The sequence below is a fragment of the Gordionus sp. m RMFG-2023 genome, chromosome 3 (genome assembly GCF_954871325.1).
Source record: "Gordionus sp. m RMFG-2023 chromosome 3, tfGorSpeb1-WG-v2, whole genome shotgun sequence".
Classification (NCBI taxonomy): domain Eukaryota; kingdom Metazoa; phylum Nematomorpha; class Gordioida; order Chordodea; family Parachordodidae; genus Gordionus; species Gordionus sp. m RMFG-2023.
Genome location: NC_088777.1, coordinates 8,224,896 through 8,296,984, shown reverse-complemented (window position 1 = coordinate 8,296,984; position 72,089 = coordinate 8,224,896). Strand labels below are relative to the sequence as shown.

The 72,089-nt window shown below is 27.3% G+C and overlaps 4 protein-coding genes across 16 annotated transcripts; 2 read left to right on the top strand and 2 right to left on the bottom strand.

The window, feature by feature from the left end:
* The first annotated feature begins 74 nt into the window (after positions 1 to 74).
* On the top strand, positions 75 to 16,813 carry LOC135927570 (uncharacterized). Of its 12 annotated transcripts, XM_065463639.1 has the most exons (14): positions 7,408 to 7,433; positions 7,491 to 7,552; positions 9,457 to 9,540; positions 10,430 to 10,582; positions 10,632 to 10,716; positions 11,531 to 11,714; positions 11,808 to 11,921; positions 11,967 to 12,093; positions 12,538 to 12,621; positions 13,997 to 14,041; positions 14,110 to 14,209; positions 15,061 to 15,214; positions 15,757 to 15,835; positions 16,567 to 16,813. In XM_065463639.1, exons 4-14 carry the CDS (start codon positions 10,441 to 10,443, stop codon positions 16,611 to 16,613), a joined length of 1,161 nt encoding a protein of 386 aa, XP_065319711.1. In that variant the 5' UTR covers positions 7,408 to 7,433; positions 7,491 to 7,552; positions 9,457 to 9,540; positions 10,430 to 10,440; the 3' UTR covers positions 16,614 to 16,813. The 12 variants fall into 12 exon arrangements, with proteins under 12 accessions (XP_065319712.1, XP_065319716.1, XP_065319715.1 ...); XM_065463643.1 differs by lacking the exons at positions 7,408 to 7,433; positions 7,491 to 7,552; positions 9,457 to 9,540 and adding an exon at positions 6,357 to 6,471 and having other exon boundaries at positions 15,757 to 15,778; positions 16,567 to 16,625; positions 16,676 to 16,813; XM_065463634.1 differs by lacking the exons at positions 7,408 to 7,433; positions 7,491 to 7,552; positions 9,457 to 9,540 and adding an exon at positions 6,357 to 6,471 and having other exon boundaries at positions 16,567 to 16,625; positions 16,676 to 16,813.
* A 1,509-nt stretch (positions 16,814 to 18,322) lies between these two features.
* Positions 18,323 to 24,689, bottom strand: LOC135926686 (snurportin-1-like). The gene is made up of 6 exons (XM_065462617.1): positions 24,514 to 24,689; positions 24,336 to 24,465; positions 24,182 to 24,286; positions 20,339 to 20,524; positions 19,682 to 19,872; positions 18,323 to 18,919 (listed from the first exon to the last, which is right to left on the bottom strand). The coding sequence occupies exons 1-6, from the start codon at positions 24,687 to 24,689 to the stop codon at positions 18,451 to 18,453; spliced, it is 1,257 nt and encodes a 418-aa protein (XP_065318689.1). The 3' UTR covers positions 18,323 to 18,450.
* A 15,519-nt stretch (positions 24,690 to 40,208) lies between these two features.
* LOC135927467 (hsp90 co-chaperone Cdc37-like) lies at positions 40,209 to 46,431 on the top strand. The gene is made up of 9 exons (XM_065463459.1): positions 40,209 to 40,290; positions 40,374 to 40,507; positions 40,551 to 40,599; positions 40,648 to 40,902; positions 43,393 to 43,551; positions 44,440 to 44,555; positions 44,835 to 44,955; positions 45,374 to 45,442; positions 46,040 to 46,431. Exons 1-9 carry the CDS (start codon positions 40,252 to 40,254, stop codon positions 46,220 to 46,222), a joined length of 1,125 nt encoding a protein of 374 aa, XP_065319531.1. The 5' UTR covers positions 40,209 to 40,251; the 3' UTR covers positions 46,223 to 46,431.
* A 21-nt stretch (positions 46,432 to 46,452) lies between these two features.
* LOC135927466 (uncharacterized) lies at positions 46,453 to 71,820 on the bottom strand. 2 transcript variants are annotated; one of them, XM_065463457.1, is made up of 17 exons: positions 71,686 to 71,820; positions 71,528 to 71,643; positions 71,311 to 71,478; positions 71,119 to 71,265; positions 70,697 to 70,999; positions 67,873 to 68,365; positions 64,715 to 64,859; positions 64,170 to 64,450; positions 63,150 to 63,685; positions 62,171 to 62,570; positions 61,228 to 61,410; positions 57,686 to 58,192; positions 56,619 to 57,521; positions 55,891 to 56,341; positions 55,182 to 55,345; positions 54,460 to 54,596; positions 46,453 to 47,650 (listed from the first exon to the last, which is right to left on the bottom strand). In XM_065463457.1, exons 1-17 carry the CDS (start codon positions 71,807 to 71,809, stop codon positions 46,829 to 46,831), a joined length of 5,880 nt encoding a protein of 1,959 aa, XP_065319529.1. In that variant the 5' UTR covers positions 71,810 to 71,820; the 3' UTR covers positions 46,453 to 46,828. The 2 variants fall into 2 exon arrangements, with proteins under 2 accessions (XP_065319529.1, XP_065319530.1); XM_065463458.1 differs by having other exon boundaries at positions 67,885 to 68,365.
* Positions 71,821 to 72,089: the final 269 nt, after the last annotated feature.

Below are 72,089 nucleotides of genomic sequence, written 5' to 3'. Positions count from 1 at the left end.
AATTCGAAAATGCAAAATACAAAGTGTAATGATTCTGCTCTATGTCACTTCTTTAAATCCAATTTAACATTCGTAAAGAATTCCATTGTTAAGGCTGCTGAACGAAACAACTCCTTAAAAGAGGAAACCTATATTAACATTGCATTCGTCTCAGGAGGTTTTGGGGCGATTATATTCTTGCTGATTTTTATATACATTTGCTGCAATCTAATTATATCACCTATCCAATGCAAATATGGATCTTTTTGGTATAGATTAGTTAATATTTCGTATCGAAAGAAACAAACATTTTCGCAAAGCCAATCAAGAAGACCTGATTTGATAATGAAACCCATTTTAAAACCCTTGTACAGGAAAAGTACATCAAATGGAGAGGATGCCAATAAAGCTAGTAAAATATTAATTCCCGACGAAAGATTCAATTATCAAGTTTATTTTGCCAGAGATCCCTACGTTAAAAGACGATCATATCCCATTATCAAAATTCAAGGAAATTATTCTATAAATAGCGCCGTTACTCCACGCGATTTACTATCTTATGATAACAAGATAAAGTGCTTTTCCATGATCTTCAATGAGAAATACAGAAATCATATAACGCTTACCACTACTAATCGAGGCATAATAAATGACGATAAAAATTATATATTTTTATTCTCTCCCATTGATAAAATCATAAGTTTTTTACAATTGGGCAAAAAGAAAATTTCAAGAGCTATAACTCATAAATCATCTAAATACCCTGCAATAAGTGGAATCTTTAATATTAAAATGGATGGTAAATTTTTATCTAAATTACCAGCAATAATGAAAGACATCGAACATGATTATTGTATGTCGGAGCTGATAACTGAAAGTACGGATAACATGTACGGCATTAACATTAATGGCTCTAGCCCAGATCTTATCTCATCAATAGCTGAACTCCAAAACCATGTAAAATTTTTTAACGACAATACAAGACGATTAAGCAGAAGCGAACCACTTTTATTTTAATATCTTGGATAATATTTGGAATGTTGGTATTATATTGATCATTATATTTTAAATAACGGATAGGCAATAAAATATTTTTTAAAAAAATATTTTTATGTATATATCCATATTTTGTTTTTATAACAAATAAATAGAAATGAAAAGGAATTAAAAGATTACAATTTGGAACTAATTAACAATGACATTTAAAATCTTATAAGAAGGATCTATTTTTATTAATCGAACGTTTATTGATAAAATTTCAATATATTATAAATGTGTTTGGAATAAAATAATATTAAATTAACCAGTCCAGACTCACATTTTATGAACATTTTTAAGCTTGTTTGCTATATCTTATTAACCAAATTTTTAAAACATATGTTTGGAATCTTAAATAAACCAAATTTTAAAGCATAATCATTCCTCCTGTTTTTTAAGGATAGGAGAGATCGGGGTTATATTGTCCATAATAAATTGAAATGCTAAAAAATTGGATGAAGCCAATTTTCCCGAAATTTTTAAACGTAGTTTTATTCTTTACACAAATCTTTTAAGGTAAAAATTAATATTTAAAAATATCTGCCTTTTACCATTTCGCTGTGCGTATTATAGTGCTCCTTTATTTTTAAATTTTTTATATATAAAAGTGTTAAATCAATGTATTGAAAATACACGGAAACTGCCCTATAATTTACTAAAAATAAGTCAACCAGCTTCATATTGTCAAGTGGCCTTAGACAAACTAGTGGTTTTTAATGTTTTTAATATAGTTGGATATTTTTTATTAGAAATAAATCCCAGTTAAAAAAAATGGATAATAGTCACCTCGCCAAAATCTGCCCCAGATCTTCACATTTAGTTAAATTTTAATTTTAATTTCAAGTTACTAATTTACCATATATATTATCAATATTTTACACATATGGAGATTAGCCCGTACCAAACCATAGCCCGACCCAGGTCTGCGTTTCTGACAGGACCGGCCCGTGAGTATTAAAAAAAATTTGGAGTTCTAGCTGGGTCGGAATATTTTTTTTAAAAATCGGGACGGGCTAGGTTGGGCTTAAATTTTTAAATATGGTATGACTCAATTTTATGGGAATAAATTGATTTTAAAGATTCTAGCAAGAAACCAGGCGCCAATATTATTTATTTTGTAAAATATTTTTTTTTACAATAAAAATTATGAAATTTATTTATATATTCATGCCGGGCTGACAAATAATAAATTTTTTTATTTTTGGTCACGGGAAATAAAAATTTGTTTAATTTTATTTCAGACTGAACCCAACTAGAAATTTTTTTTTGAAAAATTATTTAATATTAATTAAAGCGCATTTTAATTGTAAAGTGAAATATAAAAAAAATACGACTTTGCTTCTTAGTCCCAAAGAAAATTTTCAAGACGAGAAAACATGTTTTTATAAGCCTCAATGTAAATTTTAAAAATATATTTAAAGCACGAGCTTAGTCAAGTCTCTAATTATGTATTTAAAAAGAATTATACCGTCTATCAACCGCCAAGATTCTATCAACAATTAAAGAACCGTTATTCTAAGAAAAGGCCCTTAACTTGAAATAAAAATCAGTTTTAGTTGTTTATGAAACGTGTTTTTAAACTTGTTTACATTTTTAGGGTCTTTTTACCCATTATATATCAATTTATAAACTTAATAGTTTTATAAAGGAAATCAGATACGTTTTATGCTTATTAAACATTCATTGCTTATTTAAGAGAATAAATACATGAAACCTTAAAAACTCTTTTTAGGATATGAGATTTCTTTTATTTTTAACAAACAAATTGATCTATCGAATTTTAAATGCTTATAAAAATTCAAACACTCTTTAAAAAAAAGGATAATACCATTAGAATACTAATTATGCTCTCGATTGCAATGTTTACACTAATTCAACCAATAAAATAAGTTAAAATTTTGTATTATTAAAATTTAAAAAAGGCTTTTGTATTATTTTTTTAAAGTTCAAAATATAAATATCATTGATTTTTAAATTTAAAGTATAAAGAAAAGGTTTAGGCGCGTACCCAGCGGCTCCCCTAAGTAAAATATATTATAAAAGGGCTTAGAAGCCAGCGGAGGAAGGGGGGAGAGGGAGATAAATCCCCCCGCCCCATAGCAGGAATATTTTGAAAAAATATAAACTTCATGGATCTAATTGCAAAGTATTCTATTTCAAAGGTTATACTCTAATCTAAATAATAAAATTTATTTATATAAAATTTATTTATTGCATATTAATATTTTATTTCTCGAAAATTTAAAGTTTATTTTTTTACTTTTCTTAAACCTTAAATACTGATAGATATAAGAAAATTTTATCAACTAAAAAAAATTTCTATATTTAATTTATCTCTACTAATAACTATAATTAGAAAATTTATATAGTTACAAAATTTTCAGATATAAATAGACAGAATTTGCGGAATATAATTATGAGACTTCTTTGTGCTACAGGAAAAAAGAAACTGCAAAAAGCCTGCATGACAAGATAGATTCTTTAACATACAACATTTTTTGGATCTAGAAGAGCCTATTTTATGCCCTTGGATAAATATCAGAATCATCTGAAACATATTTTTGAGTTGATACATTATTAGATTTAATATGACTGCCGATTTTTTTCATTGGAATATATTAATAAATTATTTATTTTATGCACATTTTTCAAAAAATGGATTTAACTGAAGTTTTGATTGAGAATATTTATATATTACAACTCAGAAGACCAAGAGATAATATCTACCAGGAATTTCTCGAGATTTGTGTTATTGTTGAGGTGAAAGTGAAATTATATGCTTTTGAGGTTCACAAGCCTCGACTTTACCGACAAACAAATGGTTCTAATATCAACGTGGACTCAATAAAATATCATTATAAAATAACCATTTTTATTCGACTTTTGAATTTAATTTTGACTCAAATCAATGACCGGTTTGTGCTTTATCTAATGTCTCTATCCAATTTACAAATTATATATCTCATAGTTTCCTCATATATCAAATCTCTATATTGAATTAAATATTTACCTAAATTTTATTCAGTGGATATAAATATATCGGAAGGCCAATTAATTTTCCGAATTTAAAGGTATGAAATATTCATTTTTATAGTTAATACTCCAGTAAAGCATTGCATACTATAAAATATATTTAATATTTCCAAATATAATTAAAATTACAGTATATTTTGGCAATGATACCAATTTTGTACAAGCACAAATGAGAGTTTCTTCATTACAGAGAATAAAAATTTATATCAAAAGTATAACATCTTAAAATTGATTAATTAGACTAGCTTTACTCATCGAGATCTAATTCCCAACACAAAACAAATTATTAAAATTGGCGCAATCGGATAGAAGATTAAATTTTCATTTATGAACGATATTTTAACTAGCTTTTTAAAATCATTATAAAATGTTTAATTTTATATTTTTTTATGATTTACATACCGGTTTATAAGCTATTAACCGTATTATATTCGATTTTATTATATTTGTCCTCGAAATTATCATGGTTCTTATAAATTTTATATGATGATTAGTTCTAATAGATTTTAATGTTCCAAAAAAAAATCATTTCGATATTTAAATAAATTAACCCCCCCCCCCCCCGATAGAAAATTCCTGGCTATGCGTCTGAAAAGGTTAAGGTAAATTCAGATAAAATAAGTTTAGATTAATCGATTCTGGATGGGTGTTTACAATAACATTATCTTTATATGGCGAGGTTTGTTTAATAAATAAAGAACTTTTCGCTTATGAAAACTTTTCAAAGGGCAAAGATAAAGTATAGCAATCTATTTATTCAATATAAACAACGGGCTTGTCTTGATGTATAAGTTAAGGTATGCGAATATTAAATTCATCTTCCATTGTTCCACTCTCGGGTAGGCCCTTGATAACCAATTTACACATAAGAAACTGGTTAGTTTCCAAAATTGATATTATGTATATATTTCAAATTATACTTTCATAAAAAATATTGTTTAATTAAAGTTGTAATTGAAATTTTTCACTTTTATTAGGCTGCGTCCTAAACCTGTTTTAAAAATTCGAAAAGTTTCAAAACTTTCACATATTTTAGTAAAATTTTTATTTTCTTTTACATGTTTTTGATAATAAAAAAAAAAGAAATATGTAAATAAAAAAAAATAAGTTTCGACAACACACTTGAATAAAATTTTTTTTTTATATCTCTAAAATATCTGTTTGTTAGAATAATTTGAAGGTTAAAATAATATAAACAGTTAATATTAACGTGTTTTTATCGCTAGCTTTAACAATTCATAAAGATATTGCTTATCAGTGTATTTTTATTTTATTAAAGTTAGTAAACTTTACTTTTAGAAATTTATTTTTGTTTTTAACGCTTTTAATTAATATAATTTAATTTCATTCAACACCTTTAACGGTATATAAAAGTATAATTTTTTTTTTACAATATTGTGAGTTATCAATTCAGAGAAATAGCAATATTTTATATATCCGAAATTGGAACATTTTTTAACCCAAACTTTAATGTAATTTTTAAACATAAACAACCCGACATAACATCGCGAAAGAACTCTAATTAAAAAAAATTTTGAGATTTTTTTCCCTCTTAAACCAACTTCTTGAACGAAGTAAGGGTATGGCTAAAGAGTCGCCAGATAGAATTGGGTTAATTTACAATTTAAGAAATGGTTTAATAAAATTGGGTTTTTAACGTACATTATCATTAGCCAAAGTTTTACACAAAGGTCATATGGTCAAGAAAATGATTGTATTATTAATTGTGAGCGTATATGTAGCTCTGTTGTGATACATTCAAACCGGTCTATCAACAAAAACTTTTCGGCTTGGCCCGGCAATCATATTTTATTTATACATAATTACCCGTCACGTGCCTTAAAAATTTTATTTTTTGTAAAGGAAAAATAATAAATTTTCTGCATTTTTTTAAGATTTCAAAATAGATAAATAACATTTGCAAAAATTTCGGGTGGGCTCTAGCTGGAAAATATATTCTTCAGAAATCTCAGAAAATTTCCTCAAAATATGTATTAGATAGATTAGATATGGAATCGTTGGCACAATTTTTTCCACTTTTGGGCAAATCATTTTTCAGTTACAAATTCATATATAAATTACCCGAGGTATTTTTTTTAGATATCATGTAAATAGTTCACCTTTATCTTTAATTTTTTTTTGTTTTAAATATATTGACGAAACAATTGATCTATTTTTATTTCTGAACAAAAAAAAAGTCGGTGTCATCCTACTCCCTAAGCTACTGGATGCGAGAGGAATACTTCCTATATAAAATGACGTATAATATTTTTAAATATATTCGACTCCCTTTTAGAGGAATATTTATCGAACATCAATATTTTGAACGGTCATATGTCAGGGATTTTAAATTTTTGGGATCCGGGGGTAAAATAATGACAGTCCATAATAGCTCCATTGCTAATCTACAAAATAAAAAAGGTTCGAGATTTCTACCTATTAAATAATATTTTTCTAATAAAGAATAAATTTATCTATCATATTCTTATTATTGTATGCGCGACGTGTGCATTGTTTTAGAATAATAAATTCCAATATATTTTTTTTTTTAAATAGGAAGAAAATTCAGAAAAATCCTATTTTTTTGAGTTAGCCATATATATAATATATTCTTGAAAAAAAAGGTAATCGTATAGTATCGCGTTGTGACCTTTTTAAATGTTAGCATTGCTAGATATGTACCTTTACAATTATAAATATAACATTACTTCTTTACCTTAAAAATATTAAATTTCAGCAATTTTGGCTAAAAAAATTATCGGATTGCAAATCCTATTCCCTTTATTAAATTATCAAAATATAAAGGAAAATAAATCTGAAATATTATACATTATATTTCGAAGAGCTGGAAAAATTAGGGTTACATTATAGTTTTATTCATAAATATACTGAATCCGTAATTTAGAGCTCAGAATATCAATTAATTTTATTTTAAAAAAAATTCCCCCCCCCCTCCAAAAAAACACCAAAGGGAAAGAAAAAGTTAGGTCAGATATAATAGATATGTATGCTTAAGGCTTGCTGTAAACTGTAACATGTATACAAGAGATGACAAAGGTTCAGTATATTTAATTCAATTTGATACCGAAAGAGTGATCATCTAAGTCAAAGAGCTTTCCCCTTAAGAATTCATATTTCAAGTGAAAGTTAATAATGTCTGGGTTTACAATAAGGGGGTTTACACGCGATATACATAAATTTAAATTTCATTAAGTTAAGTTTAAAAAAAATAAAGATGGTAAAAATTAGGCTCACGCATATTTTTAAAAATAAAAATTAAACTCTAAATAAAAATAAAAATTTTATCGAAATAAAAAAAAATAAATCTTTTTTTACATACAGTGAAATCAAACAAATTACTCTTAAAAAATTTACCTTGAGAAGTTAATAAAAATTATAAATTATATTAATCAAATAAATTTATTTAAATTTACTTAAAGTTCATTATTCTAAAGATATGATGGTGTGGTAGTTTCTTCATATTGCAGACATTAATATAATAGTATACTTTTATTAATTATACATTTTAAATAATTATTTGTTAAAAAATAAAAATTAAATATAATTATTTAATATCCTGCTATCATTAGACGTATAATATTTATTCCATAAGATTTCCTAAGTGAGAATTTAAATTTTATAAATATTTCAGTTATTATAAAATTTTTTTACTTAATTTAAATTATCCTTTATCTTCATCGTCTTTTTTTTGGCTTTTATTTTCATAAAATAACTCAGTAAATAAAGAAATAATGTTATTTATGATATTCGAATATAAACATTTTCTCGGTGTATTTCTTTAAAAAAAAATACATGGATTCATGTTTACGCCAATCTTCATTTTCTTACCTAATTATTTTGTAACCTGTAATTCAAAGGCAAAAACCAACTCAATCAAAACTTACCAAATGAGAATAAGAGATTAATATATGATTATTCTTAATTCATAACCCAAAATTAAATGTAGATTACATCACCCAGCCAGCACAGTTGTTTCTGGCTCTTATATATGTAAAAAATTTAATAAACCATCTGGTATAGTAGCAATAGTCATAATTTAAGCAGGGGGGGGGGGGGGTGTATAAGAAATAATTTAGGTTTTGCCCCCAAACTTCCATTTGTCAGGCCTTCATAGGATCACCCCGAAGGATAATTCGAATTGGGTATTTTTTTATATATACCATTAATTTATAAGTAATATCATTTTTATCATCTCTATGAAGTGGGCCTAACAATTGTAAGCACTAATTCGAAAATCCGTTTGTTCTTATTTATTGTCTATTTTAGCCAGTATTTAGCAAGTAAAGAAGAATAAAATATTATAAAAATATTTTGGCCAATCTTAAGATTAAAATAAACAGAAGTTCTTTATCTGTATCAATGTCTAGCACTTAAGTAATCCGTTTGTTAGATTATAAAGAAAAAATTATTAGCAAAATAAATATAAAAAAACACATCGCGCCTGGAAAATATAGAAGCACTAAATATCTGGTTCAAAGAAACCAAATTATAAACAAAACGAAAACTGTAAGCCAATATTTTGGAAATATACGAATTCTGAAGTGTATATAATTTAGGATAAACACTTTTGAACTAGGAAACACTGTTTTGATTTGTTTTATGTATTTAGTGGCATTCTTATTTTCCATATTTTCCATATTTGTTTATCTTTTTTTTCTTTTTTTTTCTTTTTTTTTTCTTTTTTTTTTCTTTTTTTTTTCTTTTTTTTTCTTTTTTTTTTCTTTTTTTTCCGTTTTTTCGTTTTTTCGTTTCGTTTCGTTTTGTTTGTTTTTTTTCTTTTACTTTTTAAGTTGTTTCAACAAAGCTAAATATCTATTTAGTAATAAATAGAATCAGAACACGGCCTTAGTACTTATTGCATCTTAGTACATCAACCCATTTGGTAGATACCAGTCATTCATTAAACAAAAGCATTATAAGTGAAATAAAAATTATAATAACGTCACGTCTTACGCATCACTATCGAATTTTGAATCACAATTAAAAAATCAATCACATCTAAATACATTAAGGTGTCTTTTCCTTCAAAATATTTTTGATCTTATGATTTTACAACCTTTATAGATATTATTTGTTCTTTTAAGTTAATAGTTAAAATTTAATTTTGAATCGAGTTATATTTTCGAAAGTTCGAAATGATATTGAATAAATTTTAGTAAGCACTAATTATGAATTTACATTTTACTTTAGTGCTTCTAATGTATTTTGGTAGACAATAAATTAAAAAATTCTCAAAAAAATAAGAAAATTTACAAAATTGATATTTTCTTCTTTTTAGCTTTCACCTTTTCAGGTGTTTAGCTCTTTCAAATATCTCTTTCCATTTTATATTATTCATACAATCCAATTTATTCAATTTATATTTATTGATATTTAACTTTTTAGGCCCTTTGGAATTTTGGTATTCTTCGCCTACCCATCATTAGACTCTTAACCTTGCTTCCTATACTGTTTTTAGACCTTCTCATGGTATGTCCATATACCATAATCTTTTTTTTTACCTGATACTTTAAAACCTCCTAGTTTGTATTTCGTATCTTATCCTTTTTGTCTGCAAACTATTCTTTGCTTGGCCATGTTTCAGAACCCCCGTTTAGTTAGAAATCATCTGGTAGAATTTTTTTCCTATACTATAATTTTGTTTATATTAATAAGATTTTTCATGATATTTTCGATACTTTAAAATATTATATTCCATCGGACAATCTTTAACCTATAATTCGGACCAGATAATATCGGGGAAAGGGTATAATAATCTATATAACCTAAATATTTTGTAAATAACATCTCTTCATTATTGGAGTGTTCTATGAATGCATGGTTTTTAAGATGATTAGTGTTAATGTTAAATTTAAACTAATGATTTATACAAATGAGTTATAAATAAATATGGCCTGAGTCAATATTTTACTAATATTTCCATTGTTGTAGTTGTTTTAATATGCTACCAATTTTATATAATTGATCGTGCACTTTGAGAATTCAGTTAATTTGTAGAGATATATTTTAAAATTTTTGGAGAATTTAGAAATCTCTTGGGCATCATTTATAATAAACTAGAAAATTATTAAAGATGATTAAAAAAAATGAATTAAACACATTTTAAGAAATCAATTAGTTAAAAATTATCTTTATACATTTTCATACTAATTTTCAATAAAATAGTGACCAATGTTTGTCCCAAACATAAATTAATTCGAAAACCATTACCTACACTATAATAGTTTTCTATATATATGCATAGCCAAAAATAAAAGGGTAAATAGAGAAAATTTTGAAGAGGTTATAAATGATTTTATAATTAATACATTAAATATAATAGCATAGCAAATATGTGTTTTAATTTACAAAAAAAAAGAGCAAGATATAATGAAACATAACTTTATCTTCCCGATCAATTACACCAAAATATTTTTCCTGATCATAGTATCATTCCTAACTACGCATTGTTTTGATATTCCATCAAAATATCTTATATGGTTCCAAAATAACACGAGAATTTTTAATAACGGTAATAAAAATTATTGTATATTATAACATGATCAAAATCTTTTTTACAGATCTAACACCTGGTATCTGTGACAATTTACACCTTGATGGGATAACAGGAATGAAATATATTGATAATGTTTTTCCAAAATTTAAGTACAAATATTTAACCCTTTTAATAATTTATTATATATATTATTATATAAAAAATATTTATTTATAATATCAGAATTTTATTGGGTGTTATTAAATAAAGAAAGGAAGGATCTGCACGATCTGTCCTGAAGTTTCAAATTCTTTAAACGGGCCTGGCTAGATAATTTGTGTAAAAAAAAATTTTAACCCAGGAATTTAGTAAAATTTTTGGAAATTGAAAATAAAATAATTCATTCTTTATTAAAAAAATTTATTTAAATCAAGTAAAAGTAGTACATTTTTATTTCAACTTTTTTGGTTGACGCCGCTATCAAAATTCATAACTTATTTATGATAGTGATAGGCCAGGTAGCGGGACAGGAGAAACTCTTACAAAAATTGTAAAGGACCTCCAAGTGACGACCCTAAATCTGAAAGGACAACTTGTACAAATTGTCCGGATGGGAACTACACAATTTTCAGCCTAGAATTAAGCAAATATATATCTTTCCCTAAAATAAATTATTATGAACTGAGTAAATACTACAAAATCATTTTACTAAAAAATATTCATTGGTCGGTCCCAGGAACCCTTTTAAAAATTTTCACCTTCTAGTTTAGGTTGAGTAACCTCTAGTCAATGTCTACGAGAGAGAAGTCACTGGAGAAAACACCCTCTCAATAACCTATACCTCCCCATCTTCAAAAAATTTGTAAGCTGAATGCTCCTGCTTACTTCCCCCTGATCATGTAGACGCTGCCTCTATTGCAAATCCTCTAAAAATAATGCAACGTATAACTCAATATATTATTATACAATTTATTTAAAATCAAGGCTTTCAAAAAAATCCCTAGTTTACCTGGGATACAACCTCGGAAACAATCAGGTAAGCTTAACTTTGATTTTGAAATTCAGTCACTACCTAACTAATACAAATACATCTGACTTAAAGTCAATTGAAATGTGGAATTTTTTAAATCAAAACTATGAAGAATTCACTTTCTTGATTAAAAGCGATGTAAAAGTTAACGATAATTTAAAAAATATATTTATAAAAATTATTTCTCACAAAATCTACATTTTATTTTTACGGTATAATATTTAATTATAGATCAAATTAACGGCTCCCAACACTAGCAATGAAACATATATTGAGATCTTAGATTTAAAAAACAGAGCCATAACACCTACAAAAATAAGTTTTTTATCGAAAAATGGATTAATTGTATATATCTCAAATATAGTGTTATATTATATTTTTTTTCTATAGAACATAGTTCAAAGAAGTAATAAACTTCATATAGGCAAAAGTGCCTATAATTCCTTCTTACTATTTCAAAATGGATTTCGTTTAAAAGCTTACACCAAACACAATATTGTCATACCTTTAAAACTCTGTAAATATTTTTTTTATATTCAAAACGTTTTGAGGTAACGAAAATCTTTAAAGAATCAATAAATAATATAATCATTCTAGTCAGTTTTTATTTGAATTATAATTTGATTAACGTTATTCTTTTTTGTATTATTGAAAAAAAAAAACTTTAATAATCAAATCCCAAAGAATATCAAAACTATACCCCTAATTTTTTTAAAAAAATCTGGATTCCCACTATCCTCATTTAAATACATATTTTATCGGAACAGAATCATACTGGATCTGAATGTATAGTAAAAAAAAATAACTCTGAAAGTTAGAATAAGAAAATAAACTAAGGATGAGCCAAGAATATTCCAAAATGATATCGATAATATAATGTAAAAAAAAATAAATCATGCTTATAAGTTTATAAGAGCCTTTTCACTAAAACTTTAATCGAAATTATATTTATATAATACAGGTATCATAAAGAATGACAAAGTAATCATTAATAAAGGAGACTCTTATGATATAAATAAAAGTAATAAAGAAACCTTGAGAATGGGTATACGCGTTTAATTTGTTATATTTTTTATGCACATATTCAAAGATTATCAAGTTATATTCTTAATATTTGCAGCATAGCTGTGGAGAATAATGGGGGGGGGGGGGGCTCGAAATCTTCTTTATAAGTTGGCAAATATAATTACCAAGATTGGGCACTCCTTATTTTTGGAATTTGCAATTGCAATTAATTACATTTTTTGAGCTTGGAGTTAGAAATTATTAGTAATATTTTTTTTTTAAAAAACGATCAATAATTATAATTTTATTCATTTATATTTCATTTTATTTGGCAGTAATTTAAAGAGAAGGGGTCTAAACAAAACGATTTAGATCATTACTAATTTCTGAAGCGGTCTTAAAAAAAAAATTGAAAGATAAATTCGCAAGATTGTTTTAATAATTATACATTGCAGTCAACGATATTAAATTTAATGTGCTTAACTGATCTAAAAGATGAAAGAGATAGAATTAATATGCCAGGTTTTCTAACAATTAGTAGCGTGTTTTTGAAATATAACACATTGTTGTCTTGCACCTAAAATTAAATTAATTTTGCAAAATTATTAAATATAAGTATAATAGAACTGATCTGTGTAAAAAAAAATTGATATTTTCAAGAAAACATTTTTGAAAAATTTTATTCAAAATAAATTCTTGAATATCATTTGTTGTAGGTTAGAAATACAGCTTCAAATGATAGTATTTTCTAGAATTGTTAAAGAAATTAAATTTTTGAGAAAAAATAACTGTAAATGTAACTGGTGACTAATCCTATTTATATTTTTTGGAATATAACTAAAATAATAGCTATGTTGAATAATATTTATCTTACTTATTACCTTTATAATTATACTTCAAATTCAAAATTACTTTTTATTAAATATAAAGTCTCACTATACAAAACCACTCCTATAGAACTTTTGTTTAATCTATTATATTTAAAGAAAAATTAGCACATCTTTAGACACAAATTTGGAAAAGTTTGTTGTTAAAGTCAAATAATTGTTAAGCTCAATTTTTATAAAAAATAAATATTATATTATGTTATTTATATAAAATAAATATATAGTAAAATGTCATTTATATATATTTTTTGATGCAAATATATATTACAAAGTGATATTTTTTCAATACAAGTAATTATGTGGTATAGTTTTTCAGTCCCGTTATTTTTTTAATTTAATCAAATTTTCATTTAAATTCCTTTGATTATAAATTTGTAAAAATTTTGTATAATTAAAAAATTATACCTAAAATATGATGTGTTATATAAATTATTTATAAAGTAACTTTCAATGTAACTAATTATTAGTTAACTTTTAATTAAAAATTTTAAATCAATTCTAATTTTTGATCAAATATTTTCTTTTTAGCATGTCCCAACTCATTTATTGTGAAGAATTTAACACAAGCTCGCGGTATAAACCCACTATGTGTTACATAATTTATAATTAAAAATTTTTTTTTATGAAAAAATTAATAATAGTATCCAGCAATATTTGTGATAACTTTTTTGATGGAAGGAAATATAAAATGATTTACCTTTACGAAATTTTCGATGACAAGGAATTGCCTTCCCTATCTAAGTAATTTTTTTCAATAACATCTGTATTGCAGGTTTTACCTTCCAAAAAATGAGAAGAAATAATTTGAATTAAAAAGAAAAAAAATCATAAAAATTGGAATAACATTATTATAGATATCTCTTTATTATCTATAATCAACTTTTAGTCATTCCGTTGCTATTTTCCTAATTATATCTTTACTATTATTATACTTTTTTGTTAATGGTATCTTTTTATTTGTTAAAGTAACCCTTTTCTTGATTAAACTTTTTCCGATTTTATTTCCTTTTATAATAAAGAACCTTTTCCTTTTTTTAAAAAATTGAATCATTTTTTTATCGAATATTTTCCTTTTTTGGCACTTTCTTTTTTGACGCTTTTCCATTTTTGACCCTTATTCTATTTTGACACTTTTATTTTTAACACTTTTCCTTTTTTGATAGCACCTGGTCGTTTTTTTAAGGACCCTCTATTGAGGTTTAGCAATCATGGATCTATTTCTTATTTTTTAATCAAAATAAAAATAATTAATAAAGGGAGCTAGATACAGATATATAAATTCTAACATTATTTTTAATATAAAAAAGTAAAATAAGATTATATCAAAATGTATCTCGTATATAGATACAGACACCTCTAAAATATATACTTTTTATAAATGTGTATCTCTATACAAATACATATACTACTTATAAAGTATCTAGATATATTCACCACATTCTTATATCTAGATATTCGAACACCTCTGTTTAATAGTATATCATTAAACATTTTGGATAATTTGTGAATATTTAATTCTCTAACTTATTGTACTGATTATTTCGCATTTTTATCCAAAAATAATTAACATTTTTAAAACCTTTTAAATGAAGGATTAAGAACACTAAAATTAATATGACCGCCATAGATGTTTCTTATGGAATTAAATTGCAAATTACCATGATGAACTCAGAAGTTACAAACGATAAATTACGAATATTTGCTTGGTTCGACAAAAGATCTGAAAAAAAATTGAGCTTTGGAGGAGTATGATTCAACTTTATTTTTTAATTTTAAATATCCTTATTTCATAATGATGATCATCCGGAAGGGCTCAAACAGCTTCACAATCCAGATTTTTTTTTGAAAGGGGTCTGCTGCATTCAGATCGAGTTGATAGAAATCAAGTTGATTTATCATTCCATTGGGTTTCTAAACCAGAGTTTAACATTTGCTCAAGAAGAAAAAAATCTTAAAAGATTTTGATCTCGAAAGATTTTTTTGAGAATGCTCAAACAAGATTTTTGATCAAATGTTACCTTAAATTCAAATTTCTTTGTAAAATATCTTTTGTAATTTTTATGCATAAAAAAATTTTTCTTGATGAAATTACAAAATTTTTTGGATCTTCTTTAAAATAAATCTTCATTTTGATTGATCTAATTTGAAGATTATTGTTAAACCCTGTTCTAAACTCGATATGAATGCAGCAGAAGACTCATTTTGAAAATAATTTTGGGATCTGGAGCAGTCTAACCCGGCTTTGATATTCGTTCACCAACACCTTTATTCTCAATTTTTATAAATAGATAAAGAATCAAGATTATATAAGTGAGTCTGCAATAAATGGAACATTGATTTTGAATATACCTGTGGCCATTTGTAAAAGTATTGAAAAGAATATCTATGTTATATTTATTTATAAATATAAGAATAAAAGTAAAACATAATTTTACTTGATCCTCATATTATAAATAGGCTTAACATGAATATATGCATGATCAGAATATTGGCATAACTGGAAAACTCCCAATAATATTTATGGGTCACATTTTTCATATAATTAATATAATATATTAAAATGATAGGATTCCTCTTCTACAGAGAAATCCATAATTGTATTAAAGAGTGGACGTTTTTTTTAAAAGCGCATGGATAGATAGATGTTTTTATTAAAAATAGGCTGAAAATTTAAACATTAGGTAAGCGGGCGCATGGACTGGTTAGATAATAACAACTGACGAGGTGAATTTTGAAATATTTTGCGGGCGAGATAGCAGGAAGGGTCTTTTTTATCAAAAATTATTTTATGATATTGGTTTAAGTAGCAAAAATATATTATAATAGAATAAACAAGGAGACAATCCAATAATTTTTAAACGCTTAGCGGGTAAGTGAGCTAAATACCATTTTTATAAATAAATTGGCAGGAATAAATTTTTAAACATGGGTGAGCGGTGAGTTAAAATATTTGAATCAAGGGAGGTCGGGTCGATAATTCGCCCAGAACTCTAGTCTAAATAAATCATATTTAGCATTATTATACTTATTTATCTAATTTAATTCATTTAATCCTATTTTTATATAACTTTTGAAAAAAAAAATTAAAACAATTATAGGGTCTAAATGCAATTCTAGTTCCAAAGTGTTATTAGCTCATGGATAAGTGATAAGAAAGGTGCCTTATTCCTATTAAATATTGACAACCATTATTAATTTAAATTATAGGCAAGCAAACTATGGATCTTTTAACTAATACTAAAATATTTATTCAATTATTTTTCTCATGAATTACATTTATTTGCTTACGAAATTAATTTTGTCAAAAATTTTAAACCATACTATTATTACTGTAAAAATAAATTCAATGATATATGCAATAACTTCGTACGAGAAAACATATTAGATCCAAAATTGCAATGAATTGGTTCTAAGGCTTTTAACTTTTCCAATCTTATATATATCTTACTGGTGACAATCTTTGATTAATATTATCTATTATAATTATTTTTTGTATTTTCCAAAGATGAAAAAAAAATTATATGATTTCATTTATGGTAGCAAAAAAATAGGTCAAATTGGCAGCGGCAGTTATTGAGTATGGTTATAGCAATACATTTAAAATTCTGCTGTTCATAATTAAGTATCTAACCTAATATTTCAAGCCCGACCCTAAATATTAAAAAATTGCCTGGCCTAATCCCCGAGCAAAATTTTTATTTATCCCGAACAGCCCGACCCGAAATAAAAAAATTATTTGTCCCCTCCACCCAGCCTAAATTTATTTAAAATTAATATTCTCTTTACTATTTTACCTTTTATTTTACTTGTAATTCTTTTATATATATACATATTTTTTTCATAGATATTAGACGTTGTATTATTATACCCAATATAAAAGGTATCTGGCTCCTAGTTTCCTATAAAATAATAAAATTTAATTTTTTTTTTTAATTGTAAAAAAATAATATTCGAACAAAAAAAATTTGGAGGGTTGTTTCTTGCAAAAATTTTAAAATATATCAATTTTATTTCACAATTTTAGCATATTATATTTCAAAAAAAAAGCCCGGCCCGAATTTATTTTCAAATATTAGACCTGACCCAGTCCGAACCTAATTTTTTTTTAAAAAAATAAACCATGCCCGAGATGTTGGAGACCATTTTTATTCCCTCTTTAGCTCCTCATAGTCCTGACATAGCAGGATTTTTATATCACGTTTGAATTTCAAACAAATATAAATTTAAGTTTTCTCCAATGCTTTTTTCAACAGGTAAATTTCTTTAAAAATGTTCCTTTATATTAAGGCTCCATTTTCTGCATCTATAAATCAAAATACTGATGACAATTGCTTACTGTGTATCATAAGTGTATCCAAAATTTTTCTATAGGGGGAGGTTAGGTGGGGTTTTACGCCATAAATTTAATTGAAGTTTTTAGGTCCACTTATTGTAGACCTTTGGCTATATTGTATTCTTATAAAAATAACTTTAGATCTTTACGGAAGTGATACATTTTATTGAAGAACTGTAAAGGCTATCTAATGACACCATTAAGTTTTTATCATTTATATTTATCAAGTAATCCACATTTTTATGTGTATCGTAAAAATGAGCAAGGGGTCATTTTTACATTTCAAACGCTCATATCCCTGGAACTAATAGGAGATAGAGAAATAAAATTTATAATTTTTCTCATAACATACCTAAACCAATGGCAAATAACTCCCTTTACTCCGATTAGTAAAGGAATGACCCAAATGTGTTATAATTCCTTTCTTCTTTTAAAACGCATCATCAAAACAAATAAAATAAATGACACATAATATTAGATTATTTATTACAATATCCTTAATTTAAAAAAAAATGAAATGAGGTTAAATTATGAGTATTTTTAGTGACTTACAAAGACTTGTAAATTATAAATAATATATTTGTTCATTTATAAGTATTTTACATATTTTTATAAAATCAAATTTCCGTTAAAAATATATAAGCTATCATTATTCATTAAATTCAATTATAATATTCAAAATTTCAACTTGGTCACATTTTACCCATCCAACAAGAGGATTTCCTAATTCCATATCATCGATAGCCATATTCTCTGCTACTTTGTCGTCGGATAATTTTTCGTCATCTTTCAATGGCAAAGGTATTGCATAGTATGATTCTTTATGGAAAAATAGTAAGCCGTCCAAGTTAATAGGCTTATTTTTATCGATATCATATTCCATCAGAGAATTCCGGGGTATGGGCTCTTTAGTTTCTACGCTATTACCATTTTGTATACGTTCCTCCATTACATCCTTACAACAATCTTTGTTGGTATTTGGAAATAAATTTTGATTTTGGTTGTTTGTTACGAGATCTGGCCTGGTGAAGATATATTTTTGGTGATTGCTCAATTCACGGGATATGAAAGCAGGTATTAGTGGCGGACCAAAGGATTCGAGGCGGACAAATTTATACCTCAATTATTATTTTTATTTATTAAAGATAATACATTTTATACTCAGATATTAAGAAATTTATACCTATGAATGAAGGAAAAAAAACAAATGGAAAAATTAACATTTTATTACTAACTAGACTAATATAACACAATCATCATGGAATCATTTCAAACTATGCGTGACCTATATAACTTAAAATTAGGGCTGCGCTGATATTTTTTCCGATATTAAAATGACCTGTTTATAAATATGTATATCTTAGGATTGGCACTAGATTGGCAGCTAATTTTTTATGTATAAACATCTTGGAATATCGGTATAACATTAAAACTTGTTATAAAACAAAATTAGTCTAAGGAGGCGTCAGAATTAACCTATTAGGAATTTGTTCTGGATCGGATCGGCAAAAAATTGTTAAAAATCGATCCACAACATAGACTCATTTTATTTGTCGATCCTAACTTTTCCTTAATATCTTGTGGCAATTCCTAGATATATCGACACAGCCCTACTTAAAATTTAAAATGACTCTTAGAAGGTTTTAAAAGAATTTCAGAGTTATTAAGTATCTAGATACAATACATTGCAAGAATGTATCTAAATACATGCGAGGTAAAATGCTATATATATGAATAATTTTACTAGTTATAAGTTTTAAAAATGTTCAAAGTAGTAAGCTAATCGCTAAACTTTAAATGACATTTAAAAAATACTATTTATAATATTGACAAATATTAATATTTAATCCCTGAAATGAAAAGTTGAGATTTTTTTTAACTTGTAAATATCTGGGTCTTGAGAGAGTTCATCAAACTTGGCGTTTAACCAAAAACATCGAAAATCGGCTTCGCATCCATAAAACACTTGTCCACCCCAAGCCATAACATCTAAGACATAGTAGATTCTAGCCTTGGTATCACATATGCAATCCAAAACGCAACATTCATTCTTTTTCGCCATGTCAACCTTCTGAGACGATATGAAAAAAAAAAATTGATAATACTTGTAATCAAAAGAGCGAATTTTCAAAAAAATGAGATTCAGAAATGCGCATAAATCATAGATGATCTGATTATAACATATTTACAAAAAATATATATGTTGTAAGTGTAAAACTATTGCGGATAGGTTCTAAATCGCTAAAAATTGGGAATCTCGCTTATATCTCCTAAAAAAAATTAAAGTAAATTTGAAATAATAGATGTTAGGGTAGTAAACACTAATATAAAATTGAGTTTTTAAAAAAATCGCAAACAAATCATTCATATTCCAAATTTAATATTAATTTCAAATTTACTTAAAGATTTTTCTACGAGATATAAGCAAGAATTTTTAATTTGTGTTTTAGCGATTTAGAACGGGGATAAATTTCGCTCAAAATATTTTATCAACAAATTTCGATGATTCACTCTTGCCGTAATATATTTGTTTTAACCTTTTTCCCGAAATATTTAGGGAAGTTATGTAAGCTTGAATCTTGGCTCGAATCAGGAAAATCGCAAGGCATGTCTATGTCGTGATATAAAGATTGACTAGGACAAACGGACGAACCGCCGGGAAGGATGGAATTAAATGCACGACCTAAAATGATACCATTTTTGTCATAGGACCGCGTTTTGTTCTTTTTTTTTTTAATTTTCGAAAAAGAAACTTTAATATATATATCTATATGTCTACATTTCAGTTATTACAAATAAAATTCCCTTCAAAATTTAAATTCCGTCGGCAGCTAGAAGATTTAAAATTTTCATAGTCCGTTTCGCTTTCGATATCAAATATATTATAAAATTAACAGTTATTTTTCACAAGTTGATTCAGTATTAAAATTGCCAATTTAAGGTGAAGAAATGATTTTGATAACACGAACCCCTTGAAGTTTTTTTTTCAAAGTAGTTCATAGGCATGTTTCGAGCTACATGAAATAATTTTTAGATATAAATGGAAAATGAGAATGCTTCCTTCCCCAACGATGCGTCTACTATAATGGGTCAAAAATTATAAATATGTTCTTTATCATAATAATTCTTATTATACCTCATAATTTGAAATTTATGTTCCATACAAAATGCCTGCTCGCTCCAAAGATTTAGATCTTGAGCTCTAGTTATCTAGACTATACTTGGCGGTTATATGAAAAGATCAGTTCTTAAAACATGTTCACAATGTACTGTTAAATTTATAATCCTTCAGTTGAATTATAATCAAATTTTTATTGATTAACTATAATTTTTCATATTATATCCACAATAGCCGGAGCTAGCAGAGGTCTACAAAAACCATTTTTTTAATACTTAGATTTTCCGATAAAATTTGGCATAAGAAATTAAGTTTTATGTTTGAGTTAGGTTGGGAAAATGCGTTTCTTCCTATAAGTCGGCGAAAGAATTTGTCTATTACAGGCCACTAGTAGCGATCAGCAGTGGTTTTTATGTATGAAAATTATAAGGGTTCGAGGGTGTGCTAATTTCGCCACCATCTACAGAAACGACGTCGACGCGTGGTACATTATATTATTATAACAATTAGTAAATTATTATAACAATTAGTAAATTATTATAACAATTAGTAAGTTATATTTTTATATACTCAGGTAAATGTTTTCAAAAAAAATAAACAAAATATGATGACTGATATTATATATAAATAAAGTCTTGTTTGGTTTGATTGTAATTGTCATCGACACTTTTAACAAGTATTTTAGAATTTAACTAAACCAGCAATAAAATATTCATAATGAGGCATGTTGGTTTCTGATATAAAACTAATTTAATTTGTTAATTTTGGGAGCCCCCCCCCCTCAATAGAGCATCATCTTTGTGGATTATTTTAGCATCATCAAAACAATTTTCATTTAATAAAAAATGGTTTTTCAGCTCATTTTTTTTAAAATAATGAATAAGGAGAAAGTAAAAGTTTAATCTCAGTAATAAGCATATCTCGAGCTATGATTTGTATTCATGTGGAGTTTATAGATGTTGAAATTAAAATAATCTTAAATAATTTTCCACTTTTAAAATCTTGGATCTAGATTGTGCTAAATAGTTAGGGTTTGGAATTGTTTAAAAATCAGCATTCGTTATTAACAAACTTGGTAACAATATGTAGAAAAATAAAGTCAAATATACACTATCTGAAGTATGATTCTGTAATAGAAAATATTGACTAAGCTTTTTTATTTTTTGAGGGTAATAATATCAGAAATATCAAGTAATTTTATTTGAGCATTATCTATTTTGCTTTGAAATAGGAGGCCTAAATTTGTGACAGATCCATTTGTATGGAAAAAAATGCTATCAAATTCTTAAATTTAATGTTCTATGTAGTTCAAGTAAGTACCGATCGTAATGAAAAAATTCAAGAATTGTTTTTCTATTTTATCTAGCACATAGGTTAATTGACTTTATTTCAGCAAAATTATTTAAATAATAAATATGTGTCAACAAGCAGGATGTAAAATTGATCTGTAGTATTGTAATTAGTTTGTTGTGATGAATATCTGCTCATTTTGCAAAATCTTCAATAACTAAAATTTTGGCAATAGGGAATGATTGCATGAACATAAAGTGTTCAGCTGATATCTGGGTTCTGATATAATTTCCTAATTTTCTTATAAAATTGTTAGGATAAATTTATGTAAACAAACTAGAGTTTAAATTATGGAAATCATACCCTAGGCATAGATGATACTTAGAATATACTAATCTAAAATCTATCTAACATTAGGGCCTGCATCATATTTGTAAAAAATTATTTTAAATATATATAAACAAATTATAGAGAAAATAAATTGTTTTTAACTAGATTCCATCTCTTTAAGTTATTTTTAACAGGGACGCTACTAAAGATAATTTAGTGATAAGTTCTCAAAGTATATTCAAGCATCAGGGCTTTGGTCTTATTGTGTAGTTGTGATTTCATAAATATATAGAGGATTATCCATTTAAAAATAATTAAAATAATAGTGTATGCTCATATAATATTTCAATATATCATGTGAATAAATGTTGTATATAATTAAATATTATAAATTTTAACATTTGATTTAAAGATAAATATAATATATTATGTAATTTTCTGAACATATTTGAAAATTTATACGCCATGCATTGCCACTATAGGAAAAATCAGAGGCCAGATTGGCAGTATAGCTCAACCAGATTGGCAGTGTTATGGCAAGGGGAAAATTTGCTCATAGTGCCAATATAAGCTGATAATGGTTGCATATTTTTTAAAGGAGTTTTAACAAGTCAGCCATAAAATCTTAGCAAGCCAGTTATGACTGATCTCAAGTATAAATATCAGACACCTGGAGAGGTACTATATGCTTTAAGATCAGACCTGTATTTTTTAAAAATATATTACATTTATTTTTAATTTTTATCACTAATAATGGTGGGTTTTAAAATATATGGCCCAGTCCAAATATTTTTTAAAAAAAAATATTAGGCCAAGCCCTGGTAAAAAAAAATTAAAATACGGTCCATCCCGTAAACACAAGCCAGGCTTAGGGCCAGGCCTGCAGGTCTGATAAATATATAGATGATTGATAATGTATGGTTATTTCCTAATTGCAAAAGAAATTCAAACAATTATAAATAATTTAAAAACGTGATTTTATAGCTATTTAAAATATTATCAAGTAGATTAAAATATATAAGTGGTTTTAAAATTTGATCATTTTCATAAAGCCAGTCAGACCTTAATCCTTATAGATATTTTTTATAATTATAATAAATAAAATAGATTACTGTTTCATCAATCAATCATAACCCATCCATTTGATAAAGTCCTATTAGTTCATCATTATCAAATTATTATCATTATATAAAAATATGTTAAATATATTTAAAACATATTTTAATATCATCTGGAAATATTATTATCACAAACCATCCATTCGATAAATCATTATTATTTCATCATTATTAAGAGATTAAAATTATTATCATTATACAAAAATATGTTAAAAGTAATTAAAACATATTTTAGATTCATCCAGATTATCATAACCTAGCTAAAAAGAAATTAAATCAGATCGGGAACCAAGATTCATTTGTAAATACAAATCAATATTTTTACATAGCTAAATATCTTATGTTATTTGTCAAAATTATCATTATTAATTTGGTGTGATATCTTCTTTATTATTATAAATCATATTTTGGGTACTAGCTATATGTCTCTTTTGTCAAAAATAAAATAAGGTTAAAAATATAATATATCAGATAAACTTTATAGATTTAAAAATTAATAAGTATAAATATATGTTAATAATTACATTTGCTGATATGACTATGCATCTTTTACCAACTGGACATGGTATCATAAACCAATTAGTTTCAAAATCAGAAGGCTTTTCAACCAACCATTCAGCTATCATTAACTAAAATATAATAGTAATTAGTAAGAGTTCCCATAAAATATCTATTTACCTGATTGGCATATCTTTTATCTAAATTTTTATTCCAAAAATTATTAGTTGAATTATCAGTATAACATATTTTTCTTTTGCAATTAATAGAAGCTAATGATCTCACATGAGACAAATAATCAAAATGTAAGCTATTTAAAAGATATTATCTTAACTGTATTAATCTATTAAATATTAACTTTTTTTGCTTTTCAAGGAATATTTTTCTTCTTTCATCTTGATCAAAAGTATGCTTCCCTTTCTTGTACAAATCAAATCGAGGATGTAATTTATCAATATCATTAATCTTATTTGTAAAGCTAGTGGAATTGGCAAAATAGTCAGTTAAATGTTCCATAAGAATGATGTATATCATAAGCTTATTGTAAAAGAATTAACAAGTTTACAGTAACTTATCAAAGTAAATATGTGACAGATGTCAGTTGTCAAATGTTGCTATATTACGTCCATTTTTTCAAAATTATATTTTCCATATAATTGTTGAAGATTTCTTCCCACCAAAAATAGGAAACTTTTCTCCCATTGGCATATAATGATTTAATTTTCGCTAAAATTAACAAATGATTTTTTCTCCCTCTCAATTAGATTCTCTAATCATTGTAATGTATTTGTTCTATTCTAATTATTACTTATATAACTTTTGTAGAACAATAATTTAATCATAAATTATTATCTAATATAATTTAGTTCAATATATTATTACTCCATATGCTAAAGTGGCGAAAAATCTGAGTTAAAATGGAAAATATAGGGAAAACCTAAAGCAAAAATGAAAATAGAGGAATTATGATAATAAATAAATCTTATAGAATAAAAATGAAGCTATAATAAAAATGAAAAATTAATAAAATAAAATTGGCACAAATTGACAATAAATTTAACGAAATTACAAAATGAACGATCAAACAATGTTTAATTTAATTCTGGAAATTCATGGGAAGATAAATTTAAAATATAAAAAAAGTAATTAAAATAAATTTATAAATGAAGATAGATTGAAAAATAAGAAATAACCGATTTAATAGTTGATAAATTATAAATGATAATAAAGAAAGAAAAACGTAAAAACATTTAAAAAAAAGAAATAATAATAAATAAAACGTATATATAAATTGTTAAAATAAAAGTATAAATTAATAATGAAATAAAAATTTATAAATAAAAAATAAAATGAAAAGTTACAAATAATGGATTCAAGAGATTCAAACTTTTAATTTAGAAGTACAATTCATCTGTACAAAGGGAGAAATCTCTGGATTACTATAAAATATAAAAAAAGCCTGATTAAAAATAAATAAAGGTAAAAATAAAAAATGAGATCCACAGAACTATTTGGAAACATTATTCTTAATCAAATTATTCTTAATCTTATACTATTAGACAAAAAGATAATATCAAATGGTCTTATAATACAAAACATAGCTATAAAAAATCAAATTTGCTAGAACTGGAACATTTTTTATATAAATTAATTCTTATTATATCTGACAAATAATAATTAAATATTGTTGAATAATATATTTTTAGTTTTACAAATTATAACCTTTATTTTAGTCGTAACGTATATTTTAGTTTTATTTTAAGATAATATTTTCATTTTAGTTTTATTTCAGTTAATCTTTTTATATTTATTCAAATATTACTTTTGTAAAAAAGATATAAATATGTTATAAAAAAGATAAAAAGATAATAAAAATATATTTTCACTTGTTCTACATGGTGCCCCTGGTGAGGATTGAACTCACGACCTTAAGATTATGGAACTTCACAATGTTTTCCTTCAAATTGATTAATATACCTTTCGATGTGTCAATTTATGATATACTTTATGAATTTACTTATGATTGTGATATACAATATTCAAGAGAACCCAATAGTGATGAAGAAATCTTTGAATTTTTAGTCTCAAAGAGATGATTTGATATTTTGAACAACTAAACGGAAAATTTTATGTTTATAATGATTTGGAGTTTATACAACTCCGGTGTATATTTATAAAAATATAACGTATCATTTTTATTTTAAATGCTTATATGAAATATTGCAAAAGTTAACAATAAATGGATACTAAACCAGATTTCATATTTTATAAATTTCCAAAACTTATTGGACCACTTACTGAGATTTATCTAGATAGGGTGTTAAGTTATTTTTGGACCAGCACATTACCGGACTCCATTAAAATAAATACTTTAATTTATCTGATGATGTGTTTGATAATATTAAATCAATTTGCTCAGATGCCGATATATTAGATCTTAAGATAGTGATTAAGTAATTAGCTTACCTTTTACCTGTACAAGATAAAAATATTTTAATAAACAAATACAACTTACAGCAGAATTCGAGTGAGAACCTCACGCAAAGCTGCATAAAAAATGTAACTTTTCAGACGACAATCGTTTAAAAGAAAAATTACTTACTTCTACCTTAAATGACAAAATAAAATATAAATTTTGTAAAAATATTAATTTAACTTTAAATGAAATGGTGGAGTTAGGAACTAGATTAGATAGTATTAATGATAAACCAGATATTGATAATATAAGTTATATGAATAACGATAAAAAGTCTGATAAAGATAAAAACCTTAACAATAGAAATAGAAATGACAATAATAATTATTTTAGACCTGATAATAATTTTAGAAATAATTTTAGAAATAATTATGATAATAGAGATAATAACAATAATAAAATAGGAATTATGACAATAATAATAATTTTAGATATTATGATAGGAATTACGGTAATAATTATTCTAGGTACCAAGATAATTATAATAACTATAACTACAACAACTATCGCTACAACAATAATAATCAATCTAATTATGGTAGAAATAATACGTGGCATGATAATAATCAAAGAAAACTGATCCAATACGGTGACGGAAATCGTAACAATTACCAATCTTATAACAACAATTCAAATAATTATAGAGGTAGTGACAACAGTCAGAGAAAGCAAATAAAATACAACAACAACGATTACAATATGAATATTGAAGAGATTATTGAAGAGATTATTGAAGAGAAAATCGACTCTACAAAGAACAAAGATGATAACGATTTTAATTAACAACTTATCTGGGGACATGCTTAATGATAAAGATAATGTATTTATGACTACTCAGTGAACGATATTGTTACAAGTATGCAAGTCGACACAGGCTCCAAACATTCTTTTATACCTCATGGTCTGGCTAAAAAACTTGGTATTAGAGATGTTAAGAAATCCGAGTTACAACTTACCGCTTATGACGTAAATTTAATCAAGATAATCGGCATTACACAAGTTAAAGTCACTTATGAAGGTATCTCAAAATATTTACAAGCGGTAGTCGTTGAATCAAGAAAAAATGCCTTTTTGGGCTTGGGACGTACATGGATCAACGCTTTCAAAAATATTTTAAATAAATTTACAGCAAATATTGATACTAATTACGAAGATGAAATAAAAAAATTGATTAAAGAGTGCAAATCCAAATAGCGTAGAATTATACCGCCTAGACGTATTCCTTATTCAAAAATTGAACTTGTAATCAATGAACTTAAAAAATGGATACCTGATAAAATTATTGAGCCGATGAATGATGTTCGATGGACAAGTCCTATTACCGCCATCTACAAAGATGATGGGAGCATTAGGTTTTGTGCTGATTTTAAGGACACTGTAAACCCAGCTCTAGAAGATTTCAGATACCCTCTACCACGAATCAATGATCTAATAGCTAAACTTTCAGAAGGAAAAATATTTACGAAGATTGATTTTAAAAATGCTTTCTTACAGGTCCCGATTGATAAAAGTTTTAGAAATATTTTAACTATATCTACGCACAAGGGATATTACCTATTTACTAGACTTCCTTTTGGGCTTAAGACCTCATCTGAAATCTTCCAATAAATCATGGATTAAATCTTCGGTGACATGGATGACGTCATATTTTATATTGATGATTTACTAATAACTGGGAAAAACGATGAAGCCCACCTTAATAACATAAAAAAAGTGTTTGATAGAATATCATCGTTTGGGCTAATACCTAACTTCAACAAAAGTACGTTCTTTAAAAATAAAGTGAGGTTCCTGGGTCTGATATTGACGCCAAGGGGATTCATGCTAATAACGACAAAATTGAATCAATAATTAATATGCCAGAACCAAAATCAGCTGCTGAATTATCAATTTTTCTGGGGATGGCAGGCTACTATAGAAAATTTTTGAACAATTTTGCAGAAATGGCCGATCCTCTATAAAATCGTCAACAAAGAAAAATGGGCTTGGAACTTAGAACACTCTAAAAGTTTTAATGATCTTAAGAAATTGATTAGTCTTCCTCCTGCTTTGAAATATTTTAACCCTGAATTACCTATAGCGATAGCCACTGACGCATCTAAATGTAGTTTAGGAGCTGTTTTATTTCATACTGAAAAAAATGGTAAAGAAAAACCTATAGCTTTCGTGTCGAGAACTTTATTAAAATCCGAAATGAATTATACCAATATTGAGCGTGAGGCTCTCGCTATTAGGTTCGCTATAAAGAGGTTCAGGAATACTTAATTGGCACAAAATTTACAATTATTACTGACCATAAACCTCTAGTTCACATCTTTACCAAGGGTCTTAAGGATAATACATGTCCTTAAGACTCCAGAAGTGGAATATAACATTAGGAGGATAGGATTTTAACATAAAGTATAAAGCCGGTAAATATAATGTTGTTCCTGATTGTCTCTCGAGATTACCACAAGAATGTCATGATGAAATGTTGAAAATATCACTATAATAAATGAATATGGGGATTTACCTATATATTTTAATCAAATTCGTGATGAAACTTTGAAAGATATTGAATTAAAACAAGTCATAAATGATATTAAGAAGAACAAACCTATAATGAACAATATCTATAAAAACATTGAATCGGAATTACGTATAATTAAGGATTGACTTTACAAAACAACAGAATCATAATTCCATCTTCTATGAAAAAAATGTACTACAGTCATATCATGAAGGCCACTTGGGAGCAGGAAAAATCATATCCTTAGCCAAAGATTACATGTGGTGATCTGGTATAAATAATGACATAGAAATGGAAGTGAAAGGTTGTGACAAAATAACGTATATCATGACAATCCTAAAAAGATACAAAAACCATGGGTTTCGGCAACCAAACCGTTTGAAAGGATACACACAGATTATACGGGTCCGTTCTTCACAAGAAATTGGTTGATAATAGTCGATGCCTACAGCAAATTTCCAATTATTGTTCCTGTTAAAAATATTACGACCGATATTACTTTAAAAGAAATTTTTAAAACTATTTCGCTATATGGAATACCTGAAACTATAGTTACTGATAACGCCACTAACTTTACGAGTAACGATCTTGAAAAATTTTGCAATAATAATGGTATCAAACATGTGCTCACATTTGTCTATAACCAGCAATCCAATGGCCAGGTAGAACGCATGGTGAGAACGTTCAAAACACGTATGAAAAGGAATATCAAAATTGACTTAGACATTGCACTTGACAAATTTTTATTTAATTACAGAAATACGCGTAATGATACTACAGGAGTTACACCATCTCAGAGAATGTTCAATCGAGATATTAGAATTAAATGGGACTTATTAAAACCGTTGTAGGAGAAGGAGAACAAAATAAACGTTACTTTACCACGAAATAGAACCTCTAACGTAAGATTGTTAGGTACAAAGTACAAGGTGATGACAAATGGTGTAAAGGCATGATCACATACAAAAAAAGTGACATGATGTTCCAAATTAAGACAGATAAAGGTATTTTTAGGAGACATTTAGATCAATTAAGAATTAGAAACTGTTTTAACACACTTGACTCTAAGTATTCTTTTAAGGAGGGAAGTGAGGACAAAAATATAAGAATTACTGATAAAAATGATATAACACCGATTTCTAGGCCAATGTGAATTAAACAAAAACCTGATTATTTAAAAGACTACATATAAAATATAAAAATAAATTAAATATTAAAATGCATAAAGTAAATTAAATATTAAAACACTTACACTAAAACGCAAAAAATAAAAACGCTGAAAATATTATATAACTATCTTATTGATTTATCATTTTTCATTTATTCTTATATCCAACTTGATGAACTATTATTTCTTATTATTCGCAACTTACTGATGATAATAACAATTTTGAAAATCGATAATAATAACGACTGAGCATTACAAGCAAGTTATATGACACTATTTAAACAAACCAACGATTGGGACAAGCCAACGATTACTATGACTTATGAAACAACTTGATGGTCAAAACATTGAAACATTTGGACAACAAACTAACTATGACATCACAATTAAACTTATGTGAAGGCTTTTTTAGAAGAAGGAGAATATTGAATAATATAATTTTAGTTTTACAAATTGTAACCTTTATTTTAGTTTAATAAATTGTAACCTTTATTTTAGTCGTAACGTATATTTTAGTTTTATTTTAAGATTATATTTTCATTTTAGTTTTAACCTTTTTATATTTATTCAAATATTACTTTTGTAAAAAAGATATAAATATGTTATAAAAAAGTGGATAAAAAGATAATAAAAATATATTTTCACTTGCTCTACAAATATTTTAAAAATTAAAAAAGGGGAAATGTTTAATATTGTTTATTTTAGCCAGAAAAATATTTTCCTACGTCTCGAGATTTCCATAATATATGTCTTTACCTTTGTTTCTTCTATGAACAAAATCTCAGGCATGCGTAAAATTTTTCTTGATGAAATATTGAGTTAGTCGTTTCTAAAAATCGGCTCAAAACAAGCCGTTTAATAACACTAATGTAGTGCATTAGAACATTAATCTAATTATAAATTATTACCTAGTCGTATGTTCATTTCATATACTTATTACTTAACTTCACTATACCCACAAATCCCTATACCCAAAAAAAGAAATGAAAGGGTTATTAACATGATATTAACCTCAATAAAAAAATTTAATGGAACAAAAATATAGTTCATTATTTGACTTCTAAAAAATGAAAACATATTTATAAGTATCTATTAATTAGACATACAAAAAATATATTTAAAAAACTGATATATATATGATAGTTTAGCTGAAACTCGTTCAGGTAATAATTTGTTTAGAATTAATGTACAAATTCATAATCAAATAGGTGCCCTCCTCCTAACATTAAAATTTATTCTTCCAAATAATATGAAAATGAGGCACAGGCACAATATAAGCCATAATCCGATGCATTTCATTAAGCGTTAATTTTAATGGAATTGTAGGAAATTATGCTTATCTATAATTCATTTGTTATGAAATTTATGAAAGTAATTTCTATGATCATAAATATATTTCCTAACAGATTTATAAATCTTAAATCCACTCCCAGCCTCGATATGCATTATGGTAATAACCTACATCATAAATGGCTATATTATTATTTAGCGACTGTGAACATTTTGTCAACATTATATTAAAGACAATTATGGTTTAATGGATAAATGAGATACCTTTTCTTACGATCCCTTGTAATATGTTCTCACTTTTCCTAAAGGCGATATTATATACGATTAATCTATTTATTGTAAAAACTCTAATAATAAATATGCTACCTGCAAGAGAGTTCTATACCTATCGCTCTATGGTCGGGTGATAAGAATATTGTTTTGAGATGCAAAGATGATGCAAAGATCTTTGCATAAATTTATCGTGAACTGTTATGCCAAACAGGAAACTTTTCGGTTAAATTTAAAAGTAATTAATACAAATTACAATCAAGGCATTCATGATACCATAATTGTTTTGCTTATTTTTGTCGATGGACCTAAGCATGTGAATCAGTTTTAAAGATGCTATTACATTTGTACACTTCTTTAATTAGCCTTTATTATAAATCTTTACTTACAACCCAGCACAAATCGATTTCCATCAGACACCATACAACTAATCGGATTTAATTTGTCACATTTTGAACACATGAAAAAGGATTAGCTCTTATTATGTTCATTGACAATTAATCGTTTATATAAATGTCATAGAATTCCCCATAAAGGTACCTCATTGTCATTTGTTTCCTATACTTTATAATAATTATACGCTTCCGGCGGTTGATGCTGAAATTTGACAAAATTGACTAACTCTTATTATTTAAAATAATCAGTAATTTTGATACATATAAAACCATTTGACTAAACGTTTCCTAGTTCATGACTTATCAATGAAAAAAATCTCAAAAAATATATTAAATCATTCATGAGAGCCTCTACTATTGATTCATGGTTACCCTTTATAAATGCGGTGATATAATTATTTAACCTTTTAAAAAAATATAATATCAATTTCTCTCTCATAAAAAAAATTGTCGGAGCCTTATATAGGACCTACCGTATATATCGCCGCCTACATTTAAGAGTACTTATTGTAAAATATCTGTTGCCTACACTTAAAAGGACTCTATGTAGAATATCGGAAGAGAACTTCTTGTAAAATTTCGGCTCCCTAAACTTAAGTAAACTTCTTGTAAAATATCAGATGACTAAACTTAAGAGGACTTCTTGTAAAATATCAGTGCCTACAATTAAGAGAATTTCTAAGATATCGGCTACCTACAATCAAGAAGACTTCCTGTAAAATATCAGCCCCCTATATTTAAGAAGATTTTATTTATTTTCTTTGATAACACTTTTCAATATTTGTAATAATTTAATAATATTCAAGTTGCGCTATTTGTGAACAATATACCTCTATTCCTGTATTCGAAAAAAATATAAAATGAAATTCTATTTCTTTTTTTAAAAAAAATACAATATTAAAAAATGAATGTCTAGGCAAAATTTAGCTTTCTCAAAAAAAATGAACATATGTCACGAAAAATATATTGGAATAAAGGGAATATATATTATCTCCAATTCATATACAATTGGAAAGGAGAGCTACCTCTCAAGATATAATCTGATAGCAATTATAATAAAAAATCACAAGGATCTTTATCAGCACATATTCTATGAGACAATGATAGAATGAGAAGATTCAATATATGTATCTTGAAAATCAGTCAAATTAAAATATTTACAATTTCTCCTTTATAGACTATAAAAGATTCATTTGATGTTGTAACATGAACATCAAATTCAAAATGGAATAAATTAGACCAAGGGTATATTACCAGGGGAGCTACAGAGGACTAAGCCCATTTGTTAATTTTGTTTTTAGCCCCCTTTCCAAATTTTAAGTTAAAAAATTTTAATATTTTATTTTCCAAAAATGTTAAATTTAAATCCCTTTTCTCAAATAGTCAAAAATCTTTTTCATATTTAGTTTATAGCCAGTTAGAGGATAGAGAAGTAAGAGGTTTTATTTTCATTTTTGTATAAATTTTTATAAGTCCCCGTTGCTTCTGCTTCATTTAAATATAGTGTTTTACCACTAACAAGTAGAGCTTATAAATAGTTCCATTTTAATTTTGATAAAACTCTTAACCAAATTTTTATTGAAAACTATCATCTTAGCCTTGATTGAAACTTATACTTAAAGGATAACTCAATCATGAAAAAATATACACTTGTCATGAGGCTTAGCAAATTCTTTTGACTGTTAGGATTTAGCCAACTTAACAAAACTAAAGGTAAAAAACAATCCAATTTTAACAAAATCTTTATATTGTTTAAATAGAAATTTAATTTTTACATAGTCAGGATGTTGTAATTAACTTTTTTTTTTCTCTTTAGCTTTCACCTTTTCTGGTGGTAAGCTCCTTCAACATCTCTCTCCACTTTATGTTATTCATACAATCTCTTTTATCTATTTACTTTTTTATATGGCTTTAACTTTATGGCCCCATTGAAGTTTTGGCCTTCCTCTTTTACGTTTGCCCATCACTTCCAAACTTTCAACTTTATTTCCTATGTAGTTCATAGGCCTTCTCATTGTGTGCCCATACCACCTAAGTCTGTTTACCATTAACTTAGTCTTAATGGGCACTACCTTTAAACTATTTAGTATTCTTGTACTGCGCACCTTATCCTTTCTTGTTACCGCAGCAATCATCCTCAGCATTCTCATCTCCATAGTTTGTAGACTTCTCTCGTCTGATTCTTTGGTTGGCCATGTTTCCGAACTATATAGAATAGTTGGTTGTACTATGGAACTGTAGATTTTTCCCTTTAATTTGTGTGGGATTCTTTTGTCAAATAGCACTCCAGATAAAGATCTCCACTTTAACCACCCTTGATTAATCTTATTCTTTATCTCTTTTTCTATTGAGCCGTTTGTTTGTATAGTGGAGCCCAAATATTTGCAGCTTTCAATTGCGGATATCTGCCAATCATTTATATCAATACTCTCCGTTTCATCTCCTCCTATCACCATATACTCCGTCTTTTCTCTATTTACTTTTAATCCGTGCGTTTCTAGGATATTTATCCAATTCACTAACCTTTCTTTCATTTCATCCTTGGATTCGGCAAGTATCACAATATCATCTGCAAATATCATATTCCACTGGACTGTTTGAGGTATAAACTGTGCTAATACATCTATTACTGTAATGAAGAGAAGTGGGCTGAGAGCCGACCCTTGATGAACTCCTTCGGCTATTGTGAAGCCTTCTGAAGTACCTGTTGTGCTACGGACAATTGTTTTATGTCCCATATACATATCCTGTATTATTCTTATATATTTTTCGGGAACTTTTTTGTGGCGTAGCGCCCACCAGATAAGTTTTCTTGGGATTCTATCGAAGGCCTTTTCTAGATCGAGAAAGACCATGTGTAGCTTTTTGTTCTTTTCCCTGTATTTTTCACTCATTTGCCTAATTTCATGGATAGCATCGGTTGTTGATCTTCCAGGCATAAAGCCAAACCGTGTTTCTCCTATTTCGATTATATCTCTTAATCTTTTTTCTATTATTTTTTCGTATAGTTTTAGACAGTGTGACATTAGTTTTATGCCCCTGTAATTTTGACAATTGTGTGGATCCCCTTTATTTTTGAAGATAGGAACTAGATAGCTCTGCCTCCATTTTTGGAGAACCTCTTCATTTCCAAGTATTTTATTGTACAGATTTGTGAGGAGATGTATTCCATCATCTTCTAGTGCTTTAAGGCTTTCTATTGGAATATCGTCTGGACCCCTAGCTTTGTTGTTTTTCATATGCTTGAGGCATGTGATTATTTCTTGTTCTGTTATAGGTTGTACAAGGTTTTGACAAGGGGAGTGTTCATCGAGATGCAATATGTGGGAATTAAAGTTGAGAAGCTCCTGAAAATATTCTTTCCATCTATTCATTATTTCTTTTTCCTTTATTATCAATTTCCCATCTTTATTTTTGATTACTTTCGGAGCTCCGTTTATATCCCTAGAGTTCTTTTCTCGCTGTTTGGCTAATCTGTATATTTTATTTTGCCCTTCTTTGGTATGTAGATCTTCGTACATGTCATCGTATGCCATAGATTTGGCCCTAGCCACCGCCTTTGTAGCTAATCTCTTGGATTTTTTGTATCTTGACTTGTCATCTGCGTTTTAGGCCACCCCGGCGATGTTGTAATTAACTATGAAAGAAATAATAATTTTTTTATTATATTCTTCTGTGTCCTTTTACCAATTACAATCTTTTTTTATTGATTGACTTTTATATATAAATATAAATAAATTATTAGGAACATGTTGACAATAATAAAATATGAAGTAGGCATGGTCTGCATGATAGAAAATTAATTTGTAGCAGGCCCCTTCCAAACTTATCCCCCCCCCCCAAAAAAAACGGCCTCCAGCTATGATATTTACCTATACATTATCCTCTAATAACCCAGTGATTTTAAAAAATCATAATGTGCCACTATTATAACCTCAAGCAATTCTAAACATCAACATAATTATTAAGACCAGGACTAGCAAATAATCATTAGCTGGTGATAATCAACTAGTTCTTACAAACTATGGTTGTACCGATCCACAATTATTTATCCAATATTTACCACTATTTATTTTAAATGGCACCGATATCGATCCGATATCAATATTTACATTAATTATTTTGTCATAATTTTATAAATGGAATAATTAAAATAAATTTTCTTAAAAAAGTGTTTTCATCAGAATGTTCAATCTCGGCTTTTAAAAGGTTCAAAGCTTCAAAATTTTGAATATATGTCTTTAAATTTGAAATATTATATTTATAAGATATACAGTAAATAGTGTCTTTTCTTATTATGTTGTGACCCTTATCGAATAAATGTATATATATTTCCATATTATTTGTTCTAATGATGATCAGAATTTCCACTTAACCATTTTAGTCTTAATACAGATAGGTTTAAATTTATATGCACACTAAATATATATTCATATTAAATTTTATATATAACAAACTATATGTATATCTTCATTTGAATAAAAAGTAAAAACATATTGAATATCAATATCAATTTAATTATAAAATAAAGAAATATAAAATAATTAAAATCATAATATATGTTATTGTTCTTTATAAAGATATGAGCCTAAAGTTTATCTGATAATAAGTTTCACATATGAGGGCTATCAATATCCAATGTTGTTAAGCAACTTGATTTGAACCGATTTATTCAATATTTTATCCAAAATAATATTACAGAGGCATGAAGATTTTGGTCATAGATTACACAAAGACTTTAACATCTATAGCGAAATCCAGTCTTAAGTAATATTTTGGCAAAAATATTGAGTCAGACGTTTTCAAATATAAAATCGAGTTGTCTAGCAATTATATCTGTATCACCAGCTGAACTGATTCTAATAGAAAACTTGCAATCGATGCCCACCGGAGTGAACCATAACGAAACGTTAAACCATTATTAACCGTTATAAATATCAGAACCGTAACCGTAACCGAACCGATATAATAATTTTTTGAAGAAGTTTTTATAAAAAAAGGTTAAACCGGTTCAGTTTTTATATTTTAGAAATCAAAAAAATTTGAATATCCAGAATAATATAAACTTGCTCTTATAGTACTTATGGTTCCCGTAACACAAGTTTCTGTAGAAAGGGACTTTTCGGTTCGGGGCTAAAATTTGTGTTATCGTCACAAAAAACAAATATGAATCCATTTATATTAAAAAATATATTACTTATAATATATCTAAAAATGATTAATTTAGAATTTTATATATTTTTTTTATATATAATTCATAAATGCTTAAAATAAAAATAAATTAGACGATGGTGTTACTTCAATAAAAAAAAAATTCTAACCGTAATGAACCATTAAGAACCTTTATAATTAGCTGAACCGAACCTTTGTAAATTTTTTCTTAAGAACCGTTACCAAAACCTAACCATTATAATTTTTTACATACTGAAGCGTAACCAAACTGAACCGTTATAAATAACGGTTCGGGTCCCTGCCCCAAATACCTAGGTGCAAAGATTTCCAACGTTGAAAACCTTTGAGCATTCCATCAAATAATCAAAGGGATAAATATGAGATAAAATATTTTTATTAGTTAATCAAATAAATTTACATGATCAATGGATTAACAATAGACAAAAAAATATCATATTTATGGAATTAGTTTTTATATTAGTTTATTAATATACTTTACTTTCTATAAAAAATGTAAAAAAAAACATTAAACATTGTAGGGAAATTAGTTCAATGTATAAAAAATATAAATGTGCATAAAATCGGTATCGATAAAATTTAAAAAAAACATCCGATATTTTTTCTAAAAGTCTAATAACGACGCCATGGTATTCCCAATATTTAATAATTTAATATCAGTACAGCTCTATTACTAACCGTATTTTTAATATTGGTAGCGTGCATAACTTCAAACTATACTAAAATATATGAATGAATGAGAAATAAATATTTAATAAAAAATTAACAAAATTTTATCGTTATTTTCATATTTAAAGTATAAATTAATTATAATTTAATTTATACTTTACTCTATCCAACTTCGTATGCCTACTCCACGAACTAAATGTAGGCAAATGGCCTCTACACCCAGTGTCTACATGACAGGATTTTCACTGGATGCAAACCCCCTTCAAAACCTTTGCCTACCCCCCCCCCCCCTAAAAATTCGCCGCTTTCGGCGGCTGTGTCTATTTATCATTATTTTTATCTATTTATTTATTGATACACTTTTTAAAGAATTTATAAAGGATAACTTAAATTAATCTATATCTACTACCAACTATCTATATTTTGTGATTATAAATAATTTATTTTTTAGACAATAAATCTAATTAAAACCTCCATTATTTACAATGAATTAGTTATTATGGCATTATGAGCTTGCTAAAATATCTAAACCTTTTAATTTAAAAGGATAGTTTATTTGGAAAACAATGTGTATGATTGTTTGCAATATATAGATTTGGATGAATTGTATTATAATAATACTATAAAATAAGTTTAATTTTTACAGCAATAAATTTTGTCCTATTTCATCTCAAAATTTAATAGATCAAATTTTTACTTAAATTTTATTAAGGTGAAATTCATTTTGTTCTTTTATAGCCTCAAAAAATTTATCCTACCCCCAATAAAGCATCCTACCCCCTCAAAAAAATAGGATGCAAACTGTTCCTACCCCTCCCGCTCATGTAGACGCTGTCTACACCCATCACTTAAGCAGACGTTGATTGTAGTAAAATATTTACAGATGTCGCTTGATTCAGAAATTCAGCTTTTATTTAAAAATATACTTTAAAAAGTCCAAACCTTGTAAGATTAAAAATAGACAAATTTATAATTTATCTAGATAGCATTATGTAGTCCAGTCTAAAATGGATAAGTTAAAATAAAATTTTTTAAAAGAAATCAAAATATTATTCTTTTAAAAAAAATCTATCTCAATCATATTTTAGCATCATCTGCCATATTTTATATTTTTCTCATAAATTTTATCTAGACCACCTCAACTCTATATAATAATGTTAATTAACATATTTTAATGTTATATTTTAATATAAATTTCCAACACTAAGAAAAATAGCACTTTAGCAGTCATAATTCACAAAATTTATGAGTAATTAGCTTTATACTAATCTGCCATTTAATCTTTTGGTAAAGAAAGATTAATTACCCAATTAGTAAACTTACAGGATTAACCACATGCAGATGCTTATTCAATAATGTAGGGATAAAATTGATACTTTGTAAAAAATTATTAATAAAATACGTTGTTCCTTAATATATTTATAAAAATTAAATGAAGATTCAATTGATATTTATAATACTTATGTAAATTAAAAAAAAAAAACAATATAACACACCTTTGGTATCCAGCGCTCCACTAAAATGCTTGTTTAGTAAAGCTAAACACGTTGTTGATGAAAGGCATGGAGATAATTTAGAATTAGTTATTATTAAAGGCTAATTATTATTATAATTCTTCGGTATCAATAAAATAAGAAAAGATCGTGTTCCTTAAAAGAAGTAGATCCTGCATTTTGATCCTTTTTTTGAAAAGATAAATATGTATTTGATCTTATTAAAAGATCGATTAATATGACAGCTGTGATCTATCGCAATAATTAAGTGATCATTCCCCTCTAAACGTTGTAGCAACAAATCTATTCTAGGTTTTCCTCATTATCCATTAAACTAGATATTTCATATAGAGGAAAGAAAAGAGGAACCCTTCACACGTTTGTGGGTAAATCGCACTTACTTGTAAGTGCAATAGTCTTAGGACTAAGCTAAGATAAAGAGAATTGGGCAAATAAAAAGCCTATACACAAGTATTGTGAATATATATAATTACTTTATAGGATAGGGCAATGGCCGATTTAAATTTAAATGTCTGTTAAATACGTAAGTTCATGATTAAGAAAATTCATAAAAAAATTTCTTTAAAGTTTATATTATTTGACGCATTCATTAAAATTTAAAAAGTTTCTCTTCAGATGTCGAGTATTGATTATAGTAAATGGAAAGATATTGAAGTAATATGATTTATCTTAGTTTCATTTATAATATTATTTAGTTATATGATTTTAATTCTCTTGTTGGTATATATTTTTAATAGATATCAGATGATGAAGATGATACACATCCCAATATAGATACACCTAGCTTATTTAGATGGAGACATCAAGCAAGAGTTCAAAGAATGGAAGAGTCGGAAAAAGAAAAAGAAAATTATAGTATAGCTGTTAAAGAGTAAATTTATTATTATTGTTACAAACTAATAATCATTAATTAGAAATAATAAAAAAAAATTAGAAATACAAGATAAAATGAAAGACATAGAAGTAATAAGTATTTATTGATTATGAATGCATTTTTCTAAAATTAAACAGGCCAAGCAATTAAACGACCAAGAAAACAATAATAAAAATCTACTGGAAGATTTAGCAAAAAAATTAAAGAATATTGAAGATGAGGGGCATATGCTAAAACAAAAATGTGAAGAGTTAGAGAAAAAAGAAAAGTTAGCCCCATGGAATGTAGATACAATAAGTAAAGAAGGATTTACCAAAACAATTATTAACAAACCAATTCCAAAAGAAGATAAATACAATTCTCTTAGTGAAGATGAAAAGGCCAAAATTCAAGTATTTATCTTAGACTAAATCATTTAAACCTACTAAGAAACTTAATGAGAGTATAATATGCATTTTATTGCAAACAAATGCCAGATTTATTTACTAATTTTTTTCAAATTAACCCTAGAATATTGCTTAAATGAACATTAATATGAACTATTTTAAAAATTAGGATTAACAACTTTAATGTCAATAGCTAAAACAAGTCAATATTTTTATTATTCATAAAGTAACACCAAGTTACATTAAATAATTAAAATGTTTTTTGTGCAATTCATACATAATTTTTTTTCAATGATCTTTACAAATTTCTTTTTTTGTAGTGTCCACATACATTTGTTAATTGCATGATATTTGTTAGGACAAAGTTTGCAAGTCTTCATTGTTTATTATGACACTGACTATTAACATTAAGGATATCCTTAATTTACAAAATGGATATTTTGTAAATTTTATACTCAACTCCAAACATATTGAAATTAAAGATTAATATATTTTCATAACTAAATATTTTTGTTATAAATTATTTTAATGGGAATTATATTTTTATTTTACTCAAGAGCTAATGTAAATATATAATAAACCCTCCACCCCTCCTCAATGCATGGGGGTATACATAATAAATAACAATAAATGTTATTATCATTTTTACAAATTAATTATTGTAGGGTTTCAAATAGGGGTGTACTACCATTTTTTTGGAGGCCGATCTGATTCGGCCAATTACCAATACAATATCATACTTTGTATTCTGTAAACATACTAATTGTTTTAATTTTTAATTCATACATCTAGAGTTGCAAAATCGCTATATTTAATCCAATTTTATAAAACGGTGAATTATGTATTCCAAAAAATATTACACACAGAAGATTTTCCTCTTAGATGGTTTTTGCACTATTAGCAAAATTTCAAGGCTTAAGCAATATTTTAGCATAATCATAGATGGTTCAAAGTTTTGCACTATTAGCAAAATCTCTAGGCTTAAGCGATATTTTTCTGGCTAAAATATTATAGCCGTTTTTATAAATTGGCTCAAATGGAGCTATTTTGCATCACAACATACATCTACTCATTTCTTAATAACATCTATAATTTAACTCTACAATAGCATAAATAGCATAAGTCATTTAAATATATTATAATGATCAGTTATAGTTTTATTCATGAATCTAAAAGTATATAAAATATTTTTAAACAAATATAAAATTTGAGATAAATGATAAATTTTTAAAAAATTAAGATGCCATTTTATTGGATCGGATCGAAAAATTTTATATTAACAGCGATAAACGATATTTATAAAAAGATAAAATATCGGCCCGATCTGATAATAATGGGCACAAGAGATTATTTCTTAAGTATATATTCATATTTGTTATTTTAATTGATGTTTTTTATACATTATAATTCTATTTTTGGTTTAAGTTATAAAATAAAGAATGATAGTTCCTTCATATTTAATGAATTTGATGCAGATAGTTCCTTCAAATTTAATGAATTTGATGCAATGTTCAATCCAGAGTTTGAAATGCTCTTCAATATGATCTCTGAAAATTTTTTTTTTCCAAAGAATTTTATTGAGAATGTTAAAACAAAGTTTGTGGATCATTTTACCTAAAAGTCTATTTTTTGTAAAAAAGTTATTTAAAATATATCTTTTGAATCACAAATTTTTAAATAAATGATTTTACTCTTCAATCTCTTATGATCTTTTTTTTTTCAAACTCTAGCTCCAATCAAAGATAATATATTTCAAATGATATCATTTAGATTGGCAGGATTCTATTGTTGCTCTTTAAGAATATAATTTAAAAAAAAACATGATGAAAATGCATTCTATATTTTAAATTAAATGATTTTTATTTTGACTATATAAGTTTAAAATATAAAATAATTTTGCATTTTGTGTTGTTTTTATATATTTCATTTGAATCGCATCATAAATCGCTAACACTCAATTTGGAAGCACTAAAAGCCTCATTTACAGTAGGCGTGATAATAATTATGTGGAATGATTATCGCTAAAAAAATACTGCCATAATTTACTTAAACATTGCAATGGCTTGCCTTACTATAAATGAGGCTTAAGATGTAATGTGTCATATTAAGAGCTTAAATATTTACAAATTAATTTATGCAGTATTTTAATATATCATATACTTATTCAGAATTTTGCTAAGGAGGGACATTATTAGATTTGCGTTTTCCCCTTAAATTTTATTGCAGAACGTTAAGATCTCCTTATTGTAAGCCCTTTGTATCACTTTTAAAAAATAATAGTTTTGATTTTTCATTTTTTTAAAAATACAAATTATCGTTTGTATACTTGGGGAAAAGGGGGTGCAGGGAAACATTTTTTATTAGTATAAAATGATATTTACTAGAATAGACAAATTTCTCAAAAGGGAAATCCTTTGTCTCCTTTGGCTACGTCTATGCATTTTTAATATATTTGAATTCCTTATTTGTTATTCTTCATTTTTTAAATCATACTAGGTTCAGTTCAACAAGGAACATATGAAGGAATTAAAAACGTTGGGTTTGCTGCACAGATGGGATGACACTAAAGCTTACCTAACAGAACATCCAGAGCTAGTTTGTGAAGAAACATCCAATTTTTTTGTCATTTGGTGCATAGATCTAGAAGTTGAAGAAGTAAATTAAAAATATTTTCTAGTGTCAGCTTGAATTAATTATATATATATAAACCAAAATTAATAATATACAAACTGCATCCGAATCTTAACTGTTTAAACAAATAGAATCAATATTTTATTAAACAGGGTAGAAATTATTATAGATATTTCATTATATATCCTATTATTTTAACAATTAGTGAAATGATTTTTTTTATAATTTATTATACCAAAAAAAAACAGAATAATTTTAGGATTGACATTAACACAGCATATAATAATAAAATTTTCAAATGAAAATAATCCATTTATCTCCTTGATCAACGACCCGTAATGATAAGAACTAACGTAATTATCGAGTCGTGCCTGTTTCTTTTTGCATAGAAGCCAACAAAACTTTATAACCAAGATAAGAATAATAAGAGGGGGAGCACTAAAAATATCTTCAATAGTTGTTTAATTAAATGTAAAAACTTATCCTTTAAAATGGAAAATTAGAAATAACATAAGGATTTGCTTTTTTTTTCTTGCAATTATTCTCATAATGAATTCTTGCAATAATTATTTATAGTTCTTTAAAAACATATTGACTGAAGTGTCGACTTAAAGCTATAAACATGGTTGAAAAGAAATTGCATTTTAAAAAAGGATACGATTCATTTTTCATAAAAAGAAATAAATAATTGCCTTCTATTGTGGTCTATATCATTCGTAAACGTTAAAATTGCGTGAATCCAGAAAAAATTATAATTGCTTTTAAAGGCATCTCCTTGGAATAATTGTTTATTTTTTTTTTTTAAACTATATATTTACCTCGAATTAAATTGCGTAATCTAGGAAAGCATATGAGTAATAAACAAATCATTGTTTAAAATTCAAAAATATTATTTAATTTTCAAAAAAAAAGAAACACGAATTGATGGCGCACGTTGCTCATCAAACCATTACCATGCAATATTTGCTTGAGCTGGCCAAGAAGTTAGAGGTCAACCCAAAAGCGGTTGTGAGTTCCTTCTTTACCAAGTTGGAATTTATTTAAATATTTCCTTAAATATATATTATTAATATATAAATAATTGTTTACGATATAAATTGCTTAAATTGTGAAGATTTATCTTTTCACCTGGTCCAATAAGATCGATATATTCTATATTTTTTTTAAAAAGATGCAAATAGAGAAAGGATATGGGAAGGGGGGAATTGGATCAGTTTGCTCTGCACTAATCTTTGCTTATGATAATTTATAAGAGTTTGATAAACTGCGATAGAATCTAACAAAAAAAACATGTAAATAAAAATTAGGATAAAGTTGGCTGATAAAGAATACATGGATACCTTTAACGATGAATTAGAAGCCTTCAAGCAAAGAGTCAAAGATCGAGCTAGAATTAGGATAGAAAAGGCTATAAAAGAATTGGAAGAGGTTTATAATACTGCACACGATAATATGTCTTTTTTTTTAGAAAAAAACTTAATTTAGTTATTCATTCTAGTTTACTAGTCGTTATAATTTTAATTTGCCCTTAAATCCTCTACTGAACTAGGTTAATAAAATTATTTTTTTAGGAAACTAATTGTTATGTTTCTTTTTGGTCTATTGAACATTCAAAATTACAAAAATAAAAAAAAATGAACTTGTTATCAAATGAAAAATATTTTAATTTTAGAATATAATTTAAAAATCATTAGATGGTTTCATATTGGCAAACCTGGGGCGATTTTTTTTATTTATAAACCTGGGTCGGGTCATGCAAATAGTACCTCTGCAGATCTTGTTGAGTTAGGTTTTATTGAAGTGGTAATGATACTTTATAGTTTATATTTTATATCAATTTTATTAGGAAGAAAGACAAAAGCGTTTGGGACCTGGTGGGCTTGATCCGGTAGAAGTAATGGAGCAGTTACCCAAGGTTTAATAAACAAAAATAAATAAGTTTAACACATTTCGGTGTTTCATGTTCGATCCAACCAAAAAAGATTATTTCTTGATTTTTGAAGCGTTCCTGAAAATTATAGTTGTCAATTGTAATAAATTAGAATATAATTCGCTTGGCTTTAATAGATTGCAGACTAGGGTCGTCCAATATATCGGATCGACACCGATATGTGATTTCGAAGAAAAATTAGATTAGCCCAAGTATTTAAAAACTGATCTGATGATTTTTTAAAAATAATCGCGTAATTAATCCTATTTTATTTATGACTCACTTATTTTTATAAGAATTTTTTGGAAGAATGGATATTAAAAAAAACAGAATTTAAAAATAAACATGCTTATAATTTTAATAAAATTTTGAAACATTTTTTGAAATAAAATATTGGAAAATTATATATTTTTTCTATATTCAATTCGAGGACACATCGTTAGCTGTAAAATTGAGATTAATATTATTACGAGGAATTTTTTAAAAAAAAGTTATTTACTGAATCTTTAACTTAATTACATGATAATTTATTTTTAGGGTTTGTTTAATACATTTAAAAAAAAATACAAATTATTTTTTAAGGAAATGCAAGAATGTTTCGAAAAACAGGATACACAGTTGCTAAAAAAATTTCTTCCTACCATCGAAAGGGCCGAAGCCGAACGACTTATGAAATTATGCGTTGATTCGGGATTATGGGTGCCAGATGCCAATCAAGCCAAACCAAAAGCAGAAGATTCTGGTGATGCCGAAAAAGAACCTTAAAAATCTAATCCATTTTAATTTATAAAACAAATTATATTATTACCACAATGAAGGACATATAAATTATTTTTTCTATATTACATTGTTTTTAAAAAAACTTATCTCAAATGAAATAAGAATATGATTACTTTTTTAGTTTTTTTTGTAAATAAAAATGCTTTACTTGTAAACAAATCTCAAAAATATTGATAAAATTAAACAATGTTAGATATTTATTTTAATTAGCCTGCACATATTTTTGACCAAATCATTGCAAAATAATAATAATATTTCAAGTCAATAGATATGTTTTATTTTAGTTTTTTTTTCTTCAGTATTATTTACTATTTATTTTTGATAACTAAATATCATGCGGTGTGTATTAGAGCGCATGCGCGCTTCGATATTACTCTTCAAAATTGTTTGTAGAAATGAGCGTTGAAAGGCGTTTCAACTTGTTTAATATAAAATTATCAAATTTTTATAAAATTTCTTTTAAGGGCTAATTTATTAATATATTATTTGTTTTTGAAAATTCTTTATCACCAGAAATTTTGATTTTTTTAAAATTATTTTTGGGATCAAAATATTCAATCAAAAAAATAATTAATTTCAAAAAAAATTTTTTTATTGCATTTTTTGTGACCATAATTCCAAATATTCTGTTTTAAATATATAGAGCATTTGCTGTCTAGCTTTATCGAAAGCCGAATAATTTAATCTATTGTCATTTCCTATATCATAATTATCTAAACGATTAGTTTTCACGTGATCGTGTATTGTACGTTTTCGAAAACCGCTTTTTGTAATATTCGAGTCAGGAAATATTAAATTTTGATCATCATTTATAATGTCAGATGCTTTTACAAAATTCAACAATCGTAAAATGGGGTCATAAATGCTTATTTGTTGATTATCATTAATTCGCGCATCCTTTTTATCCAAGTCCAAGGCGCCATCTAGGGTTAGAATGTACCATAAATTATTTTGGAAACCATTAGTTATGACTCCTAGCTGTGCATCGAGGTGTGTTTTACCCAAATTTGTCAAACTACTATTAAGATGGCAGGCTTTTTGATCGCTATATGAATGCCTAATATTCAATGATTTAAGCGATGGTCGAGTTAATGTGTTTAATTCCGAATCTTTTAATAAGCTTGGTTCTTTATGGAGCGGCTTATGATCTTCTATGGGGTTTCCATCGTTCTCATCGCCAATGTAACAATAGTCCGTGACTTCAATGATTAGCTTAATCGTTCTAGCTAGCTCGTTTATTTCCATATGAAACAGAGAACTCTGATCTTTGATTCTGTTTCTAAAGAGTGAACTTATTCTTAAAAGTTCGCGAACAAGAGCTACATGCTCGAATGCTGAATCTGGCTGAAGTGTTGCTCTTTTGACGAACTTTGGTATGTTATATGATGTGATAGCTATATGGGAGGTTGATTTCTATTTTTTTTTTTAAAAATCATATATAAGATTATTTTTTTAAGTGGTATATATCAGAGACCTGCAGGCCCGACTCTAATCCAGGGTATACGGGCCGGACCTGAGTAGGGAAAAATTATTTAAAAAAAATACCCAGCCGGACTGAATATTTTAAAAACGAATATTTTAAATCACCATAATTAGCTACAAAAATTAAAAATGTAATATATTTTAAAAAATCCGGGCTGGGCCGTGAATGGTACATCTGCATGTCTCTGATATATATTTAAATTGCGATTATAAAATTCCTATATTTTCATCTGATTTCTTAAATGGCCTATTTCATGTTCAGCCATATTTCTTCAAAGTTTCGTCCATTCTTATTTGAATGATTTATATATAAACATTTTTGGAGGCAAAAACGCACATCAGCAATACATATATTTTCAAATTGTTGCTGCAAAAAACCTATCATATTTTCATCAGGTTTTCGTAATGACCTATTTTATGTTCAATTAAGTTTCTAAAGTTTCATACATTTTTATTTGAATGATTTTTAAGATATATAAACATTTTTTTTGGAGGCAAAAACGCATATTTTAGCAGATATATAGTTTTAAAAACAAGTTTATTACATATTAGCTAAATAAAAATTTGATACCTTTTTTTCAAATAGGCTTCCTGATATTTTTGCATGTAAAAATACTCTTATATAGTATTAAAGGCAATTTTGTTTTAATTTCTAAACTCTTTTTATAATTTTTTATTATTTAATATTAAATCCTTAAAATTTCTTAAATTTAAGGCTAACTTAATAAATGATTAAAATATCGAAGCTTAATAATTTAATTTGAATGTTTTAAAATGGGAACCATTTGCATTGTTTTCCACCGCACTCTCAGGCTATTAACTAAATTGCTGATTGTCACTAAGGGCAAAAGAGATATTTTTTTTTATAACTCAAAGTTATATCGAAAATATTTAAATCATTGAGATAAAACAAAAATATATTATGTATTTATAAGTTTAATAAAAAATTTTTAAAGGCATAAATAATGGTTTTGTAAAAAAAAAGATGGGCCATTCCATGTCAAATCGATTAAAAAAGGCCCATTTTCGACCGACCCCTTTTAAAATTGTTAAAAATTTCTGGAATTATTTAGAAGGGGAAATAAAAGAGAAAGCCGTTTATTTTAGCTCGCTAGCACACCTGGTTCTTGAGATATAGGGGCTATAGGTACAAAAAAGAGCCAATTTGGAATCTGTAAATTTTTTAAAATGCTTATATCTCAAGAACTATTTATAGTAAAAAATAATATAATATATCATATTGTAGGTAAAAAAATCTCTAAAGGACTATCAAAATAAAATATAAATTGGAGCCTATTTGAGTCTTTAACTTCCGGTTTACCTATAATGCTTTACCTGTATTTTTAAGCAAAAAAGGGAGTTTGTTTTCGAAATTTTATTATTGTTTTTTATTTAGACACCTTTTATAAATATATGTATGATGTCAAAACCTTGGCGACGCTATCGACTCTTCCAAAATATACATTTTTATCAAAAATCGTATAAAAAATAGATGGCACTAATGTTTAAAAAAATATTATTTCTAAAAGCGATAAAATTTTCCAGTTCTGCTCCCCCCCCCCCCCCACCATCCTTAATTTTTTTTTACATATTTTAGATCTCTGCTTTACTACTATAATAGCGAATGACTTTTTGGTACGATAATGTATAACAGCTGCATTAAAAAAGAATTTATATTGGACATATTATCGACTATATTTTACGATAATAATATTTTAAAAAATTAAAAGTTTAAAACAATCTCTCTTTCTGTTTAATATAATTTTTTTTCCGATCAGATTAATTTTAAACAAGCCATATTCTAGGTTCAAATTAAATAAAATTTTATTCTATATAAAAGATGGATATACCAAATATTAAAATATCAAGATGTTGTAACCCATTTAATTTACAAAAACATGCATATTATCGCAAGAATCTAAGAAAGATTCAACCTTGGGTGACCAAAAAAAATTTACCAATCAATTTAAATATGCTCTTCATGCCGACAAAAATTAGCAAAGCTTCCTTATAATGACAATGATATTGATTCTCCTCCTCATATAGTTAATCAAGAGGCAATTGATAACATTAATATATCCCTACAATCAATTGGGGAATCTCCCATTAAAATAAAACGCTTACGTGAAAAGAAATATCCAAAGAAAAAAATTATCTAGCGTGAAAAAAGTTTTAGCGACTAAAATTATACCATTATCTTCATCAAATGATGAAAAATTCGATGAAATTCTCGATACCTTAAAAATCAATTTCCCACAGCTTTCGAAAACAAACAAATATAGATTAACATTATTACCATCAAATTGGCCAGTAAGAAGAATTATAGAAGAATTCAATATTTCATATCATATGGCGATAAAATCTAAAGGTTTAATAAAAGAAAAGGGGTTTTTTTCAACACCTAATCCTAAACCCGGCAAAACAATAGATACCGCCACCGTTGATAATGTCAAATCTTTTTATAACAATGATCAATATAGTAGATCGATGCCTGGGAAAAGGGATTTTGTAACCATAATAAAGAACAGTGAAAAGATTCAAGTCCAAAAAAGATTAATTTTAATTAATTTACGAGAGCTATATCTTAAATTTATAGATATTCATTCAAATATTAAAATTGGATTCTCTAAATTTTGTGATCTTCGTCCCGAGAATTGTGTATTTGTTGGCAGTAGTGGTACCCATTCAATAGTGTTTGCTCCATTCATCAAAACACAAAATTAATGCTGTTGAGTTTGCCCAAAATTACTTTAAATGAAGATTTAATTAAGATTACATATAAGGATATATTACCAAAAATAATTTGTAATCCAGCATTACCAAAATGTTTTTTTGGTGATTGTGCTCAATGCCCTGGATCTTCTAATTTAAAGGCCATGATAAGTGAAATATTATATTCAATTGATATCGAATATATTACCTACAAGCAATGGGTAACAACAGATCGTAGATATCTTTTAACTATCACTTCATCAACCTTTAATTTTTTAGAAATGCTTTTCGAAAAGCTAAATATTTTACTATTACACTCATTCATAACAAAGCAGCAAACAATATTCATGAATTCTCTTCAAATTAATTTAAAGGAAGGAGAATATATCTTGCAGGCAGATTTTAAAATTATGCCTTTGTGGTTCAAGATGAAGTACAGGGGTTTCACTGGAATAAATCTCAAGTTACCATTCATCCTTTTGTCATTTATTACAAGTCACTTAATAATTTAAATCATTTAAGTTTCGTAATAATATCTGAATCTCTCGTTCATAATACAATTGCGGTTCATATATTCCAAAAATATTTAGTTCAATACTTAACAAAGAAATTTCAATGCCTGCCAAAAAAATTCTTCTATTTTTCAGATGGAGCAGCAGCTCAATATAAAAATCGGAAAAATTTAATCAATTTTTGCCACCATGAATATGATTTCGAGATAAAATCTGAGTGGCATTTATGGGCTACATCTCATGGCAAATCAGCTTGTGACGGGATCGGAGGTACCGTCAAGCGTTTAGTGGCTAGAGCAAGTTTACAAAGACCTACTTCAGAACAAATAACTTCTCCTAAAGAGTTTTTTGCCTATTATAAGGAAAATATAAAAGGTATATGATTTATAATTTATTAATATATATATTATAATTTTTTTATTAAGGAATAGAGTTCTCCTATATTATGGAAGATGAATATGAGAAAGAACAAATTAAAAGAGAGATTCGACAAAGCCCGTACTATACCAGGGATGCAAAAATTTCATGCTTATCCAATTTCTCAGAATAAAATTGAAACAAAATTTTATTCTAATTCAACACAATCGCAAATATTAAATATAACATTTCACAAATTTTAAATTATGGAATGAATATGATTGTCTATCTCTATTTCTATATTATTAATATGAATGAATAATAAAAAAATTATACGAAAGATTTTATTATTGGAAATATATTACATTATTAAGTGTCTAATGGGCATTTACCCACACTGCCCCTCAATTTATTTAGTATATTTAATCGAAATTTAAAATATTTTTAGTATAAAAAGTGAAAATATCCGTTTATTGATAAGTTTGCAGCAAAATTTAAACCAAAATCCGTAATTTCATATAGCGCCATCTATTATTTTTTTAAATTTTTGGAGTCGATAGCGTCGCCAAAGTTTTGACATCGTATATATATTTATAAAAGGTGTCTAAATAAAAAGCAATAAAAAAATTTCGAAAATAAACTCCTTTTTTTGCTTAAAAATACAGGTAAAGCATTATAGATAAACCGGAAGTTAAAGATTCAAATTGGCGCTAATTTTTATTATTTTTTGATAGCCTTTTAGAGATTTTTTTTACCTACAATACCATCTGAAAAATAGAAGAATTTTTTTGGCAGGCATTGAAATATCTTTGTTAAGTATTGAACTAAATATTTTTGGAATAGATGAACCGCAATTGTATTATGAACGAGAGATTCAGATATTATTACGAAACTTAAATGATTTAAATTATTAAGTGACTTGTAATAAATGACAAAAGGATGAATGGTAACTTGAGATTTATTCCAGTGAAACCCCTGTACTTCATCTTAAACCACAAAGGCATAATTTTCAGCAAAATCTGCCTAAACGATATATTCTCCTTCCTTTAAATTAATTTTAAGAGAATTCATGAATATTATTTGATGCTTTGTTATGAATGAGTGTAATAGTAAAATATTTAGCTTTTCGAAAAGCGTTTCTAAAAAAATTAAAGGTTGATGAAGTGATAGTTAAAAGATCTCTACGATCTGTTGTAACCCATTGCTTGTAGGTAATATATTCGATATCAATTGAATATAATATTTCACTTATCATGGCCTTTAAATTAGAAGATCCAGGGCATTGAGCACAATCACCAAAAAAACATTTTGGTAATGCTGGATTACAAATTATTTTTGGTAATATATCCTTATATGTAATCTTAATTAAATCTTCATTTAAAGTAATTTTGGGCAAACTCAACAGTATTAATTTTGTGTTTTGATGATTGGAGAAAACACACATTGAATGGGTACCACTACTGCCAACAAATACACAATTCTCGGGACGAAGATCACAATATTTAGAGAATCCAATTTTAATATTTGAATGAATATCTTTAAATTTAAGATATAGCTCTCGTAAATTAATCTTTTCTAGACTTGAATCTTTTCACTGTTCTTTATTATGGTTACAAAATCCCTTTTCCCAGGCATCGATCTACTATATTGATCATTGTTATAAAAAGATTTGACAATATCAACGGTGGCGGCATCTATTGTTTTGTCGGGTTTAGGATTAGGTGCTGAAAAAACCCCTTTTCTTTTATTAAACCTTTAGATTTTATCGCCATATGATATGAAATATTGAATTCTTCTATAATTCTTCTTACTGGCCAATTTGATGGTAATAATGTTAATCTATATTTGTTTGTTTTCGAAAGCTGTGGGAAATTGATTTTTAAGGTATCGAGAATTTCATCGAATTTTTCATCATTTGATGAAGATATTTAGTCGCTAAAACTTTTTTCACGCTAGATATTTTTTTCTTTGGATATTTCTTTTCACGTAAGCGTTTTATTTTAATGGGAGATTCCCCGATTGATTGTAGGGATATATTAATGTTTTCAATTGCCTCTTGATTAACTATATGAGGAGGAGAATCAATATCATCGTCATTATAAGGAAGCTTTGCTAATTTTTGTCGGCATGAAGAGCATATTAGCATATTTAAATTAATTGGTAAATTTTTTTTGGTCACCCAAGGTTGAATCTTTCTTAGATTCTTGCGATATTATGCATGTTTTTGTAAATTAATGGGTTACAACATCTTGATATTTTAATATTTGGTATATCCATCTTTTATATAGAATAAAATTTTATTTAATTTGAACCTAGAATATGGCTTGTTTAAAATTAATCTGAATGGGAAAAAAATTATATTAAACAGAAAGAGAGATTGTTTTAAACTTTTAATTTTTTAAAAAAATTATCGTAAAATATAGTCGATTATATGTCCAATATAAATTCTTTTTTAATGCAGCTGTTATACATTATCGTACCAAAAAGTCATTCGCTATTATAGTAGTAAAGCAGAGATCTAAAATATGTAAAAAAAAAATTAAGGATGGTGGGGGGAGGGGGGAGCAGAACTGGAAAATTTTATCGCTTTTAAAAATAATATTTTTTTAAACATTAGCGCCATCTATTTTTTATACGATTTTTGATAAAAATGTATATTTTGGAAGAGTCGATAGCGTCGCCAAGGTTTTGACATCATGTATATATTTATAAAAGGTGTCTAAATAAAAAGCAATTAAAAAATTTCGAAAACAAACTCCCTTTTTTGCTTAAAAATACAGGTAAAGCATTATAGGTAAACCGGAAGTTAAAGACTCAAATAGGCTCCAATTTATATTTTATTTTGATAGTCCTTTAGAGATTTTTTTACCTACAATATGATATATTATATTATTTTTTACTATAAATAGTTCTTGAGATATAAGCATTTTAAAAATTTTCCAGATTCCAAATTGGCTCCTTTTTGTACCTATAGGCCCCTATATCTCAAGAACCAGGTTAGCGAGCTAAAATAAACGGCTTTCTCTTTTATTTCCCCTTCTAAATAATTCCAGAAATTTTTAACAATTTTAAAAGGGGTCGGTCGAAAATGGACCTTTTTTGATCGATTTGGCATGGAATGGCCCAAATTTAAAATAATTAGCTAATAAATAAACAAACTTTTTGTTGGGATGATTTGACAGAGGATGCCGTCGAATATTTAGAAGGGGGCTTAATCATACCGCCACTTTCTTCCAACATTTCCCACATAGGTTTATTATCAAAGGTTTTGTTGCTGAATTCCTTACTTACAAAGCCTTTACATTTATAAATTAAGCAATATTAATATTTATAAGAGATCTGCAGGTGTACCGATTGCATTGCCAGGCTCGGATATTTTTAAAACATATTCAATAAATTTTTATTTTTATATAATAATGGTGATTTGAAATATTTTGTTTTAAAATAGAGCCCGGGTATTTAAAGAAAATTTTTATATCCCCGACCCGGGACCTGCAGGTCTCCAATATTTATAGTATGAAAATATAATACATATTTCACGTTAAATGAAAATGTGAATCCTTTTTTTTAAAAAAAAAATGCTACTATAAGCTAATTTTTATATTTTATTCTTTTTTTTTACCCAAAGTGGAATGCTTAAGAAAAATCTTATTTTAGCTAAATAAGCTATTTTACAACAATTAAACCCGAATGATCAAAAGAAAAGAATTCAAACTAAAGATGTTAAGTTTAAATTTAGATTCACAAGAATGGTAAGGAAAATAACATTAAATCGTTTAAATTTTGGGAAATTTCTTTCTTTCTTAATGCAAGAGTTTTTTTTCAATCATTTTTTACCCTTTTATATAGTTTTTCTGATATATTTTAAAAAAATTTCAAACCCATCTTCGAATTCTTAGAGTTACTACTCATTGTTGATATAGTGGAAGATGTGGTGGAAGAAAGGTCGTCAAACGGCGTAGACATGTCATCTTTATTATTTTCCAACACGGGAATGGATAACAATTTGTTTCCCATCACGATTTTGAGGCGTTGAAGTAGGGTTCTAACGAGTTATGCCGGGAGAAAGCGTGAAGTAATGGATATAATGATAAAAATTTAAATAGATGTATTTGAATCAGTTTTAAAGATCTACAAATGATTTACAACGTGCAGGCAATTTTAATCCCCTCGTCCAATTAAAAAAATGAAAGAAACAAACCAAAATAAATAAGAAATAGGATATAAAAATTAGCTTAAAAAAGTGACTGTCCCCCTTTCAATTTCAACGCTTATCTTGGGCCATACAATACCCCCGAGTGTGGTAGAAATGTATGCCCGAGTGATCCAACCACTGTCGTAATTTGGTGTTGGTGTAATATTCATGATGGCAGAAACTTCCTAAAAAAATTCTAAAGCTTAAAATTAGAAATTTTTATGTCTATTTCCTAAAAAAAATTAAGGGCCATTCCCATGGGTTAATTCGGGTGCTGACTTCTATCATATGTGTCTTTACACTAATGATTCTAAAATGATAATATATTTAACGTAAACACCCCCCCCCCTCCTTTTACCATTTAATTTAACAATAACTAAACAATCTAGATTTACTTAAAACGTTTTTCTAACGCCGATATCTCGTCAGGTAAAGATGGCACATGCTGGTTCGATGACTTAAATATTTTATGAGTTAGATCTTTCTGAGAGGTACATCTATTTATAACGGCATCGCAGAGAATGTTCAAATACTTCCTATAAGAAAACAAAGTCCCATCGCGTTCTTCTTCCGTATTATCGCTACCAGTATTTAAATGATCGTAACGTTTTTCGTATGTAGGGCTGATGGATCTAAGGGCTAATATTAGCCAAAAGATTTTGTTCCAAATACCTATCTCGTAAGTAAATTCGCGTTTTTCTTCCATGGTAGATGACAGAGATGGTGCTAGAAGGTTTAAACATTTCAAGGGCGAACGGAATTTCAATAAAAGTATATCGCAGAGTTTTAACAATCCCTCGGTGTCCCGTTTGTTTTGCAGATAAGAGTCAATTATGAGTTTCATATCTGATAAATAAATATTAATTAATTTTTAAAGAAAGAGGGGGGGGGGGGATAGAATATATTTTAAAAAACTCAAATATTTTTTTGCCATTCTACCCCATTAATTTATCTCTTAAAAAATTATGATTTACCTAATTTAAATGCCTTCAATTCATAAATATATTGTTACTTTTTTTCGGTAAAATAAATTTTCTCACTTAATCGCTTCTGATTATTTTATCACTAAATTGTCAGATAGAAATTATTTTAATATATATATTTTTACATTAAAAAAAATAACCTTCATGATTAGAGTTTTTTTGAAATTTGCCACAATGAGAGGATATCGCTAAGCATTCGGCTCCAAACCAATCCCCGCTCTTGTAAAGAAGATTCTCGGCCAATTTTCTTGCGGAAATTTTAAGATGAACATTTTCGTCTCGTCCACTGATCGTTTTTTCTAAACCGATTATTTTGGCGTTAGTGGTGGGATCTTTAAAAGTAACCAATGAACAAAGCGAATAATGGAGTATTTGAGCTTGATTGAGCTTAGGTTTCTCGCTTAACACCGCCAAAGAACAAAGTTTTTCCCAGAAAAAAATTCTCAAAACTTCCTTAACGCCCAACTTCCTTGATAAAAATTGGCTACTAAAGTTGTCTAGAACAAATTTCGTCACAAATTTTACTGGTTCAGGGTCATTTTCTGCTTGTTCAGCCAACAAAATGTCGAAAATTGATTCCGAGCCGGGAGTTAGGAGGGTCAAGGAATTTATAGGATTTTCGTAAAAGAAATCAGTATCTATATTGTTAAAATTTAATGTTTCGATTTGTTCGGCAAAATATTTTTGATAAATTTTGGCTAATCGATATAAAGCAGAAAGCATAACGTTAGCCAAGGCTCTTTCCTTTCTTTCCAAGGTTGTGTCAATCACGCTGTTACGGTAAAAAGCATTGTCAACGATATTAGACGCTTTCGATTCTCCGCGTTCATTCAATGTTTCGGGATTGTAAGGATTTCCTTCTTGATCTTCCGAACTAAAATTTGTTGGCTTGAACCGAGTGTTATCTGGATTAATGATGGCTAAGTATTTCGAAACTAAGGTGGGAAGACAGGGGTCATAAGTTGCAAGAGCCAATTTGTACAATGTGTCAGGGTCCGTAAAGTATAGTAAGTGAGATACTCCTTTGGAAGAAAGATTTAGACCTGTAAAAAATTTACTTTAATAAATTGATGAAAGGTAGGGATATTGAATTTTTTTCCAAAAGCCCCTTATAAAAAATATATCTTCAATATGTCGGGGAGGAGTTATGAGGGGGGGGGATCAGGAAGGTTTAAATTTGTTAAATACATTTTTATTAGTTCATTACTGCTAGAAACACTGTCCAAAGATGAAAATTTATTCAAGTATTTAAGAGGGGTTTTAAAATCTGGCGGTTGTTTTTTAGCGCAAGAGGTCAGGAACGATAGAAAATATGGAGGAATTGTCGTCCATTTCGTCTCATTCAAATTCGAATCACGAGATATCGCTTCCCTCCTTTGGGTAATAACGTCAATCACCGAAGAATAAAACTCGTTTTTATAATCATCCATGTTAACGTGGGCGGGATGATCGCCATGAAAGCGTGAATTGGGTAATTTTTGGAATGTGAGATTAGCCAAAAGCAGGCTCAAATCGTTATCGTTTTTCCCTTCAGCGCCACCTATACCAGTTACCATATTTTTTAGATGGTTTAAATGGCGATGTTCGATATCTGTCGTGTTTCTATAGTGACCTTCGTATTTAGTGAGTATGGAGGTTAATAGGAGATCATATGGTAATCGGTGTTTTTTTGCGCGTTCGAAGGCTTGGCGAAAGAGGGGGACCGGAAATTTAGCTGTAAATAAAATTAATTAATACGTCGAGTATAGGAAATATTTTGTGTGACTTACCATTGCACTAGGAGTTACGGGAAAAATCTTCAAAATTTATTATAAGGCACGTTTTATTTAAATTTTGAATGAAATACGATTCCTGTAACATCAAGCCTTTCAAGATTAGAATAAATGTGCGATATAAATGAAATAAATTTAATTTTAAAAATTCCTCCATATTAAAATGAAAGTAAATTAAAATGAAAGTAAATTAAATTGAAATTAAATTAAAATGAAAGTAAATTAACATGAACGTAAATTAAAATGAAAGTAAATTGGAACTTAAAGTTTATATATATATATATTCTTTACCTTTATTAATTATATTTTTTCTTTGTCTCTTCCCTAATTTATGAATCTTTATTAATTATATATTTTCTTTGTTTCTTCACTAATTTATGAATCTTTATTAATTTTATATTTTCTTTGTTTCTTCACTAATTTATGAATCTTTATTAATTATATATTTTCTTTGTCTCTTCAATAATTTATGCATCATAAAATTTTCTTCTTTTTAAACAAAAATAAAATAATGAATCTCCTTTTCTTTTGTTGCCACTGTATTTTTATTTTCCCACAAAAATAAACAAAATACATGGCTAACAACAGGTTCGTAATATATATATATTATAATCATTTAAAATACAATGAATTTTTATCATTCTAATACAACAATATATATATATTAATTATAATCATTTAAAATATAATGAATCTTTATCATTCTAATACAACACGTCCACCCTATTAAGGCTTAGTGTATATAATCTCCTTCAATCTTCATCTTCTAATAATGTCATTTCTTCCATATGACTCAGGATATATCCAATCCCCAATTCATCTTTCATTTCACCCACAACTTCTTCCTTCTTCTGTAGCCATATATCCTTATCTTGAGTCATACCAGGTAATGCCTTTTTCTCCGATCTTATATTCACCTTATTGGAAATTTCTGGACATTTATCCTTGACACCTAAAGGATACCTTTCAAATTGAAACTTCTTAGAATATACTACTGTTTTAATTCTTTGGAAAGTTAAGGCTTTGCGCTGACTTTCGGGTCACTCTCAATCCGTGGGTTGTGGAAGTTAAATATCCATTACCTTGAATTGAAGAAATTTTAGCTAATTTAAAGGGAAGTAAATATTTCTCTAAAATTGATTTTTCCACAGCATATTTACAATTATCTCTTAGGGAAGATATACATAAATTATTTACAATTATCACATCTAAGGGTTTATTTGCGTTTTGTCGATTGCTTTTGGTCACAGCGTATCAGCTCCAATATTTCAACACAATGGCATCTGATTTTCAAGGTTTAGAAGGGATTTTCTATAATATGGATGATGTATTGATTACGGGTGTAACACCAGAACAACATAATCAGAGGTTAGAAGAGGTTTTAGGAGAATATTTGAGAAGGGTTTAAAGGCCAGTAGAGAGAAAAGTGTCTTAGGAGTAACTGAAATAGTTTATTTGGGTCATACCATAAACGGTTTGGAAGTAAGACCTCTAGATAAAAATTTAAAGAATATAGCTAATTTACAACAACCCAAAAATAAGTATAGAATAATTTATACATAGAGCTGGGAGGGGGAAGAGGTATATATTTATTTTTGCATTTTTTAAAGATTTGATGGCAAACGTATCACACCTGCATTTTAAGACACATATCATGAAAAATGTGATATTACCAATTAATTATTATCTATTGTCGATAAAGTAGGAGGATAAATGGAGGCAACAAATGAATGGAAACACGAGGATAAAGTGGGAGAAACTGTTGGAAGATGAAAAAGAAGAAGAATGTATGTTGTCGAATAGATTTGATATAAGACGGATGCGTCAATGTTTTCGTTGTAGAAAGTGGGGACATTTAAAGATTCAGTGTCAAGGGAAAAGATTTAGGAATCGAAGGAATTAAAACAGTAGCATATTCTAAGAAGTTTCAATTTGAAAGGTATCCTTTAGGTGTCAAGGATAAATGTCCAGAAATTTCCAATAAGGTGAATATAAGATCGGAGAAAAAGGCATTACCTGGTATGACTCAAGATAAGGATATATGGCTACAGAAGAAGGAAGAAGATGAATTATTGGGTGAAATGAAAGATGAATTGGGGATTGGATATATCCTGAGTCATATGGAAGAAATGACATTATTAGAAGATGAAGATTGAAGGAGATTATATACACTAAACCTTAATAGGGTGGACGTGTTGTATTAGAATGATAAAGATTCATTATATTTTAAATGATTATAATTAATATATATATATTGTTGTATTAGAATGATAAAAATTCATTGTATTTTAAATGATTATAATATATATATATTAAGAACGTGTTGTTAGCCATCCATATATTTTGTTTATTTTTGTGGAAAAAGAAAAATACAGTGGCAACAAAAGAAAAGGAGATTCATTATTTTATTTTTGTTTAAAAAGAAGAAAATTTTATGATGCATAAATTATTGAAGAAACAAAGAAAATATATAATTAATAAAAATTCATAAATTAGTGAAGAAACAAAGAAAATATATAATTAATAAAGATTCATAAATTAGTGAAGAGACAAAGAAAATATATAATTAATAAAGGTAAAGAATATATATATATACTTTACGTTCGATTTAATTATATATAAACTTTAAGTTCCAATTTAATTTCATTTTAATTTTACTTTCATTTTAATTTACTTTCATTTTAATTTACTTTCAATTTAATTTACGTTCATTTTAATTTACTTTCATTTTACTCCATAAACTGAATTCCCACATCGTACCCTAATGAAATATGTACTGCACCCGACTTATAAAGTGGTTTAAGCTCTAAGGATAATGGGTTGAAATTTATTTGATATTTAAGATTAAACTTCTCTCTATGTCAAATTCAAAAATTTTTTTTTTGTATGATTTAGATTAACAAAACTATCGCTAATAATAAATTTACAAAAATCAAAGGCATATATATCATATCATATTATATATATATTTTTTTACCAAGCAGGCACTCTATTTCATCGATTAATAAAGACTTCGAATACACCACTTCAAAATTACCCCTAGGAGCCAATAGCAGAATCCTACTCGATTCTTTAGCAATGCAAACAAGCGTGGAATGAGCTTCTATGCTTTTACGCACATGATTAGATACTGTTCGGTAATCTTTAGAATTTTCGAAACCTAAAATAACAATTTTATATAGTGGCAAATATAAGGAATGCGCAAATTCATAAAATTATAATAATAGTATGAGAAAAAAAAGTATATATGTGTCGTAGGTTATTAAAAAGATAAATGCGATCCGGCATAGCAATAGAACATGGAGGAATCTTTTCTTTAAAATTTAAATCATTCATATCGCGCATCTTTTTGAAGTATAAAGGATTGGTTTTGGCCAGAATTGTTATTTCACCATGTATATGTATGGATAAAATTTAAGCAAATTTTGAATTATTCATAATTTAATTCGATTTTTCCTTGAATTTTTTATTACTAAGTATATACCCTCCCTTACCTCCATTCAAATTGTCTGAAATTTTTAGGTTAGGAGTATGTGGGATAATAGCAAAATGTCGGCTAATTCACCTCAATCTATATCCGTTAATATCTAGGCGATTTAATTTATATTAGTTTCTTTCGAGCTGCTATATTTCTAAGAAAACCCCCATGGCTAAAGTGATAGTCTTCGGCTAAAAATTGGCTTAAACGGCTAAAAATATAGTAATTATCAAACGAGTTAGGAGGCACTATACAAGGAATACTATTCCGGCGAAGGTTTTTGAAAATTAAAAAAATGCTCCTATAATTATCTAAATGTTAAAGATCTACTCTGTTATAAATGATCTTATATAAACAAAAAAAACAAATGAAAAATGAATGTTTCAAAATGAGTAATATTAGCAGAATTGAACCAAATATAAACTTAAATAAAAATAATTACCATTTTTACTTTTACAAAGTTGACCGTCACCAAGGCTTAACAAGCTGCTATGCAATTCATTAATCAAACCTTGATGTCGGGTGAAATAGAGCCAAAATGACCCTAATTTCCCATTATCTTGCTTCGATTGTTTTCCCAAATGTGTGTCATCTTGAAAGTTTTTTGATTCACAATATTGCTCACTCTCCAATGTTATCGAGTTCTTTAAAACGAGATAAGAATCCACCTGAGAGGCTACGGGTTTCTGCGTAGCTAGCTTATCATGGGAATCGAAATACAGACTTTTCGTCTTCTGACTTAACCCCAAGCATTTCCCGTTAGAGTCCACAACGGAAAAAGATTCGCATAACCTTGGAAATTTTGAAAGTGTCCTTCTGTCATGTACGGAAATATCCTCCCCCTAAAAATTAATAAAAAGTAGATAAGTTAAAAAAAAAATTAAATCAAGAGAAAAATTGCTTTTAACTGCAGAAGAAACATCTAGCAATCACTAGAGGTAAATTTGGCCTTTATATGGTGTCATTTAAAAAAATAAATAATTGAGTATAACATGAATGTAATTCTAATCCTTCAATTTCATTCACACAAATTCTGATAAATTTATAATGATTAATAATCAGTTAGTCATGTTTCTTTTTTAATATATTTTTTAGCAACACTTGTTTAAGGTCTCCGTGTGCCACTATTATAAAATTTGTGAGAATTGAATTAGTAATTGAAGTTTCTTCTCGAAAAACCCTGACATCCTCAAAACTACGATTAATATAAATATTATTGGAAGAGAAACGATCCAAAAGAAATTTAAAAAAATCAGGTGATTACAACATTTTTTCATCCTCCTATCTTTGAAATTCGTTACCCCGTTACATACTAAATAATAGACAAAAATATTGTCGTTTTAAGTAAAACAGGTAGTATTCATAAATGATAATTATTATTAAAATTAAAATAATATTAATATCAAAATATTAATTGTTACATTTTCAATCACTGTATGTTTAACGACGACGTTGTCAACAAATTTGTGATAAAATTTGCTCAAATTTCCGGTTCCATCCTGAATTACGAAGAGAAATTCGGGCGTCTTCGTAGGATCATATACCCAATGTATTCCAGCTATGATATTTTCGTCATTTATTTTCCCAATGAATTCGATCGAAAGATGTGACCCATCATCATGATTCCGATCGTCAGAAATATTCAAAACGTATATAGAGGAAACGTAGACGAACGCAAGGCGGATCGGATTATCTTTGCCTCGTCGGTAAAAATTTGGCAAAAGAAGAGAATGATAAATATTCAAGGGTGACGTGATATTTTGGGTATCTTTCTCACGATCGAAATCATTTTGATTTCGATACCGGGCTAAGATATTAGAGACGGAATATATCGCAGAACCTATACTATTAATTGAGCATACTTTTACATGAGGTATGTACATGGGGACATTGTTTCTGAGCAAATTCGTCTTGGCTTGGGGAGATATAGTCATCTGTTCAGAGAGTAGTAACGTTTCTAAATATAATATTTGCCGTTTTTTGTTGTAAAAAAAAGATTTTCAATTACATTATAACGTTCAAGTGTAGATCAAAAAAATTGGTTATATATAACGGGAAAAATATTTTAAAAATTTTAGGCCTCTTTTATAGTAAAGGCGTTATGCTCAAGCGTTGTTATTTAACGCTATCGAACTCACAGATGATCGCGTTAATATTTTTTTAAAATAACTAAATATATATAAATTTAAGAAATATCATATGCTTTTTTATTGAATGCGCAAATATTTTTATAATCGTATCGCATATTTTTTTTTATCATCGCATCGCTACATATGTTTTTTAAATTTTATCATAGCGTTATCATCATATTATTGGCTTAATTTTGTAAACAACGTACCATGGAACATAACGTGTTTCCTATAAATGAGGCTAAAGGTGTGTGCAAGTAAACTTAGGCCTATTCAAAAACAACTTAAATTTTATGATTAAATAATTTTAACCGTTATCGTAGGTCTCACGTGACACAAGGCGAAAGATTTGGAACGTAGAATCGACGAGAAAAACGAATAACAAATTAGAGCAAATAGACCTTTCTGTAAAATTTTTAGCAACCACTTCGCATACGTTGTGGTTATTTTGTGGGTCCATATAAGTGATGTAATTGATTGGGGCATCGAAATCCAAGGAGTAAGCGTAATACGGGAGCGGCATGATCATGTAATTGATAGGGGTGACCAATAATTTGCAACCCTCTATCACTAACATGTTAATCACTTCCGACCTTATAATCGATAAAAAATTTATTCATTTTTTTAAAAAAAAATCTCCCTTTCCTTTTTCGTTCCTTTCTTCCATTCTTATTCATTATTACGTAAAAATTTGGCAATCGGTGAAATGAAGGCGCATTTAAATGCTTCAATAATATGTGGCACACTGGGAATAGATTAATACGTAAGCCATCATTTTTATAATGAACATGTGCTTTTTCCTATTAGGTGCTGATCCGACCTTTTTAAAATACAGGTAAAAAAAATATATGGCTCACTCTAGCCCCTTGTTATCGCAGACGCTAGAATAATGAACATCGAAATGACTGGCCCATGTGTAACTGCTGTAGATGCCTTGCCGAGTTATGGTATGTATTCTAAGCGGTTCCTCAGTGTCCCATATGAAATCGCGTATGTAATCAACTTTATTTTAAAATATGATACATACAATTTGACTAAATATTGTGCAAATGCTAACATTACATTAAATTTCACCAGATGATGGCGCCTAAGATCTGATGAGCTCACATACGGAGGGATATTAGTAAATCTCGGAATTATACATGTATTACCACAAAGAAATAAACAAACACGAAACACTGGTTGACTTCATCTTTACACAATGGCACATCCATCAGTAGACAATTTGCCAATACATTCATTTTTTTTTTAAAATATTGGCTAATCGGAATCCAAACATTGGAAACCAAAGAATCCATATTTTAAAGGAAAAATATTTAAATATAAAATTTTAAATATAATTTAGGGATTCAATTTGTTTTGGTATAATTTTCAATTTATATATGTTTTTATTTACTTTTACTTTTATCTTGTTCACATATATTTGTTTTATATTTAAAACTTATCAATAAAGAAAAGCCTTTCTTATATGATATAAAAGAAATGTTAAATTAGATTTTTTTTTTCATCATTATGTTCTATAACATAGAATAGAGTTAAGATTTTTTGCGATATATATTAGAGATCTGAAAATTCGGGCCGGGCCGGATCTATTTTTTAAAAATAATTACGGTTTTGGGCTGGGTCGGGCCTGGCCTATATTTTTAAACATGATATTACATTTTGTCAAATAAATTGATATATTTTAAAATCTTGCAAGTAACAAGGCGTTAAATTTAAACAGATTTGGGTCGAGCTGACAAATAATTTATTTCGGGTGGGTCAAGGTACTGGAGAACCCTGAAGCCAGCAGGCCATTCTTATTGCTATTTACATCTATAATATACAGCATATGTATTATTACTAAAAATGGCGAATGTTATTATATAACGCGTTATAATACAATTATCATTATATCATACGTTAACAATCCGCAGGATTTGTTATATTTGTTTGCGAACTATAAGAGCCACCTAGGGGAAAAATCAGAGGTACGTCCAACGGTTTACGCAAGAGTTAATAATAAATTGTTTAATTAAAATTAAAAAAAGTAAACAATTAACCTTGCGTAACCTATTTATAGGCATAGGACCTTATTTCTGAAGTCGGATGTATGGCTCTGATTTTTCCCCCTAGGGAGAGGCTGGAACGGATAGATTATTATTATCATAATAATCGTTTCCAGCGGACCTATCGGCCCATGTTTTTGGTTATTGCCTAAGTTATTGTTAACAATAATCTTATTTATTATTTATATATATAAACGTAACTAAATTAATCATGTGTATAATATTATATCAATGTGGGGGGAAGGGTGAGTGTTCCTCGGGGGTGATTTGTTCCTCGCAGGCTAACATCTCTTCAGTCTGAACCGTGAACTGGACTTTGACCCCGGGATTTTCGATAACACCCTGGAATTATCAATCAATGAGGATACGGTTCAGACTGAAGAGATGTTAGCCTGCGAGGAACAAATCACCCTCGAGGAACACTCACCCCCCCCACCACATTGATATAATATTATACATATATACATGATTAATTTAGTTACGTTTATATATATAAATAATAAATAAGATTGTTAACAATAACTTAGGCAATAGCCAAAAACATGGGCCGATAGGTCCGCTGGAAACGATTATTGTGATAATAATAATCTATCCGTTCCAGCCTCTCCCTAGGGTCAAAGCCATACATCCGACCTCAGAAATAAGATCCTATGCCTATAAATAGGTTACGCAAGGTTAATTGTTTACTTTTTGTATTTTTTAATTTTAACTAAACAATTTATTATTAACTCTTGCGTAAACCGTTGGACGTACCTCTGGTTTTTCCCCTAAGGGGCTCTTATAGTTCGCAAACAAATATAATAAATCCTGCGGATTGTTATCGTATGATATAATGATAATTGTATTATAACGCGTTATATAATAACACTCGCCATTTATAGTAATAATACATATGCTGTATATTAAAGATAGCAATAAAGAATGGCCTGCTGGCCTCAGGGTTCTCCAGTACCTTGTGTACTGGAGAGCCCTTGAAAAATTAGGCCCGATGCACTAATATATGCAAACAAAGATGGGCAGTATATTACCTACTTATAATTCCCTTTTTTGTAATTAGTAGCTAGTTGTAATTAAATCGACGTTAAAAAAAGGAATTAATAATTATAATTAATTACAATTTTTCAAGCATGTAATTAGTTATATTTATAATTACAATTATAACTCCTTTCTTAAATTTAATTTTTATTTAAAAAAATGATTAATAAATAGAATCACTCCTTCATATTTAATATTATTGTTGGTAATACAATTAAGGATTCTGAAATCTTTAACTTTTATCTTGAACACTGCCGATAACTTGATCTTTTAATACAGTCTCACATTCAGTTTTCAAATAATGAGGGAAAAAATAATTAAGTCACAAGCGTTCTTGTACATTTTGCCATCAAATCTTAAGCGCCACAATAAAACCACCAGATATTTTCTAAAACATAGGAAGGTTTAACCATTACTTCTTAATCGTATTCTTTTAGAGAAAACATCCTTTTTTTTGTTAACACAAAAAAACAACTTTAAATAAATCCACTTAATCATCACAAGCGAATGACCAATAGTTAATTTTACCATGATTTTTTTAACAATCAGACACCAAAAAATCGTTCGTAAAAGTCATCAGGCGTCCAATAAATTGAGTGTCAGTAAATTAGAAAAATTCCATTAGAACTAATAAAAAAACTCTCCCCCGAAGTTCTTATGAACCTAGTCTAAAGGCTTTAATTAGCGATTTAATCCTTAAATGTTATTACATACGCCTATAAATTAATTTAAACATCATGAACATAGAATTTGATTAAAAAGAAAATATTATTTTAGCTTATAAAGTTAGTCGATATTACTCATAAATACTTACATATACATATCCAATTTATTTATAATATGAAGAAGAAATAAAAAGTAAAGGGGAGAGAACGTTAATAAAGTGAGATAATTTAATTTGACATCTATTAAGCATAAAAATTTTTAATTACTTTTATCATCACCTTTGATAGGTACGGTTGTATCGTATTTGCGACTAAGTACACCCTTCAAATACCAGTGATAATTTTTGCTGGTCCATAATTCGATTCTCGTATCGCTATATCCTCCTTCATTTTCCCTTTCTCTATTTTCTCCACATAATATTTCGCCGTTAGGTGCTAATCCATCAGTTTTCACGAGATTCATCTCAGTGGCAATCAGGATAGCTAATACGATGGGATCTTGACCCGAATATTTACAAACGTTCCACCCAATTTTAAGAATAATTTCGCCAGTTTCTCTGATAGCATCACCTTTATCAACAGAATTGTATGTTGTTTCAGCGCCATTTAAAAAATTAAATTCGCATGATCGGTATTGATTTAAATCAAACCCCCCGAGTTTTAGGCCATTATTTTCAAAAAATGTCAAGTTAAAATAGGGTGTTTCCGGTTTGGATATAGTTGTTAATAGGTCGCTATAATCGGGCCGCCAACATATGGGCTTAAATTATTATTTAAAACAGAAAGCAATTAGGGAATAAAAAATATAACCTAAGTTAAAAAAAGAGAGATATATAGTATAGTTTCAATATATTGCCTTCATTTTACACATTTTATAATACTAAGTAAATCAAATGTATATTAAATTAATATTATGTAGGCGGAAACAACATGATAGTGTTTATTAGTTGTTAAAGAGCTCGATTAGAACCGATTTTAAAAACTGCAAACTCAATATTTTATTCAGAAAAATTTACGCAATCCTGGAGATTTTGCTCATACATGGCACAAAGGTTTGAACATCTATTAACGAAATCTCGAGGCTTAGTAAAAGATTTTTCTGGCTTAAATATTGAGTTAATCGTTTTTAAATGGTTCAAATCGAGCCAATCACTAGTATTTATAATAGAGATGCAGGATTGGATTAGCAAGGATAAGTGACATTTTAAGAAATGCCAATTTCTATATAATTAATTTATGATCACATGTGTATATATATGATAAATATTATTAGCCAAAAGTTTTTTAAAATAAATTATTTAAACAAGGTAAAGTGGGGTCTTTACTAAGCCCAATTTTTTAAAAATGATCTCAAGAACTCTATATTTATTTTTTGTGGAATTAATTTTCTTATGAAGAATAATACAACAAAAGAATGCAATTTTTATTGTGATTCAAAGAAATTTTCTGGACCAACCAAATTATTGAATCAAAAAAAGGCATCAAAATTTAAATATAAGATGAAGCATAAAAATCAAAGAACTGACAGTATCTTGGCATATAAAAAATATAGGAATGATATTGGAATCAGCATTATGCATCTTTATTTTATAACTTAATTTTGGAAATGAAATAATGAAAACTGAACCATCATTATTTATCAAACCCAAGTTGAACCAATAAAAATTTGGTCATCTGAACCTAAAGTGAACCTCAAAGAATGTTGGTGAAACATTTTGAATTCTTACAGGTTTTAAAGATTATTATCAATCAACTTTTATTGGTTAATCAGTATAGGTTGTCAATCTAAGAATAACTGTTATATTACTAGCTAATAAATACTGTTTATTTGTTTATAATTTATATATTATGTAGATTTTAAGGTGCAATAATGATAAAATAAACTTTGGCTGTTTTATAAATGGGTTTTAGTGGGAATATATTTTTAAATGTGCTTCTTTATATACATTCTAGCGTGTATGTATGTGAAAGGGTTCAAAAGGGCTTAAAAGTGCAAACTGAACCATTATTTTTTTAAGAACGATGAACTCTAAATAAAGTCAGTATTTGTTAGGGTACAAATCCTTAAAATTAACTTAAAATTTTATTAAGATTTATATCAGAGACTTGCAGGCCCGTCCTTGGACACGAGGCTGAAATTTTTTTTATACCCAGGCTGGGCTGGGCCTGAAATTTTTTTTTTAAAATACACGGGTCGGGTCGGGTTGTAAAATTTTTTAAAAAATTTTATACAACATGAATTATTATATTCGTTAATTAGAATGGTTATAATGATTATATATAGTTATGATTATTATAATGTTGGGTGAAAGTTAACACTAGCTAACACTCATAGTTCTATTACATAATATAATTATAGTTTTCCTGCCATGGAATAAATAAGCAAAGTATAATAGGTAATAAATACATTATTATATAAATATAATATATGTTATATTTTTCATTAATTAAAATATCAGTTTTATTATTTTTTTAAATACAATTAATATAGTATACTCAAAATATTATCTACACAAATTTTTTATAGTATCAATTTGTAATATACTAAATATCTGTTTAGAATAAAAAAATAAAATATGGTAGTGTTGTTAAACGGCTTGTTTTGAGCCGATTTTTTAAAACGGCTAACACAGTATTTTATCCATAAAAATTTTGTTCATAAAAGGAGCAAAGGTCTAGTCATAAAATATCGAAATTTCTAGGCTTAGTCAATATTTTTCTGGCAAAAATATTGAGTTAGCCCTTTTTAAAAATCGGCTCAAAATGAGCCGTTTAACAACATTAGTTAATATGCTTGCTTATTAAATGATAATACTAGCCAAAAAAGATAAAATACCAAATAGGTGAATTTTTTGTATATACCAGGTCGAATATAATAATTCCGAGCTGGGCTTAAAATTTTTTTTTAAATATCCGGGCCGGGCTTAAAATTTTTAAACCCAGGCCAGGCCATAAAAAATTTTTGAAAAAAGATCAGGGCCAGGCCTTGCAAATGTGACCTCTGCAGGTCTCTGATTTATATTCATAAATAAAAGGATATTAAAAAAACTATAATTATAAAATTTAGAATTTATATTTATATAAAAATCACCCTCATCAAATTTTGTGTATACTCCACTGTAGTATGTATATTCCATTCATTGTTTCTATCATATATTCTTATTTTTCTGATCCCGTTAACATCACTATCTTTGTTACCTTTATGACTTATATCAAAAGTGCTGATAGCAAAAAATCGATTTTCTTGAACATTCCACGATATATAAGGATTTTTGAATTCTTTAAAATCATTAGTTTTGCATGTAGGATTTTGTACTTTATTTTCATGCTCATTAAAAATTATACATGATGAGTTACTTTCCAATTTGTCATAAGTATTGGCAGTTGCTTTAAGCTATATTAATTTAAAAACATAAAAATTGTATAATATAATTAATATACTAATATTTGCTACAGATTTAAATTCAAAAAATTTATAAATTTTTAATTAATTTTATAAAAATTGATAATTACATTCTTCTTAGTAATAGCAGAGCCCTTAAATTGAGTTGTCATACTTCCCCATCCTAATGACACATGTTCATTTGCTCCTATATTTGAAGGGTTTAATATCATTTGTTTAATTATATCAAATTCTGAATTTAATACCAATATTTCATCCTATTAGTAAAAGTTTTGTTGGAAATATTATTAGAAAAAAAGTACTTTATTAGTGGTCAATATTATAATTTCTTGATCCAAGCTCCATGATGAAGCAGTGATATTATAACTCTCAAAATCCTTAACACATTTTAAACTATGGTTTCTATAAATGTAACCAGAAATCATGTATATTTTTGATATTTCTCCACCATAAATTAGGCATAATGAATCCTTATAAATTTTAATAAAATCTTTGATAAAGATAGATGGATATGTTTACATAATTAAAGATAAAATCAAATGATAACAAATTTATTTCAGATTTTGAAAAATCCAAGGCATCCTGAAATCTTATCAATTCTATTGCATTTTCCTGAATATTTGGATTGTCTTTATCTAAAAAAGGTTCTATGTCAATAAGTCTTTCAATAATATTACTTAATATGTATAATTTTCTGCTTCCTAATAAAAAAACTTTTCCAATTATTGAATTGAAGCAGAAACCGGTTAAGCTTGAATTTTTATTACTCTCTAGCAATTGTATTAGCTTAAAATTATACATCTGAATGAAAATTTTGGTTCCACCTCTATAGCAAAGAATTAAATGAATGAAAATCTTAAGAAGCCTAATAATATATAAATTATTTTATAAATTATTAAAATGTAAATCATTTTATTATATTATTTTAATTATATAATTATATTATTACATATATAAGTTTTATATATTAATAGTGTTGTATAAATTGTTATATATATAAATCATTTTAATATTATAAAACTGTTATTATAAAATATATTAGGCATAATTTTTATCTAATAATATTATAGTATTTTATAAA

What these genes read in the sequence shown, in the direction of transcription:
- LOC135927570 (XM_065463634.1), top strand. Translation starts at nt 6,426, where the DNA reads ATGACAGTCCATAATAGCTCCATTGCTAATCTACAAAATAAAAAAG. An exon ending in AAAAATTGAGCTTTGGAGGA is followed by an intron (nt 15,215 to 15,756) that starts GTATGATTCAAC and finishes TTTTATAAATAG; the next exon opens with ATAAAGAATCAAGATTATAT. An exon ending in ACCTGTGGCCATTTGTAAAA is followed by an intron (nt 15,836 to 16,566) that starts GTATTGAAAAGA and finishes AAACAATTATAG; the next exon opens with GGTCTAAATGCAATTCTAGT.
- LOC135926686 (XM_065462617.1), bottom strand. Translation starts at nt 24,689, where the DNA reads ATGATATACATCATTCTTATGGAACATTTAACTGACTATTTTGCCAAT. An exon ending in GCATAGTCATATCAGCAAAT is followed by an intron (nt 20,525 to 24,181) that starts GTAATTATTAAC and finishes AAAAAAAAAAAG; the next exon opens with AACAAAACGCGGTCCTATGA. An exon ending in CTAAATATTTCGGGAAAAAG is followed by an intron (nt 19,873 to 20,338) that starts GTTAAAACAAAT and finishes ATATCGTCTCAG; the next exon opens with AAGGTTGACATGGCGAAAAA.
- LOC135927467 (XM_065463459.1), top strand. Translation starts at nt 40,252, where the DNA reads ATGTCGAGTATTGATTATAGTAAATGGAAAGATATTGAA. An exon ending in ATGAAAAGGCCAAAATTCAA is followed by an intron (nt 40,903 to 43,392) that starts GTATTTATCTTA and finishes AAATCATACTAG; the next exon opens with GTTCAGTTCAACAAGGAACA. An exon ending in GTGAGTTCCTTCTTTACCAA is followed by an intron (nt 44,556 to 44,834) that starts GTTGGAATTTAT and finishes AATAAAAATTAG; the next exon opens with GATAAAGTTGGCTGATAAAG.
- LOC135927466 (XM_065463457.1), bottom strand. Translation starts at nt 71,809, where the DNA reads ATGTATAATTTTAAGCTAATACAATTGCTAGAGAGTAATAAAAATTCA. An exon ending in TAATATTGACCACTAATAAA is followed by an intron (nt 71,266 to 71,310) that starts GTACTTTTTTTC and finishes TTTTACTAATAG; the next exon opens with GATGAAATATTGGTATTAAA. An exon ending in TGCGATAACAAGGGGCTAGA is followed by an intron (nt 64,451 to 64,714) that starts GTGAGCCATATA and finishes ATCGATTATAAG; the next exon opens with GTCGGAAGTGATTAACATGT.